We start from the raw sequence: 72,089 nt of genomic DNA on the forward strand, positions 1-72,089 counted from the left end.
TACATGCACGCTCATGTTCAGAGAACGGCAGGCTGTAAAAAGAAAAAAAAAATCCTGCCAGCAGTTGGAAATTCGGTGCTAAAATCTGGTGCAGACGATTTCAGCACCAAATGTGCACTTCCTAACAAACAAACGCGGCAAAAATCGCGGAAAAATAACCACGACAAAAAGCAAAGCAAACAAAATGCGTCAAAACACTGCGTTTTTTTGCCAGGAGGTGTAGATTGGATGCAGGAATATGGTGTAAAATTTCAGCACCAAATTTGCATCCCTTGGCCCAAAAAAAAAAAAAATCTACCAGCAAGTGGAAATTTGGTGCTGAAAGCTGGTGGAGATGACTCCAGCACCAAATGTGCACCTCCTTGCAAAAAATCGCGGCAAAAATCACGGAAAAATAACCGTGGCATAAACCGTGGCAAAAAATGCGTCAAAACACCATGGTTTTTTTTTTGCCAGGAGGTGTACATTGGATGCAGAATATGGTGTAAAATTTCAGCACAAAATCTGCATCTCTTGGCCAAAAAAAACTTAGATTTTCTGCTAGGAGATGCAGGTCTGTGAACTCAGTGACCTCCACCTGAGGTCAGGTTACCTGCGATCACAGATGAAGCACCGTGGGAGGCTCCAGCTGTGACCGCAAATGACCTGAGTGACGTCACCGCTCAATGTGCAGCTCATTCATTCTCTGGAGCTCACAGAGAGCGGTCGGTTGTGCCTCTCTCTGGGATATTCAGATGTAGCAGAGCTAAAGCGGCATGGGACCTCCTGTGGATTACATCGGAGTTGCAAGGTGTGTTTGGGGTTAATAAAGAGGTGAAGGAGGGGGTGTTTGTATTTTATTCCAAATAAAGGATTTTTCTGTGCGTCTGTGTTTATTTACATTCATGTACAGGTTTGTGCGAAGCAGTTAACTGATAGAAGCCTGTGCCATCACAAACCTAGGGTTTAGTAGCAGCTGTATGCTGTTATTAACCCCTGCTATTACCCCGACTGGCACCGCATCACGCCACCGGGATTGTCACATCTAATAGATGCGGCAATACCAGGCGGCAGCGGGCTGGAATACCAGCCCGCAGCCGGCGCTATCTTGGCTGGGGATGAAGATTAGGAGGAACCGCACGTCGTATTTGTTTTTAATTATTTTCTTAAATAAATAAATAAATAAATAAAAAAAAAAAAAAGCAGCATGCAGTTTCACCGCAGTCACACATGCGAGGGACTCATGCAAGTCTGCCATGGCATCACCCGGCAGCCTCACAAGTGTGACTGGATACACAGCACAGATACAGCCCAACAGCTGGGGCTGCAGCCGCGCACTGTATCTGTGCTGCCGATTGTTTCTTTTTTACCACCATGCTGACGGGCAGAAACTTGCATTGCTTTCCCCACCCACCAGGCATCCTGGCGCCTCTGATTCTTTGCAGTTAGTTGACATGCTTCCACTCAGGGTGGGGGCGCATCTAGCTGCAACCAATTACATGTGCCGGTGGGCGGGGAAAACAATTAATATTGAATTGTCGGCTCCAGAAGGTAACAGCGTGACGCGGAGGGAGTGTGCCGCCGCCATGAAGCGCCTTGGTGAGTATGCCGCGCTCACTCCTACAACCCCTAGCCCCTCCACAAACGTTTTTAACCTCCGGATTCCGGTCCCCATTGACTTATATGGGCACCGGATTCCGGAGCGGTTCGGACTCTTTTTAAAATCTGACAGTGATCCGCCGGTCCCGGATTATTGGCGGTTCGATCAACTCTACTCAAGACACAAAAATAAGCTGTCACTGAGCCCCAGATCCCAAAAAATGAGAATGCTACGGGTCTCAGAAAATGGTGCAAAAAAGCGACATTCTTTATTTGGACATACTTCAGATTTTTTTTAACCCCTAAAGGCCTCTTTACACGCTGCGACATCGCTCAAGCGAACTCGTTGGGGTCACGGAATTTGTGATGCACATCCGTTGCTTTAGCAATGCCGTTGCATGTGACACCTTTGAGCGATTTTGCATAGTTGCAAAAACGTGCTAAATCGCTCATCGGTGACATGGGGGTACATTCTCTAATATTGTTGCTGCAGCAGTAACAAAGTTGTTCCTTGTTCCTGTGGCAGCACACATCGCTCCGTGTGACACCGCAGGAACGAGGAACCTCTCCTTACCTGCCTCCCGCCCGCAATACGGAAGGAAGGAGGTGCGCGGGATGTTAGTCCTGCTCATCTCTGCCCCTCCGCTTCTATTGAGCATCCGCTTAGTGACGTCGCTGTGATGCTGAACGAACCGCCCCCTTAGAAAGGAGGCGTTTCGCCGGTCACAGCGACATCAAATGGCAGGTAAGTAGTGCGACGGGTCTGGGCGATGCTGTGTGCCACGGGCAGCGATTTGACCATGTCGCACAACCGATGGGGGCGGGTACCCACGCTAGCGATATCGGTCACGATATCGCAGTGTGTAAAGTGGCCTTTAGATAAAAGGAAAAGGTCATACCGACCTGAGGCTTCATACCAACACATTGATTTTACCGTATAGGGAACATGGTGAATAAAATATCCCCAAAACAATCATGCAATTGCACTTTTTTTGCAATTTCAGCTTGCCATTTTTTTCCTGTTTTCCAATACAATATATGGTAAAACTAATGGTTTCATTGAAAACTACAACTCGTCCCTCAAAAAAATAATCCCTCATATGGCAAAATTGACATATAAATAAAACAATTACGGCTCTCGAAAGATGGGGAGGAAAAAAACAAAAACTAAAAACAGAAAATTAAATAAGTTCAAATAAAGTTAATGATGTTACAAAGAAAGATTTCCAGACTACTTAGGTCTTTTCATGGTATAACAAAGTATCTGGAAAAATACAAATATATACACAAAAAGAGCAGAGGCGGTGTAATAAATTGACAATTCAAAAAAACACATTCAAAAGTGTTTATAGACAAAAGACACCCTTATTCACCAATTTATTTTCTTGCAAATTCATGGTCTGATGTAATCCAAATCCATGTTCCAAGACTCCGTTTCCCAGCCAATGAAGAACAGATCGTTTCTCATTGGCAATGAGAGCAGTTACTGCAGGCTCACACACTGTTGTGTGAGAATCACTACAGTGAACTTTGATGACCTCATTAGGTCACCCCAAGTCACTGAAGCAGGCCACGTAGTAGTGTGTGAGTGGCTACGGGCAGAGATGAGCGGTGACAGCATGAGATCACCGTAGTTCAATGCCCGCGGCTTTCTGCCAAGTATCGCGATAGCCCACGACAATGAACTTCGGCAAACTCATGCATTCAACTCAATTCAAACCTCACGGCTGTTCTCATGCTAAGTATCGCTATACGGCTGTCGTGATGCTTGGTGCAAGAGTTGCAGGCATTGAACTGCTGTGAAATCATACTGTCACAGCTCATCCATGCCTGCACATGGCAGTCTGACACATCTCCTCCTCTGATTGACCCCTCACTGTCAATGCTCAATTTCTATAGAGAACCTGGTGTGGGCGGGACAGCTCTCAGCTCTGCTACATGGCTAAATCTGTTTAATTGTGTCAGAAAGACGGCACCCAGTAATCTTAATTATACATTGTTGAATTCAGGATCTCTATGCCTACATTATGCTGCTCTCAGATGTGGTAGCAAAAACCTGCTGACAGATTCCCTTTAAGTGTCCACTTAACATTTAATAATGTTCCCTAAGACCCCTGTGTACAGCTCCCCCTATATATAGTATGATGGGCCCATGGCACCATTATACATAGTATATCAGACCCACAGCTCCCCTGTAAGTATAATGTGCCAACAGCTTTCCTAAACACAGTATAATTCCCCCACAGCTCCCCTATAAACAGTATGTTGTCCCACAGCTCCCTTATAAACAGTATTTTGTCCCCACATCTCTCCTATATACAGTATAATGGGTGCGTAGCTCCTCTATACACAGCATGGTGATCCCACAGCTCCACTATACACAATATAATGCCCCCACAGCTCCCCTATACACAGTATTGTAGGCCAACAGTTCCCTTATGTGACCCTGCAATAGCCTCTAATCTTTATAATGGCCCACAAATTAGCCTCCAAACTGTATAATGACCTCTGCATTAACCCCAAAACTGTTAAATGGTTCCCGCATTAGCTGCCAAGATGTCTAATGGCCCCTACATTAGTTTCTAAGCAGTATAATGGCCCCTGCATTAGCTCCTAAGTTGTATAATGGCCCTCACATTAGTTGCCACACTATATAATGGCCACCACACTTTATGAGAGCCCCTCACAGTAGTCCCTATAATGTATGAGGCCCCCAACACTGCTTCAGGGTCTCCCACACTGTATAGGAAACACATTGTTTAATATATGCCTATGGTCACACCACAACTTTTAATTAAAATAAAAAACATCATGTCCTCACCTAATTAAGTATCTTGATGAGTCCACCAGCGAGGTTTGGGCACACCAACGTGCTGGTGTCATGGCACCGACAAATACACAGGATGTCAGAGTCCTGATCGGTATTCTGACGTCCTGTGTGTGCACCAGCGATTGGCCAATTCGTCATCCTGCTGTTCTGTAGACCACAGGCTTAAAGCGACTTGTGCACGCCGATACAGTTAAAGGTAGCAGTAGCTCCGGATTTCCTCAAACTTTGCACACTGGGGCCAGGCTGTAAGAAACCACATAATTTTCTCCCATTGCACCATGATCCAATTTTGATATTCATATGCTTATTGTAGGCACTTTCTGAAGTGGACAAGGAGTTAACAGGAGCACAATAGACAGCAAGCTGTAATGTATCACTCTTCTGTGGCCGATAACCTTGTGGCTGGATATTTTTTCATGAAAATATAGTACACTGGCATGTTCAAGACAATTTCTTTCATTCAGTTTTTGTTTTCTTTTACTGGGTTCATCATGCAGTATAAATGGCATGTTAAAGGGAACCCCTCTTTCCAATGCTGATAGAGGTGATTAATAGAAATTAGCAAAGCTATGGATGTTAGGTTTGCAGGGCACATTACTGTAGCAGGATATCAAACTAGTGGGGAAAAAAGATGTAGAGTCCTCCCCATGTTTTATATTCTGCCACGGTAAAGCAGACAGGTGGGGGCTGGTATTATCAGGATGGGAGGCTTTTTCCATGCTCACTATCAAAATATAGGAGGAGTCTATGTCTTTTTTTTTTAAACTATTTATTTATTTATTTTTACCCTACAATACAGCCAACTGACTGCAACCAATCACAAATGTGGATACAGGGTGGGAGGCGTGTCTGCAGCCAATCACAGATATTGGCAGAGGGTGGGTAGAGGAAGCATTGAATATTCATGAACCTTAATTAGTGGGTCCGGAAGAGAATCTGACTGTAGTGTGATCCTCCGGTAAAAACCGGGAAATACGGTATGTATAACTATCCTGCTCTTGCTACCACTTAATTTCCACCACAGTCCCCTAGAGCTTAGTACGGCCAATTTACAGCCATTTTATAGCCCAAACGTGTCGCCCCCATTGACTTGTATGAGGATTGTTGTTCGGGGTTAAGTTCGGCGTCAAGTTCGCTTGCTGATCCCGTTTTTATTTTTCCACTGCTGGTCGACGAACCTGAAAATCCACGGGTTTGATCATCACTAATCATACCACATCTCCTGGGCCAGGGAGGAAATAAAGTATACAAACATTACAGCACAGGATCACAAATAATTCTTTCTTTGAGATATAACATTTTTAAAAAAAGCAGATAAATGTTTTACTCACAAAAAGAATCAGCTGAGATCCCGTGTTGTGCTATCTGTATACCCTATTTTGCGTTCTCTGCTGCCCAAGAGATACGTTATGATCAAACCATGTCCCTGTACGGATCAAACATGACCATTACTCTATACACACCAGGGGAACATTTATAAGATTATCTCAGAAAAAAATATATTTTTTTTAAACACATCCTATTGTGCAAATTATTATTCCAAAGTCAACTGAATAAAATCAACTTTAAAATGAACCTTGTTTGTGGGAAAACCCTTTTAATTTTTTTTTCTTGATAATTTTCTTACACCATGGTAACAGTTGGTTAATATGTAGATAATTTGGACATTAAATAAAAGGAATAAAGAGTGAACCTTTCAGTACCAGTTCTACAAAACATCAGATGGGTTTTCATCAGCTCTACATTGCAATTTGGAGATAAAGACCTTTTTGGAGCTTCTTACAAAAATTCCTGTGTATAGTGCACATGTATTATGATGGACACATTTTATTATGCATGGTTCATCTCACTATTCATTCATTGACATAATTCACATTCTTAAAGCGTAATAGTTGTTTTAATTTTCATAACATATATCAGTACACATGAAATAAGCAATTTTGCAATATAGCTGAAGTAAAACCTGTATTCAGTGAAGACTTTCCTATTTCAAAGATAGGAGATGGCAGTTGTTAGGCCGGTGTCACAATCGCGAGTGCCTCGCGTGTATCTCGCACTATTCTCGCGTTGCTTTATCCGGCACGGACTCACACTCTCCTCACAGGAGTGGGTCAGTTGCATAGAGATGCATGCAACGACCCGCTCCTGTGAGGAGAGTGTGAGTCCGTGCCGGATAAAGCAACGCGAGAATAGTGCGAGATACATACGAGGTACTCACAAGTGTGACATCGGCCTTACTGATAGAAGCGGGGGAGGGGCAGAGATTTGCCTTTAGCTCCTCCCTCTACCTCTAACTCCTCCCTCTGCCTCTAGCTCCTACCTCTTCCCGTCATTATAGAATCTCATCAGTATCTGCCATCTCCTCTCAGTACTAGGAAAGTCTTCACTGAATACGGATGTTACCTCAGAATTGATCATTTTGATAATGACTGATCAATTCTAGCAGAGAAAGAAGCAGATTTCTCTGATAAAAAATATTACAAAGTTGCTTATTGTTTGTGTATTATTGATTTATGAAATAAAAATTCATGAAAAATTGCATTTGTGTGTTATAGGACATGTGTTATCTATACTTTGGTTTCTTACTTGATCTATATGTATCTATCTCACATGATACCATTTATATTTCAGGCTAACAGCTGTACATATTGGCTGCGTCTAGATAAATTAACTTATTCTTGGTCAAGTGTCAGATGGATTAAATACAACAACATTTAGCAAGGCCTGTAGAAGGCCATATGGTAAAGTGATGGTTCTTCCACTTACTACCCTGTAAGGCCTTATTCACATGTATGTATTTTTCCATCAGTTGTATGACAAAGCCAGGAATGGAATTTACAGAGAGATACTATGATTGAAAGATTGACACTGATGTGTGAATTAATCTTCAGTTATCAGCCCTTGTTCAAAGCTTATAAATAATGCACACATACTGTATATTCCCTTTATCTTCACGCACAGTTCATAATACAATATTTTGAGGCCCCACATTTCATTCATTCCATACTATTCTCATAAAACCTCATTCACATGACAGTTTTGCGTTTGGTGTTGTGTGCTGTCGGTGTTTTACACTGTTTTGATTGAAGAGTATATAGATATAGCCCTGTTAATCCATAGCTTCTAATTTGACCAATGAGATTGATTTTCTTCTTCAGTATCCAGATTGTTTGTTGTCTTCTTCATCAAATGGTAAATCCGCACTGGGTCATCATGAATCAGCTCTTCTTCACCTCTACATTCTGCTGAAAGCTGCTCACTGTTCAGGTAAATGCTGGATCTAGATAACATAACATTTGCTCTGTCCACTTCTTTAAAAGTCCGGATACTCTTTGGTTTTGCTTTATTCTTTCGACTTTTACCAGGTCTTTTTGGATTGAGATCAAGATCAGCATAGCACATCTGTTCCTCTGGATCCATCAGCTAAAATAATGAACAGCACAATAAATAACACAGAATTTTTGAGGAATTGCCAAGCTGCAAAAATATTTTTAAAAAATCTCCCATAAGGTAGAATACCATTAATACATAAATAATATTCACTTTACCTATTCCCCAATGCTCCTGTTTTAACATTAACCAGGCCCAGTATCGGATTGTGATGCCAAGGGCCCACCCATAACATTGACTCTGGTGGCCAAGTGTTCCATTCCATGCAAATATTACATTACCCTCATTCATAAATGTACCAACATTAAACTTGGTAGTTTGTTAGATAAATTATGTGATCATACAGTATCTTTATACATAGTGAATTAAGGGGTACTTTGCACACTACGACATCGCAGCTGCGATGTCGGTGGGGTCAAATCGAAAGTGACGCACATCCGGCGTCGCTGTCGACATCGGAGTGTGTAAATCATTTTTGATACGATTAACGAGCGCAAAAGCGTCGAAATCGTATCAATGGTGTAGTGTCGGTCATTTCCATAATGTCGCGGCAGCGACAGGTACGATGTTGTTCCTCGTTCCTGCGGCAGCACACATCGCTGTGTGAGAAGCCGCAGGAGGGAGGAACATCTCCTTACCTGCGTCCCGCGGATCACGCCGGCTATGCGGAAGGATGGAGGAGGGCGGGATGTTTACGTCCCGCTCATCTCTGTCCCTCTGCTTCTATTGGTCGCCTGCCGTGTGATGTCGCTGTGACGCCGCATGACCCACCCCATTAGAAAGGAGGCGGTTCGCCAGCCAGAGCGACGTCGCAGGGCAGGTAAGTGCATGTGAAGCTGCCGTATCGATAATGTTCGCTACGGCAGCTATCACAAGATATTGCAGCAGGGACTATTGCGCTCGGCATCGCTACCATCGGCTTGCGATGCCGTAGTGTGCAAAGTATCCCTAAGTGTATTGTGCCAACTACTGCTCATGTAGCGGGTCATTCCTGCACAGGGGCCCACCACTTCCTCAGTGGGTCTGTGTGATGCAGCCCAGGCCCCTACCTTCTCTTCCAGCAAGAGAGGCATGTGATCAGGATGGAACAAAAAGTGCAGAGACCAACTCTGCCTTTCCTGCTCAATCCAGATAAATATGTGACAGCATCCGCAAATCACGATGGTCACCACTGCGGCTGCTTATTAGCTGCAAAGGTCACATGAATATCCAAACCACAATCCAATTGACTGAAATGACAGAATGAGCAGAATTTTCAGTTAATAAAACACGTTATACTAAATTATTTCCCTGTGAACTATATATATCAATCTACTCAGCATGTGCTCTGTGGCACGTTACCTGCAGATTGATCAGCACTTCTAATGTGACCCCCATTGCATATATTTATAGTCATAGCCGAAAGTGTTGGCACCCTTGAAATTGTTCCATAAAATGAATACTTCCATAAAATTAATTATTGCAATTGCCAATTTGTTATACACATGTTTATTTTCCTTGTTTGTATTGGAAAATACAAGAATTTCACACAAAACTCAAAAAAATGGGTTGGACAAAATTGTTGGCACTCTCAGCTTATCCTATGGCAGAACACCCTTTGGAATAAATAACTGAAATAAATTGCTTTCTATATTCATTAACAAGCTTCTTATACTTCTTAACTGGAATTTTGGACCATTCTTCTTTTGCAAACTGCTCCAGGTCTCTCATATTTGAGGGGTGCCTTCTCCCAACAGCAATTTTCAGATCTCTCCACAAGTGTTCAATGCAGTTTAGGTCCAGACTCATTGCTGGCCTCTTCAGAGCTCTTCAGAACATTGATTCCATCCATTTCTGGGTGCTTTTTGAAGTATGTTTGGGGTCATTGTCCTGCTGGAAGACCCATGACCTAGCAAGCAAATCCAGCTTTCTGACACTGGGCACTACACTGTGACCTAAAATCCTTTGGTAATCTTCAGATTTCATGATGCCTTGCACACAGTTTAGACATCCAGTGTTAGAGGCTGCAAGACAACCCGAAAACAAATATGAGCCTCCACCATATTTAACTGTAAGTACTATGTTCTCTTCTTTGTAGGCCTTATTCTATTTTTGGCAAACAGTAGAGTGATGTCCTCCTGGGTCTCTTACCATAGCGTATCCTTTCATTCAAATGTTGACATATAGTTCGCACTGATACTGATGCACTCTGCACCTGCAAGACAGCTTGAATTTCTTTAGAACTTGATTGGGGCTGCTAATCCACCATATGGACTATCTGGTGTTGCAACTTTTCATCAATTTTATCTGCTGTTCACGTCCAGGGAGATTACCTAAAGTGCAATGCGTTGTAATTTCTTGATTATGTTGTGCACCATGGACAAAGGAATATCAAAATGTCTGGAACTAAACTTATAACCTTAAGATTGTTATATTTTTCAAGAATTTTGATTCTTCAGTCCTCAGACGACAGTTCTCTTCTCTTTCTGTTCACCATGCTTAGTATGGCACACACAATGCAGAGACTGAGTAAAATTCTCCCCATTTTATTTGCTTTCAGATGTGATTTCAATATTGCCCACACCTATTACTTGCAATAGGCGAGTTTGAATGAGCATCACAAGCTTGAAACAAAGTTGTTTACCCACAACGTAGGAAAAGTGTCAAAAATTAATCTGGCCGATTTGGGGGGCGGGGGTTGTATGAAATTATGTCCAATTTACTTTTTTCTCTGTTTTTTTTTTCTGTGTTGTTCCAATACACAGAAATGAAATAAACATGTGTATAACAAAACATTTGTAATTGCAATAATTTTCTAGGAGAAATATTTATTTTTTTAAACAATTTCAAGGGAAGGAACACTTTCAGCCATGACTGTATACTATATTACAGTACCTACAAATAGGATATCAAGCAGTCACGTCGGGAGTCTGTCAGCAAGTTTTTGCTACCTCATCTGAGAGCAGAATTATGTAGGCAAAGAGACAAGGAATCTAACAATGTATCACTTAGGCGGGCTTTGCACACTACGACATCGCAGGTGCGATGTCGCTGGGGTCAAATCCAAAGTGACGCACATCCGGCGTCGCAGTCGATATCGTAGTGTGCAAATCCTTTTTGATACGGTTAACGAGTGCAAAAGCGTTGTTATCGTATCATCGGTGTAGGGTCCAACATTTCAATAATGCCGGTGCAGCGACAGGTACGATGTAGTTCCTCGTTCCTGCGGCAGCACACATCGCTGTGTATGAAGCCGCAGGAGCGAGGAACATCTCCTACCTGCGTCCTGGCTGCAATGCAGAAGGATGTAGGTGGGCGGGATGTTTACATCCGGGCTCATCTCCGCCCCTCCGCTGCTATTGGCCGCCTGCCGTGTGACGTCGTGTGACGCCGCACGGCCCGCCTCCTTAGGAAGGAGGCGGGTCGCCAGCCAGAGTGACGTCGCAGGACAAGTGAGTGCATGTGAAGCTGGCGTAGCGATAATGTTCGCTACGCCAGCAATCACAAGATATCGCAGCTGCGACGGGGGCAGGGACTATCGCGCTGGACATCACAGCATCGGCTTGCGATGTCGCAGCGTGCAAAGTACCCCTTAGATTTCTGGGTGCAGCCGTTCTGACACAATCAGAATTTTTAGTTTTAGCCATTTAGCAGAGCTGAGAGAGCTGCCCTCACTCACACACCAGGCTCTCTATAGAGATTGTGCATTGACAGTGAGGTGTCAATCAGAGGAGGGGGCATGTTGGACTGCCATGCCTGTGATAATGTAGTCCAATCAATGATAAGTCCATCTTATGTCCTGCTGCTTAAACAAACATAATAAATACAGATAAGACCTTGACAAGACAGGCATCCCTGAATTCTCTGTGTTAACCCTTGCATCATGCTGTCTTCAGCTTACAGAGCAAAAGCCTGCTGACAGATTCCTATTAAGACTGTAAATAGATTGATCTGTGATGCACTGTAATAACAGAATTTTAACCACATCTGGACCGCCCATAGACTTTAAATCTGGCTGGTCTGCAGTCTACTCTTCAGTGATTTTCTAAAATGTCACTGCATACTAGAGCCACTGCAGATGATCACGGAGCTGAGGGCGTGAGAAGCCATCTGTCAGGCACAACTGAGTTCCCCATAGAGATGGCACAGGTGCTTTTTTTATTGCCTTTTTTTATTGATTGTTGTATGCACAGCATTAACAAGCATTTTGTATACAGTAAAGAAGCGCTAATTTCATTTTCTCCTAATGACCAATGAGTCATGTTGTTGCTGACTATAGGGAGAGAATTGGAGATACTAGATCCTAGTAGACCCAGTCAGCTTTGTTATGCAGGCAGGAAGCGGCTGTGAGGTTAAGTCATTTCTCATGGACAAGTCGTGAGTAGGGCTGAGCGGATCCGGACTGCAAGAGTCCAGATCCGGCCCCCAGCTGGCTTTTTGTTGGCTGGGGATCAAAATTAGGGGGGACCGCACATTGGTTGTTTTTTTAATTATTTATTTAAATTAAAAAAAAAGCCACATGCGGTTTCTCTTAGGCCGGAATCACACTTGTGAGGGACTTGCACGAGTCTGACATCGCATCACAAGCACAGCCGCACACTCTTCTGACAGGAGCGTGCATGTGTTTCTAGGTACATGCACGCTCATGTTCAGAGAGCGGCAGGCCGTGCCAGCTGATGTCATGCCAGACTTGTACGAGTCTGACATTGCATCATCGGCACAGCTGCGCACACTTCTGACAGGAGCGTGCATGTGTTTCTGTCTACATGCACGGTCATGTTTAGAGAGCGGTAGGCCATGCCGGGTGATGTCATGCCACACTTGTACGAGTCTGACATTGCATCACCGGCTCTGCCGCACACTTCTGACAAGAGCGTGCATGTGTTTCTAGGTAGATGCACGCTCATGTTCAGAGAGCGGCAGGCCATGCCGGGTGATGTCATGCCAGACTTGTACGAGTCTGACATTGTATCACCGGTACAGCCGCGCACACTTCTGATAGGAGCATGCATGTGTTTCTAGGTACATGCACGCTCACATACTGACCTGCAGACACTTGCACTGCTTTCCCCGTCCACTGACCATCCTGGCACCTGTGATTGGTTGCAGGCAGCTGACACACTGCCACTCAGGGTGGGGACACGTCTAACTGCAACCAATTACACGCGCCGGTGGGTGGGCAAAACAGTGAATATTGAATTGTCGGCACCGGAAAGGAAAAGCGTGACCCAGAAGGAGTTTGCTGCCATGACACAGTCTGGGTGAGTATACCGCACGCGCTGCTACCCCCTTATCCCTTCCACCAATGTTTTTAATCTCCGGATTCTGGTCCCCATAGACGTATATGGGCACCGGATTCCACAGCAGATCGTGTTTTTCTTTTTATTGAGCAGTGATTCGCCATTTTTTTGTGAGTCCAAGCAGCTCTAGTCGTGAGACGGGGAAGTCAAATAGTCCAAGGTTAAAAGCCAGGAGAGTACATCAAAGACAAAAGGATAAGACAAATGGATAGTCAGAGGCAAAGTCCAGGGTAAGGTAACTAAGGTCAGAGAGTGTCAAGGCAAAAGGGGTAATTGAAATGAGTAGTCAAAAGGTAAATCCAATATTAGGCAACAAAGATAAGAAAATCAGAACACAGAGCAAACACCCCAGTGAGCCAAGCTATAACTGTCAGTGCTTTGACCACTGCCAGACAGATAAATAGCCAGGCCAAGGTCAGATTTAGGGCTTCTCCAAGTCCAAATAGGGGCTTGTGAACTGCAGGGTTCACACCTCTCCTGGTTTGTCCATCTTATGTGAGTGATAGAGTTCAGTCGTAAAAGTGGAATGTATTCATTTTTTGAATAACTAATTTGAGTAAAACTGAATATTTTGCAAATAAAGTTACTGTAACTTTACTTTCATGTTATAAGTTAAAAAATTGTTCTATTTAACTCATTATTGTCAAAAATTTGGAAATTGTTGTTGTGTTCAATAAGATATTAAAATATTACTACCCAAAGAGTAATGTATTCATTTATTCTGATCCCTGTGCACAGCAATAAAGTGAATCTGTCAGCAGGTTTTTGTTATTCTATCTCAGTGCAGTGTAATGTAAGGCAGGAGACCCTGATCCCAGGGAAGTGCCATTTATTAGGCTGTATGCTGCAGATTCAATACAATCAGTATTTTAGCAGCAGGAGCTTAACACTACAGGAGGACATATCACCTGCAGATGAGCCAGGCTAATTTGTGTAACCCCACCAGCACCACTGATTAGCAGATTATTCTCAATGTACAGTTTACATAGGAAGCTGTGCCTGCTTCACTGTCCAGTAAGCAAAATCTGCAGCTGGATGCTCAATTCCTGTTAATTACTTATATGTACGCAGGTGGGGAGAAGGAGGCAAGCGATGATTGGGCGCAGAGCTCATGTGATGTAACAGCCTCACTTGAATCCCCGGGAGAGCGACTGCCAACACCAATGGAACAGCGCTAGCATGGAAGGCAAGAATAACCTTTTTTGTTTTAATGGGGGCATACATGGGAAATGGAAACAGGTTGTCCCAGTGGACAATTCCTTTAAAATAAAGGAAATACAAAAAAGAATGCAGATTTGGTTTGGGTTTTTTTGGGGGGTTCATTCATTTAGTTGCTAGCACTTTACAGAATTATAGATCCATACCGAATTATGATCCATTCTGATAAAGACCCAATAAGAAATCGTACAAGGTCATGTACAATGTGTATGAACTGCTGAATTGTATAGGATTAAGATACATTTTATTAGTTAAACCAAACAGCAAATACCGTACTTTAATTAATATACATAAAATATATAGAGTGAAAAGAGTACCTGATTTTCCTGTATGTTTCTTTCATGATGATTCGCCATTGATTCATAACAACATTCATCATTATTCTGATCTATGTTTTAAAAAAATATAGTTGTCATAAAACAGCATCATCTCATATCACTTTTACAATATCTCTAAAAGTTAACATGTCATACTTCATGTACAATAAAGTGTTCTCTAAGTTTAATACAAAAAACAGAGGATTTTCAGCTCACCCCTCTTCACTCCTAATCTCACCCCCGACGCACGGAAACACCCTGACCCGGGTGTGTAATCACTGAAGCAAATAGAAAAATTTCCAGCGTCTCCAGAAGATAAAATAACAATGTCTTTATTGATGTAAAAATCTTCTTACCATCCGATAAAATGACATATGAGGAAATATGGACATGTGGATAGAGGAGCTCTTTCCTACGCGTTTCACCCTGTGAAGGGCTTAATCATGGAATGCGTACAAAAGGTCTCAAAGCGAGTATTTAAATGCAATGCACGTCAAAAAACAGATGGTTCAATTACATGGAACACACCCTTTACATTCAGTATAAACAGCATTGAATTTGAAACAATATGAAAAAACAAAAAAGAAGAAAAAATTAGAAAATACAGAGACCAACACACAAAAAAGGAAAGAAAATTAACTAATCACTCCCCTTGTGTATGAATACAGACAGATCAGAACAAAAACGAAAGTATGAATGTAACAGTTAAAAACAAACTTTTGATGCTAAAGAAAGCCATGATATATTTGTATTGAGTACAAAAAGGTATTTCTTTATAATATAGTTGTATGCAGACAGAGAAAAACGCATCTGCGATATAATCTTAGCGTAGAGAGGAAAAGACAAAAAATATGCAGTATTTCTCTGCACATATCAAAAAATACCACTAAAAAGTTGAACACTCAAAGAGCCCTCTATTAGCGGGAGACATGAAAGACTGTAGATTACAATAGATATTAAAAACTCAAATGAAAAAAAGAAAAATTCAGACAGCTGGAGTCAGAAGAAACTCACATGCTAGCAAGGTAGTGGGGAGAAAGATCGCTATGAGTACTGCATGATCAGATCCCTCCTCTTGTTCATACCATGCGGTATTCTGGTGCCTAATTTGTATATCCAGAAAAACTCTCTGTTGAGAATCTTTCTGCGATGGTCCCCTCCCCTTCCTCTCTATGCTAAGATTATGTCGCAGATGCGTTTTTCTCTGTCTGCATACAACTATATTATAAAGAAATACCTTTTTGTACTCAATACAAATATATCATGGCTTTCTTTCGCATCAAAAGTTTGTTTTTAACTGTTACATTCATACTTTTGCTTTTGTTCTGATCTGTCTGTATTCATACACAAGGGGAGTGATTAGTTAATTTTCTTTCCCTTTTTTGTGTGTTGGTCTCTGTATTTTCTAATTTTTTCTTCTTTTTTGTTTTTTCATATTGTTTCAAATTCAATGCTGTTTATACTGAATGTTAATTGTGTGTTCCATGTAATTGAACCATCTGTTTTTTGACGTGCATTGCATTTAAATACTCGCTCTGAGACCTTTTGTACGCATTCCATGATTAAGCCCTTCACAGGGTGAAACGCGTAGGAAAGAGCTCCTCTATCCACATGTCCATATGTCCTCATATGTCATTTTATCGGATGGTAAGAAGATTTTTACATCAATAAAGAAATTGTTATTTTATCTTCTGGAGACGCTGGAAATTTTTCTATTTGCTTCTGTGATTACACACCCGGGTCAGGGTGTTTCCGTGCGTCGGGGGTGAGATTAGGAGTGAAGAGGGGTGAGCTGAAAATCCTCTGTTTTTTGTATTTCACTTGACTTGTTTCGTGCTCCCCCTACACCCCTTATCTTGTGAATCTAGTGGAAATTATTATCCACACAATTCCACTCCATATGGATCCACCCCTACATAGAAGAACTAAATTTAATTCCATCTTCAACTCACGTATTGAAGTGACTATGACTGAGGCTGTTACTAAGGACAATGAGGAGCTCTTATCATTATACAGATCATTGGAAAAGAGTAAGTCTAAAGAAGCCAGACTGTGGTGGGATTCCACCTCTTTACGCTCATATATTGATAAAGGTATGATACCTCGTGGATTAAGGATTATAAAAACTCCCACTTTTTCCTCTTTTACTGAGACTTTTTTGAATGACTGGAACACCGTACTTTCTAAATGTTCGATACAGCTTATGGAGCTTTTTGTAAAATATGAAGAAAAAGAACTGGAAACCTGTAAAAATGATATTGCTACAACTGAATCTGCTTTGGATAAATTCAAGGATTTTTCTGAATTGACTACACTTAAAGAAAACCTGGATAAACATCTCACTATATTAGATGATAAAATTGCAATTATTGCAGATAATGTTTCTTTTTTTCATTTGAGTTTTTAATATCTATTGTAATCTACAGTCTTTCATGTCTCCCGCTAATAGAGGGCTCTTTGAGTGTTCAACTTTTTAGTGGTATTTTTTGATATGTGCAGAGAAATACTGCATATTTTTTGTCTTTTCCTCTCTACGCTAAGATTATATCGCAGATGCGTTTTTCTCTGTCTGCATACAACTATATTATAAAGAAACACCTTTTTGTACTCAATACAAATATATCATAGCTTTCTTTAGCATCAAAAGTTTGTTTTTAACTGTTACATTCATACTTTCGGTTTTGTTCTGATCTGTCTGTATTCATACACAAGGGGAGTGATTAGTTAATTTTCTTTCCCTTTTTGTGTGTTGGTCTCTGTATTTTCTAATTTTTTCTTCTTTTTTGTTTTTTCATATTGTTTCAAATTCAATGCTGTTTATACTGAATGTAAAGGGTGTGTTCCATGTAATTGAACCATCTGTTTTTTGACGTGCATTGCATTTAAATACTCGCTTTGAGACCTTTTATATGCATTCCATGATTAAGCCCTTCACAGGGTGAAACGCGTAGGAAAGAGCTCCTCTATCCACATGTCCATATTTCCTCATATGTCATTTTATCGGATGGTAAGAAGATTTTTACATCAATAAAGAAATTGTTATTTTATCTTCTGGAGACGCTGGAAATTTTTCTATTTGCTTCTCTAAGTTTAAAGCTTCCAAGCTTATTTTTTTACAATTTGTGTTCATAAGTAGTGATGGGCGGACCCACAGATACACATGATCCGCAGGACCAACTGGATTTTTTTTAAAAAAACCCGGTACAGGTCAGGAATTGATCTCAGATATATGGCTGGATGCCAGTTCCCATATAAGTCTATGGATCATGCATTTAAAAATAGTAGTAGAAAGGATAGGACAATTGCAGCAAGCACCTTATACTACAGTCTCCGTGCAGCTGTAACACTGCTTCTGGGCCGCTCATACTACTTCCAGGGCTGCTCATTACCATCATGCATGAGCACTGCTTCCCCCACCCACCTGCAGTCCCGACATTTCTGATTCGTTGAGGTCAGACAGCACCCCCACCCTGTGTGACAGCATGTCTTACTGTAACCAACCAGAGACGCTGTGTGTTTATATTGGTGTAAAAATAAATAACTTAATTAAAAAATTGACATAGGGTCCCCCCATATTATGATACCCAGCACAAATAAAGTATACGGGTACAGGGTGCAGCCCCCAGCCGTGTGCTTATCTTGGTTGTGTATCAAAACAAGAGGGACCACATGCGTTGTTTTTCTTTTAATTATGTAAATAAATCATTTTAAAAAATGGCATGCGGTCCCCCCAATTTTGATACCTAGTCATAATAAAGCTGACAGCTGGGGTCTGGTATTTCCAGGCTGGGAAGGCCCATGGTCATTGGGGGCCCCTCAGCCTAAAAGTAGCAGTCTGCAGCCGCCCAGATGTCACATCCATTAGATGCGATAATCCCAGAAAACTTTACCTGGCTCTTCCCAATTGCCCTAATGTGGTGGAAATTGGGGAAATAAGAGGTTGCTTACAGCTCACAGCTGCCACTAAGCGCTAGATTGAATACCCTAATATTCGCTTCGCCGAATACCTCGCCGCTATTAGACCCCCAATGTAAGTCTATGGGAAACCAGAATAATTTTACGTTGGACCCAACGGTGACCTGTGGTGACTGAGGAAAAGGCTGAAATTGATGGGAAAAGGCTAAAACAGTATGGGCATAGCCTGTAGAAGGTGCCTGACTGTATTTCTGGTGTCTTTGAATAACGTAGTCAGTGCAGCACGTGGCGTTTACGTAGTCGCCAGAACAGCTTTCAAACCAAATTAAGAGGGGAAATTGCTAAGATACAGATTCTAGTGCCTAATCATTATAATACCATAGAAGTTAAAAGTAAGTTTAAGCTACTAAAATCATCAGTGGCACCATCTGAAGAATACTCACGTGCTTTTACAACCTGTGACATTGAAATCGCCCTTGCTGAAACTAAAATTAACAAAGCTCCCGGCTCTGATGGGATCCATCCTGAATTTCTCAAAAACTGTGGACCTTATGCAAAAAAATGGATGGCAAAGTTCTTCTCAGATATTATGGAGAATGCTCAAGTCCCTAGTAAATTAAAACATGCCAAAATAATTGCATTGTTAAAACCTGGGAAGCCTGAAGATAATCTATCAAGCTATAGACCCATTGCCTTGTTGAGTTGCTTATATAAGCTCTTAGAACGCTTAATATATAACAAGATCAGTCTAAAGATTTTCGACTCAATACCTATAGAGCAAGCCGGCTTCAGACCTGCTCGAAACTGTAGTGACCAAGTCTTAGCTTTGACAACTCTTATTGAAGCTGAATTCCAGAAGAACAAGAAAGTTTCAGTGGCGTTTATCGATCTCTCTGCTGCATATGATACTGTGTGGAGGGAAGGACTTTTATATAAATTTCTGAAGGTGATTCCATGTAAGAAAATGATGTACCTCTTGAACAATATGATTGCAAATCGAACTTTTCATCTTATTATGGGCGATTCAACCAGTTGTAAGAAATCTTTAAACAACGGACTGGCCCAGGGATCAGTGCTGGCACCTCTCCTGTTTGCCCTGTACCTAGCTGATATTCCTAAAACAGTGTCACGGAAATTTGGATATGCCGATGACTGGGCACTTGCTATGGTAAGCAAAACAATGGAGGAAGCAGAGGACGTTCTTACAAAAGATCTTAGTGTAATGGGAAAGTACTTCCGACAATGGAGATTAAAACCTAACCCATCAAAAACGGAAGTTTGTTGCTTTCATTTACACAATGCAAGTGCCAAGACTGAACTTAAAGTACAATTTGAAGGCCAATCTGTTAAACACAATTTCAATCCTAAGTACTTAGGTGTAACCCTTGATAGAAGTCTAACTTTTAAATCCCATCTGGATAAATTGGCACAGAAACTGAAAGCACGTAATAATATTATTCAGAAACTTTGTGGATCCTCATGGGGCTCGGCAACATCTGTTTTGAGAACATCTACTCTTGCCCTGGTGTACTCTGCTGCAGAATACTGTGCTCCAGCATGGTTAAATAGCTGTCATGTAAACTTAATTGACACTCAGCTGAACAACTCTTTGCGTATAAAATCTGGTGCTATTAGACCTACACCTGTTCACTGGTTACCTGTGCTGGGTCATATCGCACCCGCAAATCTAAGAAGACAAAAGCTCTTACTTAAAGAGTACACTAAAGTAGTGAATAATGAAAAACTTCCAATACACCAAAATATCAGAGATGTTACAATACAACGATTGAAATCAAGACATCCACCCATCCGAACTGCAATCACCTTGCATGAACAAAACTTCAATTTAGAGGAGAAATGGCGAGAACTTTGGGTCAATGTAGTAGAAGGTGATCCCCAAATGTTCCCTAATTTACAAAACCCTCCACCAGGCTTCAATCTACCAAGGAAAACATGGGTTACTCTAAATCGTATCAGAACAAACTTTGGCGTCTGTGCAGATTTTATGCATAAGTGGGGAAAATATGACTCTCCGACCTGTGACTGTGGAGCAGATCGTCAAACTATCCAGCACATTGTTGAGGAGTGCCCCCTGAGATCCTACCATGGTGACAAGAAGGATTTCCATATTGTAAATGATAATGCAATTGCATATATAGAAAATCTTGATATTCAAATTTGATTTTTATCCTTTTGATATTTTTCAATCACTGTCTATTGTCTGGTGTTTATTTTTATATGATGGTAAGATATACGTTCATACGATTAAATTAAATCATTATAATAAAACGTCAAATCAAGCCACGACCTCCCAAAAAAAATACTCTTTAGCATATGTTCACACGTTTCGTTTTTTTACATTTTTCCTTCTTTTTCGATTAGAAAGGGCTGTAACTTGTACATTATATTGGTGTCTGTCTCACACCTCCTTTTTTGGGACAAATTTGACAGCACTTTAAAAGGTCAGCTATAATGTGCCCGTTGGGATGTTGACCTTGCCCTCCTCCTCCTCCACTAGCACCACCGGCTCCAGTGGCCCTCTACTCAAATGTAGGAAGGGCCACTGGCTGTCCTTAAATCTCAGACTTCTTAGGGCTCTCAGGTGGGCCCTGTAACATACATTGGGGAGGGATGGTAGTCATTTGTAGTTTTCTGCATCCCCTGTATCATTAGTGTGAAAGTTGGAATATATATTCCGTAACACTTTACAGTGCTATTGCCAATGTGGCCATTTGGGTGTTGGCCTTGCCCTCCTCCTCCTCCTCCACCAACACCACTGGCTAAAGTGGCCCTCTATTCAAATTCTATTCAAATGATTCAGTAATGTATGTTATATGGACAAAGGAATGCCACGTTGGGACATCGAAGCTGATGTCATTGATGATGATTGCATCTGACCAAAACAAGGTTGGGAGAAGGAGGTATCATCGCCTGCTTCCTAGACCACAGTTTGTGAGGCATGCAGCACCGTGGAAGTGTCAGTTGTTTCACTCTGGGACTCAGGCTTTATTCCACTAGCTAACACTGAGGATTTCAAAAAAATCGGTTTCCCCAGGGGGGAATGGTTCAAACACCATGGAGCTCAGCATCAGAAGGTACTCCCAACAGCTCCCAACAGTAGGATTTGCAACAGGGTATAACATGCCAAGGAGTTTAATAAATTCAGTTTACCCAGGGGATAATGGTTCAGACATCATGGAGCACAGTATCAGAAGGTACTCCCAACCGCTCCCAACAGCTGTTTTTAAGAAAAATTGGTAGGATAAGCAACAGCGCCTAACATGCCAAAAGCTAAAAAAATTCTGATTCTGTAGGGTGCCATCTATAACACACCGTGGAGCACAGCATCAATAAAGAACACAAATATAGACTGCCTGACCAATTGTTATAGACAGTGTAGCCTCGACAGTGCTTGTGGAAGTGCATAATGTACAAAGGCTTGAAAAATATTGCCCTGGGTGACTGGGCCAAACAATTACGTCGCAGCAGCATAACAAGTTAGAATAGTCATGCGGTCTCATTCGATGATAGAAGACAAAATAGTCTTGAATGAGAAACAATGGAACTTATTTGAACTTAAGAAATCCAAATTTTGGGGCCACACTTATTATTGGGTCTTGTTAACAGGCGGCCTGAGATACTCTGGGGCAATCCATCTCTGATTCATTTTGATCATCGTCAAACTGTCTGCACTTTCCGTGGATAGTCGTGTGCGAGTATCTGTTATTATTGACCCCGCTGAGCTGAAAACATGCTCAGACAACACCTCGCAGCAGGGCAAGCTAGCACTTCCAGAGTGTATAAGGCGAGGTCTGGCCAAGTGTTGAGCTTGGAAACCCAATAGTTAAAAGGAACAGTAGACTCGGAAAGCACGCTGATATGGTCACCTACATAGTCCCTCACCATCTTACTTAAGTGTTCCCTCCTTGTCATAGTTCCCCCAAGCGGTATCTGGTTCTGTTTGTGGAAAATGGACCAGTTTTGGCACATTAGTTTCCCGCCTGTGTTGCTCCTACTATGCGTAGCCCTCTCTTGTAATACTGTTGCGTGAGATTACACGCTAGCTCTGACGCCAGCATGATCTGAGGGTAATCGTTTCATCAATTGCTCCACTACAGCCCTCTTGAATATTTCCGTAGTACAATCCTTATTTGCCTCGACAAGTAGCGAAGCGAATTTGTCTTTGTAGCGTGGGTCAAAGAAGGTACATAACAAGTATTCGTTGTCTGCCAAAATGTGGACTAGCTGACAGTCATGAGAAAGGCAGTGTGACATGAACTGTGCCATGTGTCCCTTTGTGTGTCCCTGCTAAGAATACATTCTGTCTCCCTAAAACTTCTCTCCTCCTCAGTCTTTCTCTCCACCTGCTCCTCCTCAGGCCATCCATGCTGGACAGCCCTGAAGCTTGGGTTGTCAATCCCTTGGTTATCAACTTCAAAGCATTCCTGTTCTTCATCATCCTCCTCATCCTCATGATGCTGACCAAAGGTGGCCTGAGCCTGTTGGCCGAGGTTGTGCGGATTATTAGCAACCATTGTGAAGTCTGGACCCACAGACACCTCGGGTGCATTAACACTTTGTTCAGTCAGACCATCCAGAGAGTGTTTAAATAAACAATAAGTGGAATGGTAATGCTGATAAGAGCATCATTACTGCTCACAATGTTGGTACAGTAATCAAAATTCTCTAGGACCTGACAAATGACTGCAATGCACACTTACTCTGCAGTACTTATGTTTGGCAGCTGCGTCTGACGGGCATGTTCCAGCTGGAATTGGGATACTGCCCTCTGCTGCTCATGGATCCTGGCCAACATATGATAGGATGAATTCCATCTCATAGGGAGGTTACATATTAGTCTGAGACGAGGCAAGTGTAAGCGCTGCTGCAGCACTGCCAGGCCAGCTGAAAATAGGTGACTTGCGGAAATGGGCGCTAATACGTCGTACCTTGGTAAGCAGGTCTGGTATCCCAGGGTATTTCTTCAGAAAGTGCTGAACTACTAAATTTACAACATGGGCCATACAAGGAACGTGTACAAGCTTTCCAAGCTTTAAAGCCGCCACCAGATTACGATCCTTATCGCACACTACCATCCCTGGACGGACGTTCAACTGTGCAAGGCACTCATTTGTCTGCTCAGTTATCGCTTTCAAAAGCTCAGGTGCCGTGTGCGATTTGTTACCGATACAGATGAGCTTCAGTAGTGCGTGTTGCCACTTAGCCGAGGCAGTGCTGCAGAGATCCAAGCTGGGGAATGATGTTGACTGTTGGACACCAGAAGATGTTGAGGAGGATGCACAGGAGCTAGATGAAGAGAAGGAGGAGGAGTTGTTGCTGTGTAGGAGGCTACTGAAACTGTGATTGAAGTGGGGCGCGCTATTCTGGGTGTGGGAATTATATGGGATGTTGCCGGCTCAGACTCTTTATCAGCAGTCACCAGGTTCACCCAGTGTGCCATCAGTGAGATATGGCGTCCCTGTCCACTTCCACTTGTCCACGTGTCTGTGGTTAAGTGGACCTTCCCTGTTATGGCGTTGGTGAGAGCCCGTTTGATGTTTACGGACAAGTGAATGTGGAGCGCGGGGATGGCACAATGTAAAAAATTGTGGCGGCTAGGCACAGAGTAACGATGTTCTTCTAACACCGCCAAAAGGTCGTGGAAAGCCTCTGGTCCCACAAACCAATACAACAATATCTCAAGGGCTATCAATCGTGCAATGTGTGAAGTTATGGCTTCTGCCTTTCGGTGCGTAACATGGTATTTTTCCTTCTTTTCGAAGGTCTGTGTTATGGACAACTGAACGGAACGCTGGGACACCGAAGCGGATGTGGTCGTTGATGAATGAGTTTGGCCAACATCAGGTTGGGAGAAGGAGGCATCAGCGCCACCTTCTTGCACACCAGTTTAGGAAGCAGGCAGCCCAGGGAAAGTGGCAGAGTTTTGAGTCTGGAAATTGTGTTTTTCATCTAGAGCTGTCAACCACCTAGTGGTGTGCTTGGCTAACATATGGTTTCTCATGGTGGAAGTGCCAAAGCTGGAAGTATTTCTGCCTCTGCTAAGCTTGGTCTGACAGATTTGACAAATGGCAACCGTTTGGTCTGAAGGACTCTTGGAAAAAAACTCCCACACAATCGCAGCTTGGACCATTGGACTCTGAGATGGCACAGGTGGTGCACGGACCCTTGGACTCTGAGATGGCACAGGTGGTGCACAGACCCATGGACTCTGAGATGCCAGAGGTGGTGGATTCATGTGCACAGTTGATTGACCTCTGGCAGTGGTCAAAACCCTATCTCTTACAGCCTTTTTGCGGACTATGGGCACATGCTCCTCTGCACTGCTGCTCTCGCAATCCATGCCACCTGTCCATGTTGGATCAGTCACCTCATCATCAACGAGGTCATCTTCAAATTCCTGAAGGTCAACATCTTCGGTAATGGGGGTTTCAGGCTGACCTGAGGGCAACTGTGTCTCATCATCCTCCAACACTGCCACCTGATTGCCCAGCATGTCACAGTCAACAACATGGCTTTCTTCTGACGTTGGGTGCTCAAAGATCTATGCATCACTGCACACCACGGCCTCACCTGCATTGGTGGTGTTGTACGGTGAGAGGCAAGAAAGGTCAAAGGGTCCCGTAAACAGTTCCTCAGAGTAACCTGCTTTGGGGTCATATGTTTCCTTAGAATACTGATGTTATGAGGAAGGAGGACCAGGCTGAGGATTCGATGGGCCAGCCTCTGGGCTACTCAAGTATGTCTGTGTGGACCCTTGGGATTTGCTACTCGACAAGTAACTGGAGGCATTTTCTGCTAGCCAACTTGTTACCTGTTCGCACTGTTCAGGGCGCAAGAGTGGTTTCCCACGTGGACAAGAAAATTGGGATAGGAAGGCAGAGGTAGATAAAGCAGGAACCCTTTTCTTTGGCTCAGTCACACTGCTTGGGCAACCTCCACTATCACTACCACCTCATCCACGGACCTTACCGCCTCTTTTTCCCATTTTTTTGGTTTGATTATTTGAAGGTGAATACTGTAACGTGATCTTTTGTACAGGCAGTGGAATGACACTGATGCCGGGTTGTTAAACTTGTGTTAATAGTTTCCCATGATAGCTGTTTCTGTAAGTCTAAAAACCACAAGGTACCTTTATTGGACAAAGTACCACTTGGAGGAGTCTACAAAGATGTTGTGAATGTCTTTCAGCCCCAAAAGAAAACCGGGTTTGACAACACTTTTCTTTTAGTATTGGTTTTTGGCACTCAGAGAGTGTTTTAGTAAGAGCAGGGCACTATGTAGGTTCTGTAGGATATGAAGCCGCCACCAGTATGCTTGGTTGCTTCTAGTAAGGCATTGGCCTTCAGGCAAAATTAGAGCCACTGACACCGAGTATTAATTAAAATTTTGGAACACTGACACTGTGTTTTAATAAGAGCAGGAAATAATCAAAGAAGGAATATTCCCAAGGTGCAAAAATGTATTAAATAAACTTACACTATTTTTTTTAGCAGTAGTGTACAATGGAGTTTATGTACACTATGAAGCCAACACAAGGACGCAACTGCGCTGGTATGAATTGAGATGGTGGCTGACAGGCACTACACTACAGCTGAACCTGTTGTTTTGTCAATTTTCAGACATTTTTTAGGAAGTTGTAATACCTATTCCCAGTAGAACACCCACAAGGGATGCAGCAGTGCTGGGATTGTTGATTATTAGTAGCAGATGTCAGGACAGCTTTAAATCTCTCTCTGCCAGTGAAAAAGCTCTCCCTATATTACACACTGCAGTATCAAACCGTATGCAGCACTAATAAGAGGATTTTTTTTTAAGTGGTTTAAAATAGGAACGGATCTCACTGAAAAAAGCAATGCACTACCACTGACCCTATAGCTATTTCTGCGATTTCTTCACCTGCTAGCACCTAATGCACACTATCTTCAGCCATTAAAAGGACTATTTTGGATTGTGCAGCAGGAACGCTATCTCAAACAACGCACTGCACTGTCCCTATACCTGGTTCTACGATTTACACACCGCTAGCAGCTAATGCAAAATATCTTCAGCCCTTAGAAGGACTATTATTAGTTGGCTGTAGAAATGCTTTCCCGCACACAGTACAGTCTATCTACACCGCCAGCTCAGGAATGAATGCGTGCACAAAATGGCGGCAGCCTTATATAGCCCCTATGACGCTGAGCGGCTAAGCCAATCACAGTAAGACTACCACGTAGATGGCTGCGGCGATACTGTGAGGGCAAGCAACATCAGATGTGTTCATTGGCTGAAAAAAGGCTCCAAGAAGGCAGAAATTAAAATGAAAGTATAGAAGCGAATACCATATTAGCTGTCGAATAGCGAATATCTCGAATACCCCATTATTCGTCAGATACCGAATTGTCGCAAATACATTCGCTGATCCCTAATTAGCATCCATGAGACCCCCCATTACTAATCTGTAAGTGAAAAAAAATAAACACAAAACAAAAAAATCCTTTATTTGAAATAAAATACAAAAAAACCTCCACCCCTTTATTAACCTCAAAAACACCCTTGCAGATCCGACGTAATCCACATGAGGTGTCACAACAACTCCAGCTCTGCTACATACATTCTGAAGGGATAGCACGCGGACACAAAACATGTCCGCATGCTGTGGGCTACAAGCAAAGACTGTGCCTCAGTGATGAGCAGTGACATCACTCAGGTTATTTGTGATCACAAGTGAAGGACCGTGGCAGCCCAGAAGCAGTGTGAGCGGAGACTAGCAAGTATAAAGCATTTGCTATATTATTTTTTTTTACTACCTGAGTTGCCAAATCCGGATCATTACCCGGATCTCCATGAGAATTCCGGGCCCGTGGTCAGTGCACAGGTTCTTTTGAACCCGTGCGTATATGGACTTTTACAGTCCGGGTCCGCCCATCACTATTCACAAGGCAAGTTGGCAATTTTTCTGAAAACATAAAGTAGTGAATAACTCCAGACAATTTTCCTCAACTACTCGATTATAGTAACTCTAATGAGACTTTACAGCAAGGCTCCCCATAAGAGCTGTGCAGTTGGTACTCCTCAATGGGGCCAATATTTATTAGTGTATTAAAGGAAATCTGTCACCAATTTTTTCCACATAATCTGAGAATAGCATGACATAGAGACAGTAATTCCAGTACTGTATCATTTACTGGGCTCCTTGATGAAGTTTTGATAAAATCACAGTTTTATGAGCAGCATATTTTCACTAGAGGACTAGCAAACCTGTTGCCATATAGTCAAGCATATTAATGACCTCTGCGCAACTTTGACCCCTCCACTGATTGGCAGCTTTCCTAGTACACTGTACATGGGCAGAAAACTGCTCATAAGTAGCGTGGGTGTAGTTATTCACAGCTGAAGATTCAGAAAACTGATAGATCTGTTGCAAATAGTGATTTTAATAAAATTACATCAAACAGCACAGTAAGGCCTAAGACACACGGCATGAAAAACGGAGCGAGTGGGATGCGACAAAACATCGCATTCCACTCGGACCAATATTAGCCTATGTGTCAGTGTGGCGCCCCTGACCTGGTCAGGCACCACTGAGTACTGCACCCATGCTGGGGACAGTACAATACAGGTAATCCAGAAGGCTGACCGGGGTGTGGAACACAGGCGCATAGTGATCAGGTCTCACACATGTACCCATGAGAGGACCCCTGGGGATCCCAGGAGGGGGCAAAGCCTATACCTCCACTGGAATAGTGGCAGGGGGTTAAAAAGCCTCCATCTCCTCTCAAGGGGTGTGGTGGAGAGTCTGGTTGCTAGGTGGCGTAGGCAAGAACAGGAGAGGAGGAGCAGTGAGTCGGTTAGAGCAGAACTCCAGAGGGCTCAGTGAGGAGCAGACCTGTGGGGCTGATGCTGTCTAACAGCGCCCGCGCAGTGGCTACAGACGGGGGAGAACGGTCAACTAGAAGTGCTGCCTGAAAGCCAGCTTCAGCTAGCGAGTGCAACGGAGTGGGAAGTAAGGAGACTTCTAGAGAGCACCAGGCCCAACCGGGCGGCAGATCCCGAAGCGAGGATAGATTCACCTTTCCCTGCTAAACCTGCCGGTGTGGGGCTCTTACAGCCCACACCACAACAACCAAAAGCCGCAGCCACGTAACCGCAAGTAGGGCCCATAGGTCACAGGAGGCAAGAGGCTGGAGTGGCCTGGCCCGGGGAACAAGCACACGGCAACACAAGAAGGGGAGAGAGGCTTGGAGCATCTTCCCTGGGTGACCCCCATAGGGACTCAAAGTCGGGGTCACCCCAAACCACCAAGGGCTAAGGAAGGCGAGTTTGTAGTCACCCTCATACAGTCAGCCGGAAGGATACCTGGTTCCCACCTGGTTCATCCCAGCTACGCCCGGGTTACTCACCCTGCCACCTGAAGTGAGTAAAAACCCTGAAAGACACTCTGCCTGTGTGTGGTCATTCTGCGACTTGTGGTACTACAGCTTTACAAAGGGCCCTGGGGCTTGCCTCACTCTCAGGAGGCTACTACACCCGACTGCACCCACCATCAGCCCCAGGCGTCCTCTAACCTGCAGTGGCGGTCCCCTCTGACCGCAAATACTGAGAGTGGCGTCACGATCAAAAACTGAAGATTCCCTACCTGTGACCAGCACCAGCTACGTGGAGTCCCTGAAGGTATGCACCGATACTACACCGGCGGGGCTTCACATCTGGCGTCACGAACAGGATAAGGACTAGACCTGTTCAGACAGGTGACCATGTGCCTGGGCGGTCCGCTTGAAAAATTGGAAGCGCCGCCATATTGCCACCATGAAAAGCGCGCTGAAAAACAACAGCAGCCCGCGCTGGAAGAAGTTACCGCCCACGAAGAGGTGTGGCTACCCAGAGATCCCCTGCAGAGTTCTGACCTTGCCAGCTATGAGAGTGGAAGCGTCGAGAGACGGCGGGAAGGAAAGGAAGCCACAAGCCTGCTGCTGGGAGAGGAGCTGCTGAAAGAGGCAGAGCAGAAACTGGACAGCTTGTTACAGGAGGCAGCGAAGAGTCCACTGCTGGGAGACCGTGCAGAAGACGGCGCAGAAGAAATGGCGTCTGACCGCAGGAACCCAGAACCAGGCTCCGCTGCCTGGTGGTACCGAGAGCTGGCCCAGTTTTGCAACCGGCTGGAGACCCGGGTCGTGGAGCAGATTCGGGAGGAACGGATGGAACTGCAGGAGCTGACCGCGGCGGTTCGGGCCTATGAAGGGAGAGCTGCATGCCGAGTGTCAGGCGGGATGGCGACGACGCAGACCCCAGTGCTACCAACAACGGGTGAGTCGAATGATGCCCCGGCCCGCGCAAGTGCCCCGACCCCTGCTGCCACGTCCGCGGTCCCTGAAGAGGCGTCCGATGCGGCGACGCTGAAGCAGGCCGCAGCCACGCCAGGTGCGGCCCTCCAAGCCCCAGCGGCTGCAGCGATGCCCTGCTCGGCCCACCAAGACCCAGTCCCTGCAGCGATGCCCTGCCCGGCCCGCCAGGACCAGGCCGCTGCCATCCTGGGCGCGGCCCGCCAAGACCAGGCCGCCGCCATACAGGGCGCGGCCCGCCAAGCCCAGACTGCTGCAGCGACGTCCAGCCCAGCCTGCACAGAGCCTCCTGCAACAGCGACACTGATCCAGGCCGCCGCCATGCCAGGCGCGGCCCGCCAAGACCAGGCCGCCGCCATGCCAGGCGCGGCCCGCCAAGAAAAGACTACCTCAGCATTTACCCCGGCCTGTAAGGCCAGAGCAGACACCGCTCCCCGGTCCACAGAGGTTCCTGATAGGCAGCCCACGGTGGGTGAAGACCCTGCATATTGGCAGATGAAGGCTGACCTGGAGGCCAAATTTCCACAATGGTTGGTGAGCCAATACATCCCCCCTCCGCATACCCCAAGGAGTCTCCTGCTAACTCCTGCAGCAGCTACACCAAGGAGTCCCTCACCTGGGCCGGCTGAAGAGCATCCATCCCCGGCACTGCCACAGCTGGAGTGCCAGGAAGAACTAAGGGGGAGAGGAGGCCAGGAAGCAGAAGGGTTGACTCCGACTCCAGTGCCACCAGTAGCAGATGTGTATTCGGAGCCGGAAATGCTGCCATACTCCCGCTGGGACGAGGAGGACCTGACCCCCTCTGCAGAAGAAGAGCTGCCTAAGAGCTTCACCTGGGAGCCCACAGGCATGGATCCAGCCCGCAAGACACGGCGCAGAAGAACACAGTTTGCTCCAGCACCACAGTCTCCTGAACAGAGAGCAGTCACCGCCAGAGACCTAAAGGAGAAGCGTTTGTTGAGAGAGTCCAAAGCCCAGGCTAGAGGACCCCTGTGTTATGGCGTAGTGGAAGATTTCAACTTGAAAAGTGGTTATGGCTTCATTGTAGCACCAGGAATAAAAGAAGGGATATTTGTAAACCGCAGAGATGTGAACGCTCATCTGCCAAGAGGACACCCTTGCAGAAATCTGAAAATGGGAGATTTGGTACAGTTTACCATGCACCAAGGTGAAAGGGGTTTGTACGCACTTGATGTAGCCTTACGTACCAGCAAACCCTACAGCCATCCCATGCCACAAGGAAGACAAGAAAGACAAGAAAGACAAGAAAGACAAGAAAGACAAGAAAGACAAGATAGAGATAAAGAACCAGATGTAGAAACAGATGAAGACCAAGAACGGAAAGATAAAGATCCTACAGATGAAGAAAGAGACAAAGAGCAAGAAAGTCACAGGTGCCAGTGCCCAACGTGCCCTCGCCCTAGTGAAAAAGAGGAGTAAAGTAAAGTACAGAAAAGAAGTACAGAAGTTAAAGTTTTGACAAGTTTTGTTTGCAACGTTTAAGAAATGCGCCCACAAAAACTATTGTGAGAAATAAACTTTAAGGCTATGAACTTGCTATAGCCACAAACTCTCGCAGTGTAAATAGTTACACCAGTGGCACCACCACCAGGGCCAGCCTGTTTAGGGGCTTGGCTCGTCTGCAACCAGGGGGGCCCGTCCGTAGAAAAGGGCCTTGGCTCACCTGCGACCAGAGAGCACGCCTGTTTATGGGGCCTTGGCTCACCACCACAAAGAGGGTACCTGGTCAGCACCAACTGTGGAGGCCGCCTCTGCATCCTGCCAGAAGAGGCTGACGGCGCGGATCCACCAGGCCAGGTATACCCTGAAACCACCAGCCCATGAAAGCCGCCTCTACATCCTGCCAGAAGTGGCTGAAGTCGCGGCCAACGTGAAAGGGTTTTGGGTGGGTTAACGGACTTGTGGGTGGAGGGTGGTGATGTCTGATACCTGGTGCTTTTAAATGTTTTACATGTTTTAATGTTTTATGCATTTTAAAATGTTGTCTTGCAGCCCGAGGACGTGCTGGTGATAACTAAGGGGGAATGTGGCGCCCCTGACCTGGTCAGGCACCACTGAGTACTGCACCCATGCTGGGGACAGTACAATACAGGTAATCCAGAAGGCTGACCGGGGTGTGGAACACAGGCGCATAGTGATCAGGTCTCACACATGTACCCATGAGAGGACCCCTGGGGATCCCAGGAGGGGGCAAAGCCTATACCTCCACTGGAATAGTGGCAGGGGGTTAAAAAGCCTCCATCTCCTCTCAAGGGGTGTGGTGGAGAGTCTGGTTGCTAGGTGGCGTAGGCAAGAACAGGAGAGGAGGAGCAGTGAGTCGGTTAGAGCAGAACTCCAGAGGGCTCAGTGAGGAGCAGACCTGTGGGGCTGATGCTGTCTAACAGCGCCCGCGCAGTGGCTACAGACGGGGGAGAACGGTCAACTAGAAGTGCTGCCTGAAAGCCAGCTTCAGCTAGCGAGTGCAACGGAGTGGGAAGTAAGGAGACTTCTAGAGAGCACCAGGCCCAACCGGGCGGCAGATCCCGAAGCGAGGATAGATTCACCTTTCCCTGCTAAACCTGCCGGTGTGGGGCTCTTACAGCCCACACCACAACAACCAAAAGCCGCAGCCACGTAACCGCAAGTAGGGCCCATAGGTCACAGGAGGCAAGAGGCTGGAGTGGCCTGGCCCGGGGAACAAGCACACGGCAACACAAGAAGGGGAGAGAGGCTTGGAGCATCTTCCCTGGGTGACCCCCATAGGGACTCAAAGTCGGGGTCACCCCAAACCACCAAGGGCTAAGGAAGGCGAGTTTGTAGTCACCCTCATACAGTCAGCCGGAAGGATACCTGGTTCCCACCTGGTTCATCCCAGCTACGCCCGGGTTACTCACCCTGCCACCTGAAGTGAGTAAAAACCCTGAAAGACACTCTGCCTGTGTGTGGTCATTCTGCGACTTGTGGTACTACAGCTTTACAAAGGGCCCTGGGGCTTGCCTCACTCTCAGGAGGCTACTACACCCGACTGCACCCACCATCAGCCCCAGGCGTCCTCTAACCTGCAGTGGCGGTCCCCTCTGACCGCAAATACTGAGAGTGGCGTCACGATCAAAAACTGAAGATTCCCTACCTGTGACCAGCACCAGCTACGTGGAGTCCCTGAAGGTATGCACCGATACTACACCGGCGGGGCTTCACATCAGCACCCATGAGCGATTATTTTCTCAGCCCTAATCAGACTGAGAAAATAATCACAGCAAGCTGCTACTGTAATGCGATCCAGGTTTCTCTCGCACACATTCAAATTTATGGGGTGAGAGAAAAATCGCACTGCACTCTCCGTACACCGGTGTACCGCACGTGCAGGGCGAGAATGGCAATAGCCGGCTACGGAGGAGAGGGGAGATAAATCCCGCCCTCTCCTCCGCAGCGCCTGCCCGCCCCTCCTTAGCGCTGGTCCGCCACTCCTCAGAGCCGGCCTGCCCCCCGCAGCTGAGGTCCGATCACATGATTGGACCTCAGTCACAGGGACACTCGCATGACACTCGGCTCCTGCTGTGCTGTCAACATGAGCCGAGTGTCATGCGAGGATCGCAGTAGATCCCCGTGTGGCCCCAGCCTACAGTGCTGGCCAAAAGTATTGGCACCCGTGCAACTCTGTCAGAGAATACTCAGTTTCTTCCTGAAAATGATTGCAGTCACAAATTCTTTGGTATTATTATCTTTATTTAATTTGTCTTCAATGAAAAAAAAAAAATATGTCAAAAAGCCAAATTGGATATAATTCCACACCAAACATAAAAAAAGGGGGTGGACAAAAGTATTGGCACTGTTTGAAAAATCATGTGATGCTTCTCTAATTTGTGTAATTAACAGCACCTGTAACTTACCTGTGGCACCTAACAGGTGTTGGCAATAACTAAATCACAGTTGCAGCCACATGACATGGATTAAAGTTGACTCAACCTCTGTCCTGTCTCCTTGTGTGTACCACATTGAGCATGGAGAAAATAAAGAAGACCAAAGAACTGTCTGAGGACTTGAGAATCCAAAATGGGAGGAAGCATGAGCAATCTCAAGGCTACAAGTCCATTTCCAAAGACCTGAAAGTTCCTGTGTCTACGGTGCGCAGTGTCATCAAGAAGTTTAAAGCCCATGGCACTGTGGCTAACCTCCCTAGATGTGAAAGGAAAAGAAAAATTGACGAGAGATTTCAACGCAAAATTGTGCGGATGGTGGATAAAGAACCTCGACTAACATCCAAACAAGTTCAAGATGCTCTGCAGTCCGAGGGTACAACAGTGTCAACCCGTACTAGCCGTTGGCGTCTCAATTAAAAGGGACTGTATGGTAGGATACCCAGGAAGACCCCACATCTTACCCCGAGACATAAAAAAGCCAGGCTGGAGTTTGCCAAAATTTACCTGAGAAAGCCTAAAAGGTTTTGGAAGAATGTTCTCTGGTCAGATGAGACAAAAGTAGAGCTTTTTGGGAAAAGCCATCAACATAGAATTTACAGGAAAAAAAAAGAGGCATTCAAAGAAAATAACTTGATCCCTACAGTCAAACATGGCGCAGGTTCCCTGATGTTTTGGGATTGCTTTGCTGCCTCTGTCACTGGACTGCTTGACCGTGTGCATGGCATTATGAAGTCTGAAGATTACCAACAAATTTTGCAGCATAATGTAGGGCCTAGTGTGAGAAAGCTGGGTCTTCCTCAGAGGTCATGGGTCTTCCAGCAGGACAATGACCCAAAACACTCTTAAAAAAGCACTAAAAAATGGTTTGAGAGAAAGCACTGGAGACTACTAAAGTGGCCAGCAATGAGTCCAGACCTGAATCCCATAAAACACCTGTGGAGAGATCTCAAAATGGCAGTTTGGAGAAGGCACCCTTCAAATCTCAGGGACCTGGAGCAGTTTGCCAAAGAAGAATGGTCTAAAATTCCTGCAGTATGGGGAGATAAGGTATGCACACCAGTGACTATGTAAGGGGAATACATGAAATAGCAGAAACTGCTGTGTGAATACTGACTTGAAAAATCCAATAGCTATATGCAAGAGTGAATATGTGAAAAATGGAATCTGCATTACTGCCATGAACATATGAATCAAGAGAAATTTAGCTATTGAATTGATCAATACAATAGAGCCCCAACACTACGCCAAAGTATTTCTCTACGTTGGGGTCCCTAGCTTGTGTGTGTCCTCTCATGCAGTTACAAAAAAACTTACCGTGTATGGGAAGCTGAGACCCAGGCTATTTATGCGTATGATATGGATTGGCAATAGGTGTGGTTGGGGAGGGTTCACAAACGAAAAAATACTAACAAATAGGAATAACATTTGGAACACCATTCTAAGTCCGAACTGGGTGCAAAAACCTAAAAAAACATCACTATGGGGAGATAAGGTATGCACACCAGTGACTATGTAAGGGGAATACATGAAATAGCAGAAACTGCTGTGTGAATACTGACTTGAAAAATCCAATAGCTATATGCAAGAGGTGTTCCAAACGTTATTCCTATTTGTTAGTATTTTTTCGCTTGTGAACCCTCCCCAACCACACCTATTGCCAATCCATATCATACGCATAAATAGCCTGGGTCTCAGCTTCCCATACACGGTAAGTTTTTTTTTAACTGCATGAGAGGACACACACAAGCTAGGGACCCCAACGTAGAGAAATACTTTGGCGTAGTGTTGGGGCTCTATTGTATTGATCAATTCAGTAGCTAAATTTCTCTTGATTCATATGTTCATGGCAGTAATGCAGATTCCATTTTTCACATATTCACTCTTGCATATAGCTATTGGATTTTTCAAGTCAGTATTCACACAGCAGTTTCTGCTATTTCATGTATTCCCCTTACATAGTCACTGGTGTGCATACCTTATCTCCCCATAGTGATGTTTTTTTAGGTTTTTGCACCCAGTTCGGACTTAGAATGGTGTTCCAAACGTTATTCCTATTTGTTAGTATTTTTTCGTTTGTGAACCCTCCCCAACCACACCTATTGCCAATCCATATCATACGCATAAATAGCCTGGGTCTCAGCTTCCCATACACGGTAAGTTTTTTTAACTGCATGAGAGGACACACACAAGCTAGGGACCCCAACGTAGGGAAATACTTTGGCGTAGTGTTGGGGCTCTATTGCATTGATCAATTCAGTAGCTAAATTTCTCTTGATTCATATGTTCATGGCAGTAATGCAGATTCCATTTTTCACATATTCACTCTTGCATATAGCTATTGGATTTTTCAAGTCAGTATTCACACAGCAGTTTCTGCTATTTCATGTATTCCCCTTACATAGTCACTGGTGTGCATACCTTATCTCCCCATAGTGATTTTTTTTAGGTTTTTGCACCCAGTTCGGACTTAGAATGGTGTTCCAAACGTTATTCCTATTTGTTAGTATTTTTTCGTTTGTGAACCCTCCCCAACCACACCTATTGCCAATCCATATCATACGCATAAATAGCCTGGGTCTCAGCTTCCCATACACGGTAAGTTTTTTTAACTGCATGAGAGGACACACACAAGCTAGGGACCCCAACGTAGAGAAATACTTTGGCGTAGTGTTGGGGCTCTATTGTATTGATCAATTCAGTAGCTAAATTTCTCTTGATTCATATGTTCATGGCAGTAATGCAGATTCAATTTTTCACATATTTACTCTTGCATATAGCTATTGGATTTTTCAAGTCAGTATTCACACAGCAGTTTCTGCTATTTCATGTATTCCCCTTACATAGTCACTGGTGTGCATACCTTATCTCCCCATAGTGATTTTTTTTAGGTTTTTGCACCCAGTTCGGACTTAGAATGGTGTTCCAAACGTTATTCCTATTTGTTAAAATTCCTGCAGAGCATTGTAAGAAACTCATTGATGGTTACCGAAAGCGGTTGTTCGGTGCAACCAAGTATTAAGCTAAGGGTGCCAATACTTTTGTCTGGCCCATTTTTGGAGTTTTGTGTGAAATGATCAATGATTTGATTTTTGTTTCATTCTCTTTTGTGTTTTTTCATTGCAAGCAAAATAAATGAAGATAATAATATCAAAGAATTTGTGATTGCAATAATTTTCAAGAAGAAACAGTATTATCTGACAGAATTGCAGGGGTGCCAATACTTTTGGCCAGCACTGTAAGGGCAGCTTTTCACGTTGCGACATCGCAAGCCGATGCTGCGATGTTGCACGCAATAGTCCCCGCCCCCGTCGCAGGTACGATATCGTGTGATAGCTGGCGTAGCGAACATTATCGCTACGCCAGCTTCACATGCACTCACCTGCCCTGCGACCGTTGCTCTGGCCGGCGACCCGCCTCCTTCCTAGTGGGGCGGGTCGTGCGGCGTCATAGCGACGTCACACGGCAGGTGGCCAATAGGAGCGGAGGGGCGGAGATGAGCAGGATGTAAACATCCTGCCCACCTCCTTCCTTCCGCATATCCTACGGAAGCCGCGGTGACGCCGGTAGGAGATGTTCCTCGCTCCTGCGACTTCACACACATCGATGTGTGCTGCCGCAGGAGCGAGGAACAACATCGGACCGTCGCATCAGTGGAATTATGGATTACGCCGACGATACGATTATGACGATTTTGCGCTCGTTAATCGTATCATCTAGGCTTTACACACTACGATGTCGCATGCGATGCCAGATGTGCATAACTTTCAATTTGACCCCACCGACATCGCACCTGCGATGTCGTAGTGTGCAAAGCCCGCCTAAGTATCACATCACTGAAATCAAGGTCTTTACCCTACATCATGCCACTCTGAGGGAGACAAAAACCCGGTGCCAGACTATCTTAATATATTTCAGATTAATATTTTAGGTGTAAAATGCTTTGAAAAGGTGGAAAATATCTGTGCAGCCTGGTGTTGGGCAGAGCTGGGATGGCAACAGGCGTGACGGGGAGTTACAGCAGCTTCTTAGAGGATGAAGTGCCTCCCACTCCATCCCGCCACCTCATCAAGCATGGCATTAAAAATGCTGGTCTAGTTGAATCAAGCACATAGTCATTGTAAAAACACATCTAGTAATAGAGGTTCATAGTTTCCATTATTCCCACTCACTAATGGAGTGGGACTACTGCCTAAGTGTAGTACATTATGAAAAGGAAATATTTTTCAATTTCTAGCCCTAATTTGGCCAATATTTAATTTTATTATATTTTTACATTAAGAACCACATTTGACAAAATTGATATTTACTTACCAAGAATTGGCAGACTGAGATTACCATATATTGGGTTATTTTCAATATACTGCTGGTCATAACTGCAGAAAAATTAGATTAAAATAATTTACTTATTACCGGTACTGAAATATTTAGGTATTTGTTTATATTTTAATTGTATATCAAAGTTTTGCAAGTGTTTATAGTTAGACAAGTACTCCAAATGCTAACACATAATACTACTTTTTTAAGTACCTGTACTCTATAGAACAGGTAAAAAAGATTGGGCTCTTTATGAAAGGCCAATAATATAAGACCGGTTAGCTCTCTGTGTCTTTGCCAATCTACTATTCCATCGGGGCAAAGGCACTTGTGCAATTACTGCAGCTTCTTCAATGTTTATGCTGCTCTAAAAACTTATATGCCATCTACTTATAATAAGCTGGGGTACTATAAGCTAAGCTGAAAGATAAGAGAGGTTTACGGTCTCCATACTCATTAAAGTATGCTGAACACACTAATTTCAGCAGGACCGGCTGTGCCATCTAATATGTTTGGTGAGCTCTCCCCTACAGTTGATTTCAGATGTAAATGACTTGGCTCCGATTTATCGTTGCCTGTGTAGTTGTTTTTGTCTAGTTTTGTTGTTTAGAGACTTTTTTGTTTGCATTCCATTCATTATTCTATTTGAGCCTTTTTGTAACATCTGTGCCAGTTCCTACTTAGGCCACTAGGCAATGCCACACTGTTGTTGCAGTGATGCTTGATATAATTTTCCTATTTTGTTCCTGGGACTTGCGGATCTGTCCAGTCTAGAGGCTGTGGCATTAATCTTGTTGTCTTGATTTCTGTCTGCTATCAGCACTCGGTGGGGTTGCTCTATGTCAACCCCAGAGAGCCAGCGCCCACTGCCAGTCATTAGAGTTTCTAGTTTGTGCCTTTCTCCTGAACTCCTGTATTTTGATCTGATTTTCCTGTTCATTGATCTCGGCTTTACAGACAAACTAAAATATAACTTTATCATTAATATTTTAATTAAGTATTGAGGGGAAAAGCAATCACACTAAATGGTTAAAAACACTAAGTGCAATGACATATAATCCCAAGGAAGTCTTGAGGCACGCCTACAAACACATGGTCAGACTATCTCTTGATCTGACCCTGACCTGGCTTCTGGACTATCCTTCTTGCCAGCTGGGTCACCTAACAGCAGCTGACACTGTGACCCTTACCCAGGAACCTCTGTTTACGTACAGATTCCTGTATAAGGATTAAAGACTGAAGGTCAGGGAAGCCCCTTGGTTCTAGGAAATGTTGTAGATTGCACCAAGCTTGTTTGTGGTAGCCATTTTAGAGCTGCAAGTGGACTACTAATTGTGCATGTGTGACACTTTTTAGGCTATTTGATATGTGACTCCGTGGCACATGACATCCCACTTTTGTTGAATGGCGGCCCTCAGGTCATTGAAGTTCTGAGATATAGAGTTACAAGCCTCTACATGGCGACTCAGAAGATCCCATAGGTTTTCTATGGGATTCAGGTCTGGAGAACATGCCATCCACTCCAATAAGGTCTCTATAGTCTCCAGCAGTATTTCCCTAATGATGCGACCTCAATGAACTGGAGAATTATTGTCCATGAATTTGAAATTAGGTCTGTGTTGTTCATGCAGAACGACAATGATGGATTAATGGTTTTATCCAATTAGTAGGGGTATGTCACTGTAACATTCACAAAGTGTAGGCAGTTGTGTATTGACTAGACACATCTGCTCATGCTGTAACACCACCACCACCAAAGGCTAGTCTTGTGGCAACATTGATGGCGGCCATCACTTCTGCTCAGCATTAGTGATGAGCGAGCACTAAAATACTTAAGTGTTCGGTAGTTGAATCGAGCAGGTCAGAAGCTCAGACAGGCTTGACTAAAGTAATGAGTATAATGGAAGTCAATGGGAAACTCGAGCATTTTTCCAAAAGACCATAAGAAGAGGCCTGGGGGGGCAGAAAAAGAGCTGAAATAGATGGAAACAGCGTTTCAATGGAATCGGAACAATGTGGGGAAATTGCCTGGATGCATCTGACTTCGAGGTCGCTGCTGGAAACTATCTAAATAATTTTAAAAAATTACATGGCGTCCCCCCTATTTTGATAACTAAACAAGGTAAAGCAGACAGCTGGGGGCTGATATTATCAGGCTGGGAAGGTCCATGGTATTGGGTCCTTCCAAGCCTAAAAATACCAGCCCACAGCTGCCCAGAATTGGCTCCATGCATTAGATGCTCCAATTCTGTGCTTTGCCTGACTCTTTCCGATTGCCTTGGTAAGGTGTCAATAGGTGTAATATTTTTGAGTGGTGATATCAGCTGTGTAATATCAGCTTGCATCAAGTCCAGGGGTTAGTAATGGAGAGTTATCTATCAGACCCCTCCATTACTAACCCAGTAATCCAAACAAACACACAAGAAACAATACTTTATTTGAATGAAGACTCCCCTACAGTATACCTCATTCAAAAATTTATTATCAAAAATGTTTCCACAAACCTCCTCCGTCATAGTCCACATTTCCTAAATGCAGCTCCAGTGACCTTCAATATCAATAGCTTTAAGATACAGCTATTCACAGGTGCCGGGTACTGATGATAATTCTCATCAAAGCTGCGCTCAGCAAGACCCAGCGACGGTGATGAGAGTTGTTGTCACCAGCCAGCAGCTGTTATAGATGTACTTTACTGCTACTCACAGTCACCAGAGCTGCATTCGGGGACAATGGACTATGAAGGAACTTTGAGGGAACATTTTTGATCATAAATTGGTGAACGAGGGAAAGTGTGAAAAGTCTTTAGTGAAATTTTCAATTTTTTTTTTTCCTGTGTGAGGTTTTATTTTTTGAATTACTTAGTTAGTAATGTGGGTGTCTGATAGACGTCTATCCATTACTAACAACTGGGCTTGATGCTAGCTGACATTACACAGCTTACATCAACCCCAAGATATATTACCTTGATTGCCACCATAACAGGAAAACTGTCAATAGACGTAGAAAAGTGCCAAAATTGGTGCATCTAATGGTTGTGCCAATTCTGAGGCAGCTGTGCGCTGTTTTTTAGGCTGGGATAGGGTCAATATCCATGGACCTTCCCAGACTGATAATATCATCCCATAGCTGTCTGCTTTACCTTGGCTGGTTATCAAGAACAGGGGAAACTCCAAATCCTTTTTTTCATTTATTTATTTATTAACAAGTACAGTAAACTACACACACATGAAACATAGATATCTGACAGATATATAATTAGTGCCTTGCAAGTGTAATTTACTGTACTACACTACAATAGATGCACCAAGTTTGGCGCTTTGCCTCGGCTCTTCTCGACTGCCCTGCTGCGGTGGCAATCGGGGTAAAATTTTGGGAGGTTGATTTCAACTTTGTAATGTCAACTGGCATCAAGCCTTGGTGTTTGTAATGGAGAGGCATGTATCAGACACCCCCATTAATAAACCAGTAATAAAAAAAAACAGATATGAAAAAAATATTTCCATGAATTTCCGCCGTAGTCCACGTTCCATGAATACAGTTCACATGAAAATGTTAGAGAACATTTTAGGATCATCCTGAAATTTCAACCGAAAGCCAAATATCCCTATCATTTTGTGAGTAATGTATGTCGTCATAAAGTGTCAGATTTTTTAAAACCACAATCAATCACTAAATGAAACACTGAAATAGACATTGATACATACCTTATGGTGCCCTGGCTGCTATATTTCATGACATTTACTATATTTGTAGAAAGAAAAAAAATAATTAAAAAAGAGGGGATGTCAATAATGCATAAAGATATTAAAAAGATTGTCAATTTGTGAAAAAATATTTTTAAAGGGAATCTGTCCGTAGGTTTTTGCTATGTAGACTGAAGATAGTAGTAGACAGATGCTGAAACACAGAGTTCAACAATGTGTCATTTATTATCTTGTGTGCTGTTGTTTACTTATAGTGAAGATGTTATCACTTTGGATTGTCATTGCCTGGACTACAAAAATTTGACAATTCCCCCTCCCCCATTGATTAGCTGATCTCTGTCTATAGATATTCCATATAGAGAACCTGGTGTGGGGGTGGTTATCTTTCTCAGCTCAGCTTTCTCAGCTTTTTTCCTATATTATGTGGCTCTCAATTGAGTTAGCAAAAGATATCCTTTAAATACTTGACTAATGATTTCTGTGTTATAAAAAGGGTGTCTGCAATTTTGCTTAAGCCCTCTTTCACACGTCCGTGTTTTCAGTACGTGTTTGGCCCGTTTCCTCAAGTGCCGGAGACACAGGCACACATACACCCATTAAAATCAATGCGTGTTTTGTAATGGACAGTGTGTTCATGAGGAGCATACGTGTGCCCGTGTGCTCCACACATAGACATGTCCGTTTTTCTCCGGCATCATGGGTGTCACACGGACCACACGGATGTGATCCATGTGACACGCACCGGGGAAAACACATGCGTCTGTGAAATAAAAAGAATTTCTATACTTGCCTTCTCCAGCACTGCAGTCACTTGCTTCCGACCCCCGCTCATTATGCTCATTGCATATTCACTCCACTGCGGGCCGGAAGCAGCAGCGGGGAGTCGGCAGGACCGGAGACGGAAGATCAGAACCACGGACAGCAACGCCAGGGACAGGTGATCAGAAAGCTTCCATTCACCGTGTGTTATCACGGATAACACACAGAGAACACACGTGTGCCATAAACACGGCACACGGAGGACAATACGCACCTTTGACACGTCCGTGAAAAACGTTCGTGATTTTCACGGACGTGTGAAAGAGGCCTAAAGGGTTTATCCAGGACATTTAATATTTGTGTGTATTACGCTAAAAACTAACAACCAGGTAGTTGTTAACTACCTACCTGTTCTACGCAGTGACGATCTGTTATGGCTCAGCCAGCAATTCTGCTGCTTTAATTCACCACTCGTCACCAGAGAAGCTTATCCTCTTTCGCTCTGTCAACTGGGAATCACTGCAGACATTATGCTGATTGACAGCTGACTTCCCACAGATGGGCAGCAGGGAGCAGGCTGTAAATCAACATTACATTGGCAGAGATTCCCCATCAATGTAGTACAGTAGAAAAGGAGATGATTATCAGTCAACATGACATCAGTGTAGGGGGGTTAAGGGTTAGGCCCACCCCTGCATCTGTACCAGGCACACTTATGGCCTGTTATTAAAAATACTTGTATAATTTGCCACCAGGTGGCAGTGTTGCGTCGGCTATGTCCTGGCACCTGGGTAGACAGAGGGGGGAGGAGAACAGAGGTATATAAGGGAAAGTAGATGGTAGAGAAAAAGGAGAGTCCCCAGTGAGATGTAGATGTAAGATGTCAGTAACAGATCCTGACCCTATGGGTTACCCCCACGGCTGCGACACCCAGGAACTTGGATGGATTGTGGAACCGCGTCCCCCCCCGAGAAAGATGTTTAGTCCGACAGTCGGGGGTCTGGCATCGGCTACTGCTTTTGGGAACGGAAGGAGGCCCTCACTCATGGAAAAAGGTCAGTCTCCCCCTTGTGGTGGGGTATGCCTAGATGGCCTGGCACAAAGGGAGACCTCTGAATGGAAGCGGACCCCTGTGTGAGGAGTGAAGTGAGGGAAAGTAAAGAAGTGAAGTGAAGGAAAGAAAGAGCTTTAGACTTTAGATAGTGCCCAGGTGCCAGAGGACCGATTGCTGCAAACCTGTATCGTGTGAACAGGAGAAGGAACCCATTTGAGATGGATACCGGTGCCAGCAAGATGTGGACCAAAGTTGTAACAAGTTCCCAGGAATAAAGTTGGAAGTGAGCCTCAACTTTATTGTCTGATGAAGAGAAGTGAATATGTGACACCTGAGACTGTTGCTAAGTCCTCCTGTGTGTGGTGCGGCGACGGGGTGGCGAAGGGTTAAGGACAGGCTGTGCTGTGACCTGTTGTGCCCTGCTGCTACGACTACTACACATGCCTGCCTCGTGCCCTCCACCACATCAGCACAAGCCAAAGAATCGCAGCCCGTGACCACTCTGAACTGTCAGTGATTGATGATGGGCAGAACAGGTGGACAGTTAGTAACTATATGTTAGTTTTTAGTTCCTAGATGTAAAAATAATAAAAGGCCCAGATAACCCTTTAACTAAGAAATAGCAAGCTAATTATAGAATTTTGGGCTCTAAAAAAGACTAGGACAACCATGCAGTGTTTCAAAATTTACACACCTTGAAAATGCCAGCAGGAAACGTAGGAAGTGAGTCATCAAAACTGAGAAAACTGGCGCAAAACACATTGCAAAGTTGCATATTTTTTAGCAACTTTTAGCAAAGCTGGAGAGGAACCAGGGCAGGACAGGGCATGGATATGCTCACACATCAAATTCACCATAAGTGTCAGCGGTTATTTAATGCTACTCTAGTCCCAAACTAAAGTAGAATTTCTGGTGAGGTGCACATAAATTACAAGATGTGCCAAATTCATTCATTTGTATCTGCCTCTTAATGATTTTGGAGCATCATAGTCCAGCAAGCTTGTCAATGAGACGATTGTGCAAAATGTCGGTTTTAATTAATTGACTCCTGGGTGTCTCGGTTGACTAGTCTGAGGCCACTACCCAGAAGCATCAGTTTAGCCCTGCCCTACTCCAGTTAACTGTGAGGTTTCTTTTTATGTGTATAGATAAAAAAGGAAAGAAAGGAAACAAGTGTACATACGGAGACATTGAGTAATAGTTTAGGGGTAGGGGATGACATATTGCTCACCTGATGCATACAGTATGTGATTGTCACAACTTAAATAAAAGCCTGTGTTAAGATTATCTTCTGCCGTCACACCAGTAGGCAGGGTGAAGAATTTAAAGATGACCATGCTGCTGTAGAAAATGAGAGTTAAACACTCCAAGGTGGAGTCAAGTAGCTTTAATTTATGCATTTCTGGTTTGAAATTAATCCTTTTCAAAATACAGACTGCTATCTGTAGTTATTTTGAAAAAGAGTACTGTTCCAACTAGAAATCCTTAAATAAAGCTACTTGACTCTACTTTGGAGCGTGGAACTCTCCTCTTCAGCAGCATGGTCATCTGCAAATACCTATTCTCCACATTATATCCCATGTGTGCAGATATGGAGATACCTGTCTGTCAAAAGTTTAAAAGTGGAAAGAGCCAACTGGAGACACATAGGATTAGTCAATCTAAAAAAGAATAGGGGCTGATTCATGAAGGTGTTTTGCCAGTTTTCTGGTGAGGAACACATCTTCAACCTTGATGTTGTTCAAAAACCTAATGACTTTTGCTATTTTACACCTTGTCTAGCTTCTCCAATTTCACCATAAAATGTCATTTCTGTCCAATGATAAGATGTACCTGTTTCCTTAAAAGGTGTGCATCTCTTAATGAATTAGACTCATTTTACCACCGTGGTCCTGCTCAAGACTAGTGTGCAAAATGGCATACTAAACTAAACAGGTTTGAAGTTTTAGTCCAGTTTTTTTTCAATGTATGTTTACGTTAAAACTTCATTGCATTCCAGAGTAAAACATACTTGGCTGCAGTCACGCAGCCAGAACCTAATTCATGCTGGCCATGGTTTGGGAAGCTTGAATCTTTTAACATGTTTCCTGTCAGGTCCCCTATGCCCTCCAACCCAGCAGAATTCTTGTCTGTATGACTAAATTTCCTGCCTAACCAGCCCAGTATAATGCTATTCACTTAACTCAAAGTTCAAAAAACAGATATATAACCTAAACTTTTCCTATGCTAAATATACCTTTGACTAGTCGATGGGGCATTAGCTTCCCAGACTAGTCGGCCCTCTTTCCATGTTATCACACCCTTGTGGGAGTGACAACATGATTTCCAAGAGTTGGCATCACCGCCAGCTCTTGGAAATCTTGTGCATGTGCATGGCTTTGTTCACTCACGTTGAGCCTCTGAAGCCAGATGTACACATTCCATCATGCGCAGTGTGCCTCTGAAGCCAGGACACATACACGCAGTTTCAGAGGCTAAACGTGAGTAAACAAAGCCACAAGCATGTACCAGATTTCCAGGAGCTGGTGGTGACGCTGGTTCATGAAAATCATGTTCTCACACCCACAGGGGCATGATAACAGGGAAAGAGCGCCAACAACTCTGAGGAACTAACACCCCTGCGACTAGGCAAAGGCATAATTAGAATAGGAACAGCGGAGTTTATAAATCCTTTTTAAGTAAATAACATTATAGAGGACTGGTTAGGCAGGTAAATTAATCACATATATGTGAATATTGCTGGGTTGGAGAGTATGGGGGACCTAACAGGTTCCCTTTAATATCACTACACAGAAATTTAACACTGGCTACAGGGTTACCCACATATTGCTGGTGTCGCGGGCGGGGAGGACGCCGTCGCTGCTGCGCTCTCGCTAACGCTCGGGTCCGGTGCTGCTGCGGCTGCTCGGTGGCTCGAGCGGTGGGCCGGATCCGGGGATTCGAGCGGCGCTCCTCGCCCGTGAGTGAAAGGAGTGGTTGGTTTGGGGGATTTAGTCCGTGACGCCATCCACGGGTCATGGTGAAGACAGGCACCACCGCTGCTGATGACGGGGATCCCGGGAGCGATGGTAAGGAGCAGCTGGGATGTTGTTTTCCCCCTCCGTGGGTAGGGGTTGGTGGTCCCGGGGCCCGATTATGTGACGAGGAGGCAGGGTTGGTGCGGTGCAGGGTTGCAGGGACAGCGCGACGCGGTGCCGGATGGCACGGGTGTACTCACTCAGCAAGAAAGGTACAAAGTCCTTGGTAAACCAAACGGCTGGATGGACGGGTCCCGCAGCCGGCTGCAGTGCTTCTCCCCGGACAGGTGATGGCGGCTGTCTTTCCCTGCACCTTAATGTTCTCTTTCTGACTACTATGGATTCCCAACGGTAGTCCGCTCCCTGGTGTATGGGTACCGGAGGAGCCCGGTTGCCCGCAGACGCTGGCCCTTGGGTCTCTAGCCTTAGGCGGTAGCTGTATACCCTCACGGTGTGGGCTGTTGCCTTCAATTGGGACTTTTGCTGTTGTGAAACCCCTGGGGTTCCAGTCACATTTGGATCTGACTATTGTCGGCAGCTCCAAGCCTGGTCGGGGTCCGATGGCCCTGCCTGTGTGTGCTGGCTTCACTTCGCTCCCCAGTCGGTACCAGCGGGCCGTCGCCCGTCCCCGGTCCTACGGTTCCGCGTTGCTCCACCACTCCTGCAGACGGCCACCACCATCTGCCAACCTTGCTGTCAGTGCCTGGGCCACAAACCAAGACACCCAAGTGTTCACTCCTCTCATTTCAAACTCCTACACTCAACTGTCACTTTTCCCGCCTCCAGGCCTGTGAACTCCTCGGTGGGTGGGGCCAACCGCTTAGCTCCACCCCACCTGGTGTGGACATCAGACACTGGAGGGAGGCAACAAGGGTTTTTGTTTGGCTGGTGTCCCTGTCTAGTGGGGGTGGGGGGTGTTTGTATGTTATCTGTGATGACCTGGCTAGGCCAGGGCGCCACACTGGGATTCTAGAAACATGGTAGTAAGTAATTAGCAAATATGAGCTTCAGGGTTTATTCATACCATGTTTATTGACAGTGCATATAGGATATGTTTAGTTAAAAAACAAAAGGATAATATTGTATCCTATGATGATTCTACTGAGCTAAAGATATGTGAAAACAGCATTTACTGTAGTAATTGTATCTAGATGTTGTTTGTTGGCAAATTAAAAAGATACCATACTACTTACAAGTAGCTAAATTGTATCTTTATATACAGTTGAGCATAAAATTGTAAGAAACAAAAACTATAGCAACTATATTATGATTGCATGTTTTACACTGTCATTAGATATAGACTTTTGTTGTGCATCATTTACTGCAAATTTTACCCTTTGATGAGAAAGCGGTGAAATCCACTGAAAAATGTTATTGCAGATTTGTTACAAGTTTGCCGCACAATCATTTTTTTGCTCTAAAACATGACTCCAATGTTCCTATACTTTAACGATTAACAAAAATCTTAGTTAATGGTAAAAAGTGAAAGCACTTACCTTTTTTGCGTTTTACTCTACAGTGCGCTATATTAATCATCAAAGATATTATGAAAGCCAAAGTAACTATAACAAGTGGCGCCAGCATCTGCATGTAACATTCTAGAGAGAGTAATAAAAGAATACTTGATTACTTTTACATTATATTTTGTAAATGAGTCTATTAATTGAATTTTCAATCAAGCTACTGCTGTACAGACACTTTGATGTGTTACATGTTCCATTAATTATTGAATGTTCTCAGTGAGAGCATTCAATAATTTTTCAACTGGCTAACATGGTACCAAAACCTTTTCACTTGTAACATGTTCCATTGAAATGAAGGAAATGTGACTATTGTGTTATTGAATTGTCTCACTTTAAAGTATCATAAACTCTAAGGTACCGATTCATGAAAACTGACGTTTTTTGTACCAGTCTTGATGGCGTGCACTGGAGTATGATGCACCAAATTCAGTAAGAGATGTGAGCTTCTTAATGAATTTGGCACATCTTTCAGCTGTCGTGCCCCACCATAAGAAATATAATCCCGTCAAAATAATTGAGGCTGTTTTGTGGTATAAATACTTTTCAATTTGTTGACCATGCCACTCCCCTTCTTTCTAGACTAATGCTGCTGTCTCATTATAGTGAATGTATCCCTTGGGGTTTCACCTGAATCATGTCATTCAGAGTTGTAGATGGAAATCCTGATGTCATTGAACGTGTACAGCAAAAAATAACTCTGATCTAAAATATATAAAATGTTATCAATAAAAGCTTCAACTCAATCCACACAAAAAATCAAGTGCCCACTTAGGTTTGTCATCTGACAATGAAGTATAGGGGAGTTTTCACGTTACTGGGAAAACAAAGGCTCTGGAAAAGCGGTATGGCAAATTATATAGACCAAATTTTACCAGTATCAATAAGTACAACATAATAGGAAATAGAGAATCACTGGGTGATACTGAAGAATTTCAGAATTATTACCACATAAAGTGACACTGGTCAGATTTGTAAAATTTGTCCTGATTTGAAAAATGAAAACAGGCTTGGGGAAGAAAGGTTTTAAAGAGGGTAGCTTTTCTCATCACAGTATTTACAGATATATACACAGACACACCTAGTTACATACAGACCTGTTGTATATATTCTTATTACTTTCATACCAAAATACATTACATACACTCACTAAGTTCATATGTGGTGCCCCTGAGGCTTCTGTCGGCACAGAGGTACTGCACCTCAGCCAGAGGTGTGGTATCCCATCCTGGGTAAGAAGGGGTCATCTACCGGTTCACAGACAAAAACTGCACACACCATTTGTTTGGTCACACCCTGGGTCAGGGTTTAAGGCAGGTACTCCATTAATGCTGAGAAGCAGCGACCAGTATACCTGGTTATGGAGCCTTAAGTCCCACTCACTGTCCTAGAGGGGTGGAGCCTAGCAGAGGGAGTGTGTGAGGAGTTAGTGAGGTAGTTGGAGAACCCAGGTGACACCGAGAGAAGGGATTCCAGACTGCCACGTATGTGCGAGAGGCCTCCTTGGGCTTGTTCCACGAAATACACCGGGGTGGAGGAATCTGGCCGCAATAACGGGGACGGTCCCCAGGCAAAAGCAAGAGAGACATTTCTTTTAGCAATCCGACGGCCCGGGTGATTGCTGTAGGCACCCGAGGCCACAACCTGCCACCCATCCTCTGCAAGGGAGGCTTGAAAAGGACCACGGTCAGCCACCATTTAGCCATGGCTCGGTGGCGGAGGCACAGGACAGTTCAGCGAAGGTCAGCGCTAGAGAGAGACGGCCAGGAGAGGAACATTGAGGGTTGCACCGGTACTGACCCTTGACCTGCTCAGGATTGGCGGAGGCCCGCAACAGTGAATCCTGGCACATCATGGGGAAACCGGTCAGCTGCAGTATTGGAACCGACTGTGAGTAAAACATCTTGACTGCAAAGTCTCGTGTGACTGTCGTCTGCTTCTTCCTGCGCCCCATCCATTTCCATCATACACATGCCTAACGGTTGCCCTGGGGTTACCCGCTCCACCTGTGGAGAGCAAGAAACACCTCAGCTGCCATAACACCGGCCTCAGAGGTCCTGTCCAGCAGCCGTGGCTACAAAGCTACAATCCACAGGTGGCGTCACGAACTTTTACTTAATATTAGTTATAACTCCCATCATCATCATCTTCCCTTTATTATTGAGACACCGCCAGGTCACGGAGCCGGACCCCCGTCACCACTGACTTCCCTGGACTAGTCCGGCCCAGTTCCGAGTGCCCTTGACCCTGGGGCGGGCGTGTCACATATATGCTCACACTTTATTTAGTTTGCCTTTTTTGGGGGTAGTTCCAATACCCACAAAGGAAATAAAGGTGTATTGCAAAACGTGTAATTGTAATAATTTTCTGTGAGAAATACTTTGTTTTCTGGAACAATTTCAAGGGTGTCAACACTTTCGGCCAGGACTACATGACTGTAAGTTAGCAAATCAGATATGAACGGTCACATGACGACTAACGAAATGTTTGAGTGGTAAGCAAGGGAACTGAATTCTTGCCCCGGGATGCCAGAAAACCAAGATCTGCCTCTGTTCTATGAAACAAAAACCAGTAAACCCAAATAGAAAATGAAAAAAGAGGGCTATATAGAAAGTCATTCTTCCTTTGGGAAACCTAAGTTGTAGTTATGCTACAAATGTCTGGTGGCTGGTCACCACCATGCTGTGCACGCCTGATCTTTGTTTGCAATATATTCCTCCTGTTGGTAGCTGTACACATTCAGTTGCCTCACCCTTTCCACAGGCATTGCTAATTAAGCACCATACTTGGATCTGGTCCGCCTTTATCAATGGTTGCTGTTTGGCACTGGGAGGATCAGTTGTGATATAGTCCTGGTATATGTAGAGCTTCCTCCACATGCTGGGACCTGGGCTGGCCTCTATCCACAATTGCCTCTTTTGCAACATAGAAGCGGTTATATATACAGGTTACAGGTATGTGTGCTCCATTATGGTTCTGCTTTTAACTTTATCTAGGAGGCCGCATGGCACATGAAATACAGAATATAGAGTAGGACCCCCCTATTGAGATTTGCCGTGACGTTGGCAGGGGTGGCTCAAAGAATTGATCAATTATTTGCTAAAAATCTCATTTATATTACAGTACAGTTGGAATAAATCTGTGAATTTGCACTTTTTATATGATGCATGCCATTTTCAGATCGTGCTGGCTCCCCTCTCTCTTTGGGAAACCTAGCAATATGTGGAAGACTGTTTATACCAACATACAGTACCTTTAGGTCCCCATGCCTTTAAGTAATAAATAAATCATGATCTTGTATTTTGTGTGATAGAAATAATTTGGCGTGCACCCAGTGTCTATCAAATGAAAGTGCAAGTAGATTAGGGTGGGTCCATTCATACATATAACCAGATTGACTGCACACTGCAGATATAACTTTACAAGAATCAAAGAAAATAATTCAGAGCTTAAAGGCCGCTTTACACGCAATGACGTATCTAACGATATGTCGTCGGTGTCATGTAATTCGTGATGCACATCCGGCATCGTTAGCGATGTTGTTGCGTGTGACATCTACGAACGAGTGCTAACGATCAGAAATACTCACCTAATCGTTGATTGTTGACACGTCGTTCATTTTCAAAAGATCGTTGCTCGTTCTGGACGCAGGTTGTTCGTCGTTCCTGAGGCAGCACACATCGCTAGGTGTGACACCCCGGGAACGACGAACAACAGCCTTCCTGCGTCTTCCAGCAACGAGGTGGGAGTGACGTTCATGCGGCTGCTCTCCGCCCCTCCGCTGCTATTGGCGAGCCGCTGTGTGACGTCTCTGTGACGCCGCACAAACCTCCCCCTTAAAAAAAACGTTGTTTGCCGGCCACAGAGACGTCGGTAGAAAGGTAAGTTCATGTGACGATTCCTAGCGATATTGTTCACCAGGGGCAGCGATTTGCCCGTAACGCACAAACGACGGGGGCGGGTGCAATCGCTAGCGACTTCACTAGCGATGTCACAGCATGTAAAGTGGCCTTTAGGTAACTAAAAACAAGACATTTCAACACTCCTGGGTATTTGTCATGGTGTCACAGCACCAGTGTAGTATGATAAGAGACGTATAGTGCAAGAAGAAAGGTAGCTATAGATATGGTCGCTTGTGCAGCATCGGGAGAGTCAAAACATATTATAGACACCTAAAGCACCAAATTATTTATTTTGAAGCACTGAATTATTTCTTTTGACGTACTGAATTATGTTCGGTGGATCTCGTGAAGTTATACCAACAAAATAAAAAACATTTTATGTGCATAATTATGGCACTATATTTTGTTGGTTAGCATTTAGGCACTTTCTACATATAGAGAACCAAAAAGAGGGAAAATGTGCAGACTCAATTCAATATATAATAGCAGTTTATTCTCTATTTAATACATCATTTAAAAACAATGTACAGACAGACACCAAACACATAAATTGCATAAAATTGTAGGTGAGTAAGCATGTGAACCCCTGAAAAATGAAATTTTAAGTGCATCTATACATAAATTGCATTAAAGTATGTAAAACTACCAAGGGCATTACAATTCATGTGTCAATGCATACATACAAGTGCATCTGAATAAATTAGAATATCACCAAAAAGTTACTTTATTTCACTAATTCAATACAAAAAGGGAAACTCATATATTATATAGTGTCATTACAAACAGTGAGCTATTTCAAGTGTTTATTTCTGTTAATGTTGATGATTATGGATTACAGCCAATGAAAACCCAAAAGTCATTATCTCAGAAAATTAAGATAATTACTAGAAAACACATGTAAAGTATTCCTAAGCATTTAAAATGGTCCCTTATTCTGGTTCAGTAGGCTAACCAATCATGGGAAGACTACTTTCTAGACAGATGTCCAGAAAGCAGTCACTGATACACTCCACAAAAAGCATAAGCCACAAAAGGTCATTGCTCAAAGAAGATGACTGTTCACAAAGTGCTGTATCCAAGCATATTAATGGAAAGTGGAGTGGAAGGAAAAATAATAGTAAAAAAAAAGGTGCACAAGCAACCAGGATAACTGCAGCCTTGATAGGATTGTTAAGAATAAGCCATTAAAACATTTAAGGCAGATTCACAAGGAGTGGACTGCTGCCAGCTGGAGTCAGTGGGACAAGACGTATTCAGGACATGGGCTACAACTGTCATAATCCTTGTGTCAAACCACTCATGACCAATAGAGAACACCAGAAATGTCTTATGTGGGCCAAGGAGAAAAAGAACTGGACTGTTGCTCATTGGTCCAAGGTGTTGTTTTCAGATGAAAGAAAAATTTTGTATTTCATGTGGAAATCAAGGTCCCAGAGTCTGGAGGAAGAGTTGAGAGGCCACAATCAAAGCTACTTGATGTCCAGTGTGAAGTTTCCACAATCAGTGATGGTTTGGGGAGGCATGTCATCTGATGGTGTAGATCCACTGTGTTTTATCAAGACAAAAGTCAGCGCAGCCGTCTACCAGGAAATTTCAGAGCACTTCATACTTCCTTGTGCGGACAAGCTTTTTGGAGATGGAAATTTAATTTTTCTGCAGGACTTCGTACTTGTCCACACTGCCAAAAGTACCAATACCTGGTTTAATAACCACAGTATCACTGTGCTTGATTGGCAAGATACCTCGCCTGACCTAAACCTCATATAGAATCTATGAGTCATCAAGAAGAAGATGAGATACACCAGACCCAACAATGCAGACGAGCTGAAGGCTGCTATCAAAGCAACCTGGGCTTCCATAACACCTCAGCAGTGCCACAGGCTGATCGCCTCCATGTCCAATTTCCACATTGATGCAGTAATTCATGCAAAAGGAGCCCGACCAAGTATTAAGTGCATTTCCTATACATACTTTGCAGTAGGCCAACATTTCTAAGTTTGAATTAATTTTTCAGTTGGTCTTATATAATATGCTAATTTTCTGAGATAATGACTTGGGTTTTCATTGGCTGTAAAACATAATGATCAACATTAACAGACATAAACACATGAAATAGATCACTCTGTATGCAATATATGCGTTTCCCTTTTTGTGCTGAGTTACTGAATCGAGTGTTTCTTTAGCACTATGCTACGGAAATAAATACATTTTTCGATGATATTCTAATTTATTGAAATGCACTTGTATAAGTGCATGTACCTATATCGTGCATCAAATAATTATACGACCACAATAAGCTGTACATTCCATAAAGCGGGCCTTTATGGAAGAGTGGTCAGAAAAAAAAACTTTACTTAGCGAAAAATTGGAATGCTCCTTTTGATTTTGCCAAAAGACATGAGGGATACTCCCCAAATGAATTCAGGAAGTTCCTGTGGTGAGATGAGACCAAATTGTAACTTTTTGCCGACCAAGGTAAACACTATGTCTGGCGCCAAACCAAGACAGCTCATCACCAAAAGAACACCATCTCCACAAGGAAACATGGTGGTGGCAGCATCATAGTGTGGGTGGTTTTCGGAAGCAGGGACAGGAAAAATGGTCCGAGTCGAAGACAAGATAGATGGTGCGAAATACAGGGATATTCTTTAGCAACATGTGTTTCAGACTGTCAGTGATTTAAGACAGGGACGGAGGTTCACCTTCCAACAAGACAGTGACCCAAAGCATAGTGCTAAAGAACACTTGATTGGTTTAAGGGGAAACGTAAATGTATTGGAATTGCATACTTAAAGCCCAGGCCTTAATTGAATCGAGAATCTGTGGTCAGACTTGAAGATTGCTGTTCAGCAGAGAATACTATCTAACTTTAAGGAGCTGGAGCAGTTTTGCCTTGAGGAATGGGCAAAAATCCCAGTGGCAAGATGTGGTAACTTATACAAAGTGACTCGCAGTTGTAAGTGCAGCAAAAGGAATCTCTACAAAGAACAGACATTAGGGAGATGAATAGTTATGAACACTGATGTTTTCAGTTATTTTGTCCTATTACAGTGCTGGCCAATAGTATTGGCACCCCTGCAATTCTGTCAGATAATACTCAGTTTCTTCTTGAAAATGATTGCAATCACAAATTCTTTGGTATTATTAACTTCATTTATTTTGCTTGCAATGAAAAAACACAAAAGAGAATGAAACAAAAAGCAAATCATTGATCATTTCACACAAAACTCCAAAAACGGGCCAGACATACGTACTGGCACCATTCGCCTAATACTTGTTTGCACAACCTTTAGCCAAAATAACTGCAAACAACCGCTTCAGGTAACCATTAATGAGTTTCTTACAATGCTCTCCTGGAAATTTAGACCATTCTTCTTTGGCAAACTGCTCCAGGTCCCTGAGGTTTGAAGGGTGCCTTCTCCAAACTGCCATTTTGAGATCTCTCCACAGGTATTCTATGGGATTCAGGTCTGGACTCATCGCTGGCCACTTTAGTAGTCTCCAGTGCTTTCTCTCAAACCATTTTCTAGTGCTTTTTGAAGTGTGTTTTGGGTCATTGTCCTGCTGGAAGACCCATGACCTCTGAGGGAGACCCAGCTTTCTCACACTGGGCCCTACATTATGCTGCAAAATTTGTTGGTAGTCTTCAGACTTCAAAATGCCATGCACACGGTCAAGCAGTCCAGTGCCAGAGGCAGCAAAGCAACCCCAAAAAAGATCAGGGAACCTCCGCCATGATTGATTGTAGGGACCGTGTTTTTTTCTTTGAATGCCTCTTTTTTTTCCTGTAAACTCTGTGTTGATGGCTATTCCCAAAAAGCTCTACTTTTGTCTCATCTGACCAGAGAACATTCTTCCAAAACGTTTTAGGATTTCTCAGGTAAGTTTTGGCAAACTCCAGCCTGGCTTTTTTATGTCTCGGGGTAAGAAGTGGGGTCTTCCTGGGTATCCTACCATACAGTCCCTTTTCATTCAGACGCTGACGGATAGTACGGGTTGACACTGTTGTACCCTCGGACTGCAGCGCAGCTTGAACTTGTTTGGATGTTAGTCGAGGTTCTTTATCCACCATCCGCACAATCTTGGGTTGAAATCTCTCATCAATTTTTTTTTTCCTTCCACACCTATGGAGGTTAGCCACAGTGCCATGGGCTTTACACTTCTTGATGACACTGCGCACCGTAGACACAGGAACTTTCAGATCTTTGGAGATGGACTTGTAGCCTTGAGATTGCTCATGCTTCCTCACAATTTGGATTCTCAAGTCCTCAGACAGTTCTTTGGTCTTCTTTCTTTTCTCCATGCTCAATGTGGTACACACAAGGACATAGGACAGAGGTTGAGTCAACTTTAACCCCTTCACGACCGGCCGATTTTTCGCTTTCCGTTTTTTCTTTTCGCCATTCTTTTTCTGAGAGACGTAACTTTTTTATTTTTCAGTCAATATGGTCATGTGAGGGCTCATTTTTTGCAGAACGAGCTGTACTTTTAAATGAAACCATCAGTTTTACCATATAGTGTACTAGAAAACGGCAAAAAAATTCCAAATGCTGAAAAATTGCAAAAAAAGTGCGATAGCACTATGGTTTTTGAGATATTTTATTCACTGTGTTCACTATATGGTAAAACTGATGTGTGGGTGTGATGCCTCAGGTCAGTGCGAGTTCGTAGATACCAAACATGTATAGGTTTACTTTTATATAAGGGGTTAAAAAAAAATCGGAAGTTTGTCCGAAAAAAGTGGCGCACGTTTTACGCCATATTCCGTGACCCGTAGCGTTCTCATTTTTCGGGATCTATGGCTCATTGACAGCTTATTTTTTGCGTCTCAAGCTGACGTTTTTAACGGTACTATTTTTGCGCAGATGCTACATTTTGATCGCCTCTTATTGCATTTTGCACAAAAGTTGTGGCGACAAAAAAATATCATTTTGGCGTTTGGAATTTTTTTGCTGCTACGCCGTATACTGATCAGATTAATTGATTTTATATTTTGATAGATCGGGCGTTTCTGAACGCGTCAATACCAAATGTGTGTAAATTTTTTATTTTTTTAACCCTTTAATTTTCAATGGGGCGAATGGGGGGTGATTTGAACTTTCAGGTTTTTTTTGTTTTTTTTTTAATTTTTTAAAACTTTTTTTAGCTTTTTTTTTTATTTTACTAGTCCCCCTAGGGGGCTATTGCGATCAGCATTCCGATCGCTCTGCAGTATCTGCTGATCACAGCTACAAGGCTGTAAACAGCAGATACGCTCTCTTTCTCTTTTGTTGTGCCGCTGGCACAGCGAAAGTGAAACCAAGTCAGGTGTAGTACAGGAGTCATCACATGACCCTGTGCTACCATGACAACTATCGGGAGTCACGTGATCGCGTCACGTGACTTCCGGTATCGGGCGGTAAGTAAAACATTACCGTAATCGCGTTTATAGGGGGTTAATCGGCACGAGCAGATAACGATTCTGCTCGTGCCTAGCAGGCACACATCTCAGCTGTTAAAATCAGCTGAGATGTGCGCCGATCGCGGCATGCTGCCGCCGGAGGACCGCGGGCAGTAACATTATGACATTTAGGACGTAATTTTACTGCCCGCGGTCGTTAAGGGGTTAATCCATGTCAACTGGCTGCAAGTGTGATTTAGTTTTTGCCAACACCTGTTAGGTGCCACAGGTAAGTTACAGGTGCTGTTAATTACACAAATTAAAGAAGCATCACATGATTTTTCAAACAGTGCAAATACTTTTGTCCACCTCCTTTTTTATGTTTGGTGCGGAATTATATCCAATTTGGCTTTATGACAATTTATTTTTTTTTCATTGAAGACAAATTAAATGAAGATAATAATACCAAAAGAATTTGTTATTGCAATCATTTTCAAGAAGAAACTGAGTATTATCTGACAGAATTGCAGGGGTGCCAATACTTTTGGCCAGCACTGTAGTTGTTTGCTTCACCATAAATTAAAACCAAAGTTTTCCAGTTTTAAGCATGTTCTTTACATGAACTGATGCAAAGGCTCAAAAAATAATTTTATTATTCAATGTAATAAAAAATGGTAAAAAAAAATTCAAGTGAGGTGAAATGGTGCAAAAATCTTAATGCTCCAAATTTTTTTGGGGTTGATTTTGTTTTGACAACCTTCATTGTACTGTAAAAAATGAACTGCCAATGTAATTCTAAAAGTGAGTACTATTACAGTGATATCAAACTTGTACAGTTTTTTTAATGATGAAAAAAAATTGGATTTTTGTTTTTAAATTTGCTTGTTTTACCATACTCAGAGACAATGTGTAATGTTCTTATTGTTCCATTGACTGAATTATGTTAGGGTTTGTTTGTTGTTTGTGGCAATCTGACATTTTTCTTTATTTAGTAGTAGATACGTTTTGATTGCATCTTTTTGCATTTTTTTGCCACCAAAAAAATGTGATTCTGTTCTATATGGGATAATTTAATTTGACTTTTAAAAAACTGGATTTTCACAAATATTTTTGTTTGTTTTTTATTTAAAGGAAAAGATGGTGATTCAAATTTTGAATTATTTTTTTAAAAACATTTTTTTTAGTTTACTTAATTTTATAGTTACTTTATTGGGCTTGAATCTGCAATAATCCGATTTCTTGTATTGCAGTATATAATAAAAATACCGGTTCCCTATGAAGCCCAATCCGCAGGAAGACTTCCATCAGTCATAACACGTATCCGTGCCCCATAATCACATCACTGGTGGGCTGATGGACACGTGCAAGACCTGTAAGTGCTGCTATCAGAGGTTGACAATAGCATTTAAGGGGTTAATAGCAGTAGAAGAAGCTTTGCTCCACCGACTGCTGTTAGAGGGAGATCTTTGCCATGACATACAGCCATTATCTACCCCCAATGATGCAAGCTCGATTGTAGAGTTTGCAGCAAAGATCGAGATAATAGTAAATCATTTGTCATGAAGGGGTTAAGTTGTTCAGGATCTATGGTAGGAAAACACTAAACTACAACATAGGATGTATGTTAGAATGGGTCATTACTGAATTTGAGAGTGGTACTGTAATAGAATGCCACTATTGTAACCTGTCAGTTCATGAAATTTCTTACCTCCTACATATTCCATAACCAACTGTGAATGTTATTATAGAAAAGTGGAAGTATTTAGGAACCACAGCAACTTAAGAGGGCTTTAGACGCTACGATATATCATACGATATATCGTCGGGGTCATGTCGTTAGTGACGCACATCCGGCATCATTTGACATATCGTAGTGTTTGACAGCTACAAGCAAGTGTGAACGAGCAAAAATACTCACCTTATCGTTGCTCGTTGACACGTCACTCATTTTCAAAATATCGAACGTCCTTCTGCGTGACGGTTGTTCATTTTTCCCGAGGCAGCACACATCGCTCTGTGTGATACCCCGAGAATGGCGAACACAGCTTACCTGCGTCCCGCCGGCAATGCGGAAGGAAGGAGGTGGGCGGGATGTTTATGTCCCGTTCATCTCCGCCCCTCCGCTTCTATTGGCCGGCCGCTGTGTGACGTTGCTGTGACGCCGAACATCCATCCTCCTTCAGGAAGTGGATGTTTGCCGCCCACAGCGAGGTCGTTTGGAAGGTAAGTATGTGTGATGGGGGGTTACAACATTGTGTGACACGGGCAACAAATTGCCCGTGCCACACAAACAATGGGGGCGGGTGCGATCGCAAATGCGATCGCACAATTAATTGCAGCGTGTAAAGCAGGCTTTAGTCATGATGTGTCAGACCTCATAAGGTCACAGAGCAGGGCATAGAGTGCATAGCCAACGATCTGCTGACTAAATAACTGCAGTGTGTCAACCTCCTCTGGAATTAGCAGTAGCATAAAACAAACTGTGCCGGGAGCATCATGGCATGTTCCATTGTTGGCATTATGCTTGCTGATTTGAGGCCTGCATGAAAATGCTCAAGCATCAGATGGAGTGGTATAAAGCCTGCTTTACACGTTGCAATTTTGCATGCGATATCGTATGCGATTTGCAACGCCCCCATCGTATTTGTAGCATGTTCAATTTGTTGAACGTGCCGCACAAACGATTAACCCCCGTCACACGTACTTACCCATCCATACGATGGGTGGCGAACATCCACTTCCTGGAGTGGGAGGGACATTCGGCGTCACATCGACGTCACGCGGCAGCCGGCCAATAGACGCGGAGGGGCGGAGATGAGCGGGACGTAACCATCCCGCCCACCTCTTTCCTTCCGCATTGCCGGCTGGAGCCGCGGGAGGCAGGTAAGATCTGTTCAATGTTCCCGGAGTGTCACACACAGCGATGTGTGCTGCCTCGGGAACATTGAACAACCTGATGTGCAATTCATCAGGATTCAACGACGTGTATGCGATGAACGTTTTAACATTCAATCGCAATCGCACGTACCTGTCACACACTACAATGTACCTTGCGATGCCGGATGTGCGTCACTTACGGCGTGACCCCGCCGAAACATCGTAAGATATATTGTAGCTTGTAACGCGGGCTTAAGTCACTGGATTCAGGAGTAGTGGGAAAGTGTTCTGTAAAGTGCCAAACCATGCTTCCCTATCTAGCTGTCTTATGGCCAAGTCTGGGTTTTGTGATTGGCCTGAGCGTATTTCCTGGCCAACTGCATTGTGCCAATTGTAAACTTTGGTGGAGGAGAGATAATGTTATCAGATTGTGTTTTAGGAGTTGGCCTAGGAGTAAGCCTCTTAGTTCCAGTGAAAGGAAACTAAGTACCCCAAGACATTTTGCACAATTATATGCTTCCAACTTTGTGGTAACATTTTGGGGAAAGAACCTTTCTGTTCCAGCAAGATTGTGCCCCAGTCTAATAGGAGTAGTAGTCCTGGGGGGAGAGGATTCTAATAGGAGGAGTAGTCCTTGGGAGTAGTGGAGTCTAATAGGAGGAGTAAACCTGGGGGAGGAGTCTAATATGGGGAGTAGTCCTGGGGGGAGGAGTCTAATAGGTAGAGTTGTCCTGGGGGAGGAGTCTAATAGGTGGAGTAGTCCTGGGGGAATGTGTCTAATAGGTGGAGTAGTCCTGGGGGGAGGTGTCTAATAGGTGCCCAATGCGTGCGGGGCGCGTGGCCGAGTGGGCACAGTGTGCGGGGGGCGTGGCAGAGCGGGCACAGTGTGTGGGGGCATGGCCGAGCGGGCAGAGTGTGCGGGGGGCGTGGCCGAGCAGGCACAGTGTGCGGGGGGCGTGGCTGGGTGGGCACAGTGTGGGGGGTGCATGGCTGAGCGGGCACAGTGTGCGGGGGGCGTGGCTGGGCGGGCACAGTGTGCGGGGGCGTGGCCGGGCGGGCACAGTGTGTGGGGGCGTGGCTGGGCCGAGGCGAGTGAGCACAGTGTGCGGGGGGGCGTGGCCGGGCCGAGCCGAGCAGCCAAAGCGACGGTTGCCACTGTAATGATGTCATTTTGGAGCAAGACAGACAGACAAATAGAATAAGGCAATTATATATATATATAGATTAGGAAGAGTTAAATTATGTGAGAGGGGGTCAAATTAGTAGTGGAAACCTCTTTAGGTAAGAAAACTCCTCAATTTCTAAGGTTAGACTTTTCAATATATCAACATTATGATTTGTTGGGCTGACTTAAAGTTAGCTTGTCAACCCAAATTTATATTTTAAGCTAACCACGTAGTCTTGTAGGAGATGGTCGCTGAAGGGGAGAGGTAGTTGTTATAAATAACAAATAGTAGGTAGATGGCCAGCTCTCCAAAGATTAGGGCTCATGACAGTAGCGTAGCTATCAGGGGTGGGGGCTGAGCGTGCAGTCACCCCAGGACCCGCTATCACAGGGGTCCACCTGGAGCTACTACTACTGCTAGCTATATCAGCATAAGAAAGAATGTCACCTGTAAGTCACCATCTATAAATGTAATCTCTTGTATGTTCTGCAGGGCTAGTATCTATTACTATACCGTTACCATATGGCGATAATATAGGTGTTAGCTTTTGTAAAGAGATTGATTTACAATAACAGTCTGGTCATCTGCTGAGGTTCCCCTGTACCCTGATTAGGATGCGCCACCGTAGTTGTTACCATGGTTACCCGCTTAGGGGCCCACTCAGATGTTTTGCACCCCCCTTCCTTGAACTGAACCCCTAGCTACACCTATGGCTCAGAAGCATGAAGTTGTGCTTAAGTAAAGGCTTTCCTGTCTTAGTTTTACTGTTAGTAAATGTGTTGTCTGAGTTGAGTTGGATTGTCTGCGGCAGGGACCTTAGAAATATCGTCTTCTGCCCAAACAACTTATTTTCCTATGTATTTACATCAGTAGATGTTCTTGAGAGATAATTGATAAGTGACTTGAAGAGATTTGGGTTTTAGGGCTACTTTGTAGTTCCGCTCTAGCCATGATTTCTAGGTACATTTCACAGCTTGATAAAGCTGTTCTAATTAAAAATATTATTAATGTAGCTTCACTGCTGTACAACACAGGCTTTTTATTTTTTTATGTTATGATGGATTTACACAGAATTTATGAATTAATTGAGGATCACATAAGTCGCTGGCTATGTGAATGTCTTATATATTCACTTTTAGTTTCAAGCCTGTTGGTTGCGAAGTCTTTACACAAAACTTTTCTTTATATCAATGTATTAAGGCCGCTTTACACGCAGCGACATTGCTAATGAGATGTCGTTTGGGTCACGGAATTCCTGACGCACATCCGGACTTGTTAGCGACGTCGTTGTGTGTGAAACGTACGAACGACCGCTAACGATCAAAAATACTCACCTGATCGTTGATCATTGACAAGTCGTCCATTTCCCAAATATCGTTGCTGTTTCAGCATGCAGGTTGTTCGTCATTCCTGAGGCAGCACACATCGCTATGAGTGACACCCCAGGAACGAGGAACAACACCGTACCTGCGTACTCCGACAATGAGGTGGGCGTGTCTTTCCTTCTGCTGCTCTCCATCCCTCCGCTTTTATTGGCCGCCTGCCATGTGACGTCGCTGTGACGTCGCACGAACCACCCCCTTAGAAAGTAGGCGGTTTGCCGGCCACAGCAATGTTGCAGGGAAGGTAAGTACGTGTGATGGGGCCTAACGATATTGTGCTCCACGGGCAGCGATTTGCCCGTGACGCACAAATGATGGGGTAGGTACGCTCGCTAGCGATATCACTAGCGAGATCGTAGCGTGTAAACTGTTCTTTAGGCATATTTTGACATTTATTTGTATTAAAAAAATTCTGAAATGTTCTCTGGGAAGGGCCAATATTCAGGATATTTTATTACTATGAGTTTATATTTACGTTTAAGAAAAAAATGTTGCTGTGACCATAATGATAAACATTCCCTGTAGGTAATAAAAGCAGAACTTTAGCCATTATAATGGTTGTTAAAGGACATTACAGTCTACCTGTAAAATATCTGTCATACACTTAAACTGACACAAATATTGTGAATCCCTTTTTTACACCTACAGGAGCTTTTAGGGTATCCCCCTTCCCAATCCAGAGTGAATAATAAGCATTTAATCCTTATTTGTGACTAAAACAGTTTCCACTCTTTCGACTACATTTTGGAGCATTTGCAGATTTTTGGCCATATACGTAGAAGTGAGGTGAGACAGTGATGTTGGCAAAATGACGTGGCATCCATTCTTCATGCTAGTACATCCCAAAGGTGTTTGATGGGGTTTAGGTCAGGAATCTGTCAAATTCTGCCACACCAAATACATACAGCTATGTCTTTATGGACCTTGCTTTGTACACACCCACACGCACCCCCCACACACACACCCACACAAACCGCGCAACATACATAGCACCACATACACACAACGCTGCAGACACATAGCGCTCCACAAACAACGCAACACACACAACGCAACACACAAACAACACCGCTCTCACACACCCCCACACCCAGACAACACCCAGAACATTTACATACACTTGGCAACTACACACAACAACATCTATATATATATATATAACAAAAATCATACATTAACTACACAATAAATTCTAGAATACCCGATGCATTAGAATCGGGCCACCTTCTAGTTTTTTAATTATATAAGCCTATTTCTGTATGGTTGCTAAATTTCTCTGTTGTGATGCAGCAAGGATACTTCCAATCTGGGGACTGGAATCGGACAAACGGAACGGTGGTGGGTGTAGGGCTACCTCTTAGGCCCCCTTCACATGTCAGTGATTCTGGTACGTATGTGCTTTTTTTTGTATGTGACAGAATCACTGACATACACAGACACATTATATTCAATGGGTCTGCTCACACATCAGTGATTTTTCACTGAACGTGTCTCCGTGCAGCGTACACGCGTGTCCGTGATTCTGCACGGAGACAAGTCCGTTTTTTTCTGGTATCACTGATGACCCACGGACCACACTATGGTGTGATCCGTGGGTGATCCGTGAAACACATACCAGAAAACCACTGACATATTAAATAATAAACATTTTCAACTCACCTTTCCAGCGATTCACTCTGCAGCCTCCGCACTCTGCAGCTCCGTCCCCGGCTCAAGAATATTCATGAAAGCAGGAACAGCCGACCCGGAAGTAGCTGCAGAGAGCGGTGGGCGGACGCTGCAGAGCCGAGGAGTTCAGCACCATGGACAGCAGGAGCGAAGGCAGGTGAGTAATGCGAATCACAGAACACGGAGGGACATGTGCGTGTTTTACACGTCAGTGAAGAATGACAGTGTTTTTCACTGCCGTGTGAAATGGGCATTAGTGAGTGACAGCAGTCGAGCACGAATGCTAACATCAGACTTCACTTAAAGCATTGGCAGATCTAGGCAGAGGAGGAGAGTGTGGTCTGATCTGAGCATGCATTCTCAGACTGCGGTCACTCACTAACAGGTAGCCTCGCCTCCACCAATGACGTGCACTGTTGAGTTCGTCCGATTTCAGTCCTCAGATTGCAAGTAGACTTGCTGCATCACTACATAGTAATAAAATAGCCACAGAGACATAAAACAGACACACAGCTTTAGGCTATGTTCACACTAGAAAAATGATTTTTCTTGAAAGTGAAGGATTAGCGCACCTGCGTTAAAAAACACACCAATAACGCAGGTGCGTTTCGGTGCATTTTTGGTGCGTTTTTGGTACGTTTTCAGTGCGTTTTTGGTGCGTTTTTTTTCAGGTTGGTCCCTGCATTTTTTAATGCCTTTACAGCAATAAAGCACGTTGAAAATGAAAAAAAAAAATAGATAGATAATATAGATAGATAGATAATATAGATAGATAATAGAGAGATAGATAATAGACAGATAGATGATAGATAGATAGATAGATAGATAGATATAGATAGATAATAGATAGATATTTAGGGGAATAGATAGATAGATAGCTAGATAGATAGATAGATAGATAGATAGATAATAGAGGGATAGATAGATAGAGGGATAGATAGATAGATACATAGATAGATAGATACATAGATAGATATATAGATAGATAGATAGATAGAGGGATAGATAATAGAGGCATAGATATTCCAGCTTTATTTATGATGTTTTTGTTCCCAACCCCCACACACACTGCACTTCTCGCGGCCGGTGATGTGTTCACATCAGCGGCCGTGAGAAATGTCCTGGAGTCATCTCTGCACTCGCTCAGGGAGCCTCATTCAGCACTCGCTCACTGAACGAGGCTGCGTGGAGAACTGTCAGATGCGGCTGGAGCAGGGCTGGAAGCGCTGCGGGACATCGCTGTGGATTTCGTCCGAGCTGTGTTTGAGGGGGGGTTAATAAAGTGGTGACAGAGGGGCTTTTTGTCTTTTATTCAAAATAAAGGATTTTTCAGTGTGTGTGAGTGTTTCTTTACTTTTACTTACACATAAGTGATGGCGTGTCATAGACGCTGCCATTACTAATCTTGGACTTAGCGGCAGCTATTGGTTGCCATTAACTCCATATTACCCTGATTGCCACCGCATCACGGCAACAGGGAGAGCCGGTAACACGCCGGGACTGCCGCATAATGGATGCAACAGTCCTGGGGCAGCTGAGGGCTGATATTCTCGGCTGCGGGAGGGGGGGCATTAACCCTGGCCCTCGCCCTCCCCAGCCTGAGAATACCAGGCTGCCGCTGTGTGTTTACCCGGCTGGACGGTAAAAATACAGCGGAGCACACGTTTTTTTTTTTTTTTTTTAATATGTACGTTTGATTTCGTATGTGTGTGTGCATTATATGTGTCTGTGTGTGAGATCTCTACTTTCTGCCAAAACTGAAAATGGAGGAACTTCCTCTTCCTCTCCTAGTGACATCACTTCCCTGCAAAACGCAGGGCAGGGATGTACACTATGTCCCGAAAATGCGAAATCAAGCAGGAATAACGCAGGTATAACGCAGGTATAACCCAGGAATAACGCAGGAATAACGCACCTAACTTGCTACCTGCGTTATTCCTGCGCTATTTCAAGATTACATTACAGTCAATGGAGTGAAATAACGCAGTTAGCTGCAGAAAAGAAGTGACATGCTCATTTTGTTTCTTAAGAAAATCTACTGAAAGAATTTTCTTAAGAAAAAAACGCAGTGTGTGCACAGCTATTTTTTTTTTTGCTGGGGAATGTCTGCAGAAAGGTTACAAGAATTTCTCAAGAAATTTCTGCAGCAAAAACGCAGGTCAAAAACGCAGTGTGTGAACATAGCCTTAAGGAGCAGGGCAGGTAATATAAGTATATTAGGAAAATCATTATTAGGAAGAGTTAGGTCATATGTGAAGGAGTTAACTAAGGTGTACTTCGCACGTTGCGATATCGTCGGGGTCAAATCAAAAGTGACGCACATCCGGCGCCGCTAACGACGTCGCAACGTGTAAAGTCTAGATGCGCCGATAAACAATCGCAAAAGCGCCGAAAATCGGTGATCTGTGTAGTGTCACTCATTTTCATAATGTCGCACCAATAGTAGATACGATGTTGTTCCTCGTTCCTGCGACAGGGCACATCGCTGTGTGTGAAGCCGCAGGAGCGAGGAACATCTCCTTACCTGCCTCCACCAGCTATGCGGAAGGAAGGAGGTGGCCGCTCATCTCCACCCCTCTGCTTCTATTGGCCGCCTGCCGTGTGACGTCGCTGTGACGCCGCACGACTCGCCCCCTTAGGAAGGAGGCGGGTCGCCGGCCAGAGTGACGTCGCAGTGCAGGTAAGTCCGTGTGAAGCTGCTGTAGCGATAATGTTAGCTACGGCAGCTATTACAAGAAATTGCATGTGCTACAGGGGCAGGTACTATCGTGCTCGGCATCGCTAGCCGATGCTAGCGATTTTGAAACGTGCAAAGTAACCCTTAGTAGTCGAAAATTTCTTTAAGACTTATGTACCGCCCCGCGGGCACGGCCAGCTGCCGAACCGCTCGGATCCGTGCTCGTACGGTGGGTGACTCGAGCTCCTCACGGACCCGGGGGTCACGTCGCTCTGCAAGGGGGTTGGCGCTACACGCAGGGACTTTGGTGGGGAGATCCACGGCTGGGGCCGCGGTTGTTTGGAAGGGGTGTAAGTTCATGACGCCACCCACGGGTTGTGGTGAATGGATGGACACCACCGCTGCCGTTGACTAGGCCTCCCGGAGACTGTGTTGCACAGCTTGATGTTAACCCCTCTGTGGGTAGGGGAGTGATGGTCCCGGGGGCCTGAGGGAGATGCTGAGGCGTAGGGGTGGGTGCGTGCTGGGTGCTGGTGCGATGCGGCGCGGTGCGTGGCCCAAAGGCACTGGTGTACTCACTGTGACACAACACATTGGAGTCTCTGGTAAACCAAACGGGATGATGAACGGGGCCCGCAGCCAGCTGCAGCTTCTCCCTTAACAGGTTGGTGGTTTCCGCCTTTATCTTGCACCTCTTTACGTGAATGTTTTGACTCCTATGCCTAAGCAACGGTAGTCCGCTCCCCGGCTTGCTGGATGTCGGGAGAGCCCTCTTTGCCCGCAGATGCTGGCCCCTTGGGTCTCTATGCCTTGGCGGTGGCTTTACCCTAATGGTTGGGCTGTTGTCTTCAGTCGGATCTTGTGTGGGAAAGGTCCTAAAGTCCAGTCCTCAATCAGTTGATTCGACTCAGCCCTGATTCGCAATGCCGGGTGTAGGTCACAAGATCCCCTGGAACCAGATCCCGATCTGGATGACCCAACGGGAGGTGAGAGTTGACATCCCATCGGGAAACAAAAACTTCGGCCTCCAGGCCCGGTTCAAAGATGAACCCCCATCCACGCTGGGGGTCAAACCGGCGGACTTGGCCTTGGAAGGTCGGGCCTCTCACCCAAAAGGTAGCATTCCTTAGGTTCTCCTTCTCCCGGATTGTGCGGGACGAGGATTTCTGCCTTTCGCCTCTCACAGGCCTCGATCTCTCGGCCCAACTGTTTTGGCCGCCGCTCCCAATTAGGGGCGTCTGCCTGCGGGGGGTCTGGCCCAGTCGGTGCTCCCCGGTGCCAGCGATGACTGACACCCTCTGTGGGGAACCCCGCTGTGTCACGGCCAGCTCTGCTGCTTGGCAGCGCTCTCCCCGCAGGACCTCAGCCGAGGCCTGAGACCCAGAGATGGCCAGCCTCACCTGCTGGGCCTTCTCCCGGGCAGCGCCCTTCTCCTCCCTGGCCAGGCGGACCGCCGAGGCCGGGACCACATCAGGCGCGGGCACCTTCCGGGACTTAAACTTCCACGGGAGCGGAGGTAGTGCGGGCCGATCGGGTTGCTGTCCACGTGCTGTGGCCACAGGTGGCTCCTCCTGGGCGTCTGGGACAGGCTCCGCCACCAGTGACGAGGGTGGGGATCCGGGCGGAGAGGCAGCGGTGACCGCTACGGGCAGTGGGAGAGGCAGTATGGAGGGCAGGAGCAGACCGGGTCCCTCAGCCGCAGCAGCCGGTCCCTCTCGGACACAGGGGCGTGGGTCGCATACCCTTTCCTCCCACACTGCCACCACTTCACATGCCCGCACAGCGGCGGCTATCCCCTCCATTTCGGCCACCCATTGCTCCATAAGGTAGCGTACCTGGGCCTGGAGATGGCAGCACATCATGGCCGTCCGGGCTTCCACCCACGCCACTGTTCCGGGCACGAGCTCCGGGAATTCGGGCTTCTCAGATGGGGCGGACATGTTGCAACTTGTTTGTTCAGGAACCAGACGGGTGGCAGAGTCCTGTAGTCCCTGCCTTTTATCTCCTCAGTCACATGAGGCTGGATCTTCACCCGCCCCCCCCCCTTGATCTTTTCGGGGCACTCTCCTTGCTTTTTGCACCGCTCTGCTCTCAGGGGGCGGGGCTTCAGTATTTCGCGCCCTTTCTGCTCGGGGAAGACGGCTTGGGCGGGAAACTTCGCACCACAGGAAGGCGACAAGATGGCGGATTCTGCAATTTTTCAATGGGACGCTGCCAATGATAACTTCAAGGCGCACCTCCACAGGTAAGTGGACGGGTTCAATCCTGTTTGCAGACGCCAGAAGAGTCGATGTTTACCGCCCCGCGGGCTCGGCCAGCTGCCGAGCTGCTCGGATCCGTGCTCATACGGTAGGTGGCTCGAGCTCTTCACGGACCCGGGGGTCACGTCGCTCTGCAAGGGGGTTGGTGCTACATGCAGGGACTTCGGTGGGGAGTTCCACGGCCAGGGCCGCAGTTGTTTGGAAGGGGTGTAAGTTCGTGACGCCACCCATGGGTTGTGGTGAATGGATGGACACCACAGCTGCCGTTGACTAGGCCTCCCGGGGTTGCGCAGCTTGGTGTTGACCCCTCTGTGGGTAGGGGAGTGATGGTCCCGGGGGCCCGAGGAAGGTGCTGAGGCATAGGGGTGGGTGCGTGCTGGGTGTTGGTGCGATGCGGCGCGGTGCACGGCCCGAAGGCACTAGTGTACTCACTATGACACAACACACTGGAGTCTCTGGGTCTCTGGTAAACCAAACGGGATGATGAACGGGGCCCGCAGCCGGCTGCAGCTTCTCCCTTAACAGGTTGGTGGTTTCCGCCTTTCTCCTGTACCTCTTTATGTGAATGTTTTGACTCCTATGCCTAAGCAACGGTAGTCCGCTCCCCGGCTTGCTGGATGTTGGGAGAGCCCTCTTTGCCCGCAGATGCTGGCCCCTTGGGTCTCTATGCCTTGGCGGTGGCTTTACCCTAATGGTTGGGCTGCTGTCTTCAGTCGGGTCTTGTGTGGAAAAGGTCCTAAAGTCCAGTCCTCAATCAGTTGAGTCGACTCAGCCCTATGCATTCTGGGCTTTGTACTGGGTCTGAGTACCCCTCCTGGTGATCCGGTTTCCAATCGGTTCCCCGGTTTGGTACTGGCGGGCCACCACCCGACCCCAGTCCCTACGGTTCCACCCGCTGTAATCCCAGCTCCTGCAGGCGGCCACCACCGTCTGCCTCCATGCCAGAGGTGAGTGGGCTCCAACCCAGCCACCTGAGTAGACTATTGGCAGGCCTGGTCATAGGTCTGCCCTTGTACTTGATTTCTCTCCTCCACTGTCAAACTACTTTCTAGAATTCCCCTTTAGAACTCTATTGCTTTTACCCACCTCCAGGCCTGTGAACTCCTCAGTGGGCGGAGCCAACCGCCTGGCTCCGATCCCCTGGTGTAGACATCAAACCTGGAGGGTGGCGACAAGGTTTTTAAGTTTGGCTGCTGTCACCTTTTTAGGGAGGGGGTGTGTGTGCATGGGACTACCTGGGACGACCTGACTAGTCCAGGGCATCACACTTAGGGGTACTTAGCACACTGCAACATCGCTAGCCGATTCTAGCGATGCCGAGCGAGATAGTCCCTGCCCCCGTGGCAGATGTGATATCTTGTGATAGCTGCCGTAGCAAACATTATCGCTACGGCAGCTTCACATGCACTTACCTGCCCTGCGACGTCGCTCTGGCCGGCGACCCACCTCCTTCCTAAGGGGGCGGGTCGTGCAGCATCACAGCGACATCACACGGCAGGCGGCCAATAGAAGCAGAGGGGCGGAGATGAGCAGGACATAAACATCCCGCCCACTCCTTCCTTCCTCATTGCAGGCGGGACGCAGGTAAGGAGATGTTCCTCGCTCCTGCGGCTTCACACACAGCGATGTGTGTTGCCGCAGGAACGAGGAACAGCATCGTACCTGTCGCTGCAGCGAAATTATGGAAATGACCGACACTACACAGATCACCGATTTTTGACACTTTTGCGATCGTTTATCAGTGCATCTAGGCTTTACACGTTGCGACATCGTTACCGGCACCAGATGTGCGTCACTTTCGATTTGACCCTGACGATATCGCAGTAGCGATGTCGCAACGTGCAAAGTACCCCTTAGATCAATTAACAGATTTGGAATAAATGGAATTAATATATTTGTGTCCAAGCGGCTTCCTTATCTTTACACCATCATACTCACTACTGCTGATTTCTGACTTGTTATGATAGCTTTGCATCCTCATAGCAGATGCCCTTTAAAATATACTAAGGTAGCAACATTTACCATCTACTCATGCTTTGTACTTTTCTACTGTTAACAAAACCACTGTTGTTCTATTTATAATCTCTTGTTCCATTCATTTCTTAAGAAATGTGATCCAGATAGATCAAAGAAGGAGACTATGTCAGAAAACAGATGTTACAATATACTCGTACCTACAATGGTTTGGAAGTAGCACTGCAGAAAAAGCAAGACTAGTGGAATACAGAATTAAGAGAAATATAAGTTACAGAAAAGAATGGAGAGAAGTCTAAATGTGTATTAGATTTCCAGCGTTTTTTGCTATTTTACCACTGGAGTGGTGCTTTACATCTAAGTTCCCTGACTCTAATCTAATACTAGACATCGTGTTCATCTTCTATCACTGCTGCTCCCATTGGTCTCCGACAGTTTGTGATTTGCCAGATCTCTCCAATGTTTCATGGATCACATTAGAGGTGACTCTTCAAATAAGTCTATGAGAGCCTCGTTCTGGCCGTCTTCTTGCTCTTTTAGAGATGCATTAAAAGCTTGTGACGTAACTTCCGACTGCCGACCGGTCAGACGTTGTGGTCACAAGATGGCACTGTGGAATTGGAACGACGCTAATAAAAGGTGAAA

The 72,089-nt window shown here is 44.8% G+C and overlaps 1 protein-coding gene across 1 annotated transcript; it reads right to left on the reverse strand.

Annotated features, from left to right (window-relative positions):
* Positions 1–6,617: 6,617 nt before the first annotated feature.
* TRAT1 (T cell receptor associated transmembrane adaptor 1) lies at positions 6,618–48,229 on the reverse strand. Its single transcript, XM_075334298.1, has 5 exons — positions 48,134–48,229; positions 41,808–41,844; positions 38,101–38,162; positions 14,613–14,683; positions 6,618–7,831 (listed from the first exon to the last, which is right to left on the reverse strand). The coding sequence occupies exons 1-5, from the start codon at positions 48,225–48,227 to the stop codon at positions 7,532–7,534; spliced, it is 564 nt and encodes a 187-aa protein (XP_075190413.1). The 5' UTR covers positions 48,228–48,229; the 3' UTR covers positions 6,618–7,531.
* Positions 48,230–72,089: the final 23,860 nt, after the last annotated feature.

Source organism: Anomaloglossus baeobatrachus, chromosome 2 (assembly GCF_048569485.1).
Source record: "Anomaloglossus baeobatrachus isolate aAnoBae1 chromosome 2, aAnoBae1.hap1, whole genome shotgun sequence".
Classification (NCBI taxonomy): domain Eukaryota; kingdom Metazoa; phylum Chordata; class Amphibia; order Anura; family Aromobatidae; genus Anomaloglossus; species Anomaloglossus baeobatrachus.

Bases quoted from the DNA above. Each gene is read 5' to 3' on its own strand.
- TRAT1 (XM_075334298.1), bottom strand. From the start codon at position 48,227: ATGCAGATGCTGGCGCCACTTGTTATAGTTACTTTGGCTTTCATAATA. The intron at 14,684-38,100 runs GTAAGTAAATAT...TTTAAAACATAG, and splicing joins TCTCAGTCTGCCAATTCTTG to ATCAGAATAATGATGAATGT. The intron at 7,832-14,612 runs GTACTCTTTTCA...TCATTATTTTAG, and splicing joins GAAACATACAGGAAAATCAG to CTGATGGATCCAGAGGAACA.